General features: G+C 44.1%; 6 protein-coding genes and 1 long non-coding RNA gene across 7 annotated transcripts; 4 read left to right on the top strand and 3 right to left on the bottom strand.

Moving 5' to 3' along the window:
- Positions 1–1,340: 1,340 nt before the first annotated feature.
- Positions 1,341–2,373, top strand: LOC307092154 (myeloid cell surface antigen CD33-like; the record flags this gene model as incomplete). Its single annotated transcript, XM_079759056.1, has 2 exons — positions 1,341–1,420; positions 1,985–2,373. The coding sequence occupies exons 1-2, from the start codon at positions 1,375–1,377 to the stop codon at positions 2,371–2,373; spliced, it is 435 nt and encodes a 144-aa protein (XP_079615182.1). The 5' UTR covers positions 1,341–1,374.
- Positions 2,374–2,553: 180 nt separating this feature from the next.
- On the top strand, positions 2,554–5,998 carry LOC307081140. Its single transcript, XR_013812127.1, has 3 exons — positions 2,554–2,818; positions 3,314–3,580; positions 5,429–5,998. It is a non-coding gene; the product is annotated as an uncharacterized lncRNA (long non-coding RNA).
- A 713-nt stretch (positions 5,999–6,711) lies between these two features.
- On the bottom strand, positions 6,712–10,596 carry LOC307089233 (tetraspanin-19-like; the record flags this gene model as incomplete). The annotated part of the gene is made up of 8 exons (XM_079755407.1): positions 6,712–6,993; positions 7,417–7,500; positions 7,962–8,135; positions 9,047–9,151; positions 9,388–9,462; positions 9,829–9,941; positions 10,154–10,232; positions 10,531–10,596. The coding sequence occupies 8 exons, from the start codon at positions 10,594–10,596 to the stop codon at positions 6,712–6,714; spliced, it is 978 nt and encodes a 325-aa protein (XP_079611533.1).
- A 15,043-nt stretch (positions 10,597–25,639) lies between these two features.
- On the top strand, positions 25,640–26,672 carry LOC307092144 (myeloid cell surface antigen CD33-like; the record flags this gene model as incomplete). The annotated part of the gene is made up of 2 exons (XM_079759047.1): positions 25,640–25,719; positions 26,284–26,672. Exons 1-2 carry the CDS (start codon positions 25,674–25,676, stop codon positions 26,670–26,672), a joined length of 435 nt encoding a protein of 144 aa, XP_079615173.1. The 5' UTR covers positions 25,640–25,673.
- A 114-nt stretch (positions 26,673–26,786) lies between these two features.
- Positions 26,787–42,428, top strand: LOC307092135 (basement membrane-specific heparan sulfate proteoglycan core protein-like; the record flags this gene model as incomplete). The annotated part of the gene is made up of 11 exons (XM_079759035.1): positions 26,787–27,117; positions 28,183–28,449; positions 29,583–29,849; positions 30,828–31,094; positions 35,156–35,543; positions 36,001–36,101; positions 36,433–36,804; positions 37,116–37,382; positions 37,827–37,923; positions 38,312–38,353; positions 41,224–42,428. 11 exons carry the CDS (start codon positions 26,787–26,789, stop codon positions 41,273–41,275), a joined length of 2,451 nt encoding a protein of 816 aa, XP_079615161.1. The 3' UTR covers positions 41,276–42,428.
- Positions 42,429–46,753: 4,325 nt separating this feature from the next.
- LOC307092125 (single-strand DNA endonuclease ASTE1-like) lies at positions 46,754–51,311 on the bottom strand (the record flags this gene model as incomplete). Its single annotated transcript, XM_079759024.1, has 5 exons — positions 46,754–46,945; positions 47,114–47,339; positions 47,834–48,211; positions 50,236–50,522; positions 51,252–51,311. 5 exons carry the CDS (start codon positions 51,309–51,311, stop codon positions 46,754–46,756), a joined length of 1,143 nt encoding a protein of 380 aa, XP_079615150.1.
- Positions 51,312–52,661: 1,350 nt separating this feature from the next.
- Positions 52,662–55,923, bottom strand: LOC307092115 (single-strand DNA endonuclease ASTE1-like; the record flags this gene model as incomplete). Its single annotated transcript, XM_079759013.1, has 4 exons — positions 52,662–53,040; positions 53,329–53,473; positions 54,078–54,288; positions 54,679–55,923. The coding sequence occupies 4 exons, from the start codon at positions 55,921–55,923 to the stop codon at positions 52,662–52,664; spliced, it is 1,980 nt and encodes a 659-aa protein (XP_079615139.1).
- Between the last annotated feature and the right edge of the window lie 16,166 nt (positions 55,924–72,089).

Below are 72,089 nucleotides of genomic sequence, written 5' to 3'. Positions count from 1 at the left end.
TCAAGATATGGCATTGGATACATTTTGGATATCTTTGGAAAAGGAATACCCAACATTGTCAAGTAGCGCCGTTGACATACTGTTACCCTTTGCCACGACATACTTGTGTGAACTGAGCTTTTCGACCTTAACTTGCATCAAGAACAAGTACAGAGAACGCCTGAGAGCTGTGGACCAGGAGCTACGTGTGTGTCTCTCATCCATTCCTGCAAGAATAGAGCGGTTGTGTGCTTCCTCGCAGGCCCAAGTCTCTCACTGAGTGTAAGTCACACTCCTCTGTGTGTGTGTGTGTGTGTGTGTGTGTGTGTGTGTGTGTAATTTAGGATTAAAAGTTTTGTTTGATATGTAAATAGTTAATTAAAATGTGCACTGGCCTGCTGTTATCACCTCCCTTATCTAATTTAAAACCAGTATAAATAACCATAATAAAACGATTTGTTTAATATAAAATGTGTAAAAAGTGTGTAAAAAGTGGGTGTGGGTGTGTGGATGGGTGGGTGTGTGGATGGGTGGGTGGGTGGGTGTGCGTGTTGTAGTATGCATTTGTTATGCATGTGTTATGCATATGTACATGTGTTATGCATTTGTTGGTCTTCAGAGACAGTATGTATTTGAATGTTAATCTATATTAAAAAAAAAAAAAAAGAAAGAAAGAAAGTTTGGGGTGCCTTGAGATTTTTCATTCATGTAAAGGGTACCGTGACAGACAAAAGGTTGAGAAACACTGATCTAGAGGCTCACAGAGACCCTAGCACGAGTATACAGACTATTTACTCTCGTGAAATAAACGCCGAATGCGGCTTTAACCCCTGCTTTCTGTGTAATTCGTACCGGGTATCTGACAATCGGGGAAACGGGTTGCCACACCATGTACACTGGAAATACTTCACTTGTGACCGATGTTGGCCGAGTACATTGTGGCCCATCGTGCATCCCTAACTTCTAGTCTCTAAATGTAATGAATCCTCCTGTTTATGAAGTTATCCCAGATCTAAATAAAGGCATAACGGTCGTTCACTATAATAATCGAAAATCAAACTGTACTTCAAATTCTGTTTTTAACGATCGGGTCCAAGCTGTAGATCAATCCAAAGCAAAGGGACTACTTCTATAAAACACGTTGATAATGGGACTATAGGGACGTTCTACTGGGCCAATATGAACTGAACTGCTGATGGATGTCATGTAAATGAGAGAGGTAGAAGGGGAGCTATATATGGTATTGAAAGCATTGTGAAGGGAGGTTATTGGCTATTGCAGAGAATATCTAAAAAGAGGAAGCTACATGTGAAGACTTTCTGTAGCCTTTCACAATCAGCCCCCCCTGTCCAAGTGACGGTAACAACCAGACACAGAGAGGCAGCTACGGAGAAGATGAAGATGAATCCATGGACCCTCTCTGTGCTCCTGCTGCTAGCTGGTGAGCTGTAATGCTTCTTCTGTTTACTACAGGGAACGTGTCAGTACACAAACTGGATCCAGCTGGCCTGCTGGCTCAACCTAGAGCTCTTTCTAGAGTCTAATGGGACCTCAACTGTACCACTAGACACAGACAAAGAAGGATACTTTGATCAGTTTATCGTTCCATATGCTATCATAATAATGATAGCAGTGATGATAATGATAATGCATTGTTTTCGTAATGGGCCTCACTAAAAAAGCTTTCATAACATAAAAGAAAAAAACTTGATATCTGGTAGTCTGAAGTTTGACACAATATATAATATAATTTATTATGCTTTATGATATGATATCAAATATTATATAATATGATATTGAATATTATATAATATGATATAAAACCAAACACATTTCAATATCAACGTCACACCCTGACCTTCTCAGAGCGTCTTCACCATCAACCAGTCGCTCTCATTCTCACCATGACGGTGAAAAGCTCACCTTGGAGAGAGCATGACCTCATGTGAGACCCTCCCTTAGAACCGGGCTCCCTGTTGTGACCCCGACTGTCTGCTTCCTCCAGGGCCGCTGGGGGCGGAACCTGGCTGGCACGTGGAGTACCCTGACTCCTTCTGCGTGGTGGAGGGCTCCACCGCCACCATCCCCTGCAGCTTCACCCACCCCGCGGTGAACAAATGGACCGGCGCGGTGCTCCGGGTGAACCGCGTGGTCTGGTGCCCCAATCACGAGATCTGCCGAGTCACCAAGACCAACGTGTACGACAGCAGCAACGCCCGGGCCGACAGCAGGTTCCTGTACCTGGGGGACCTCGTCAGAAACTGCACCTTGAAGATCATCAATATGTTGAAACAGGACGCTGCAACGTACCGCTTCAGCTTCAAGACCAACGCCGATGGGTACACTGGACCGAAAGGAGTCGTAGTCACTGTCACTGGAAAGTGGTACTTCTAGTACTGTTACTAGTTAGTTTTACATCTAGTACTGTTAACAGTTAGGGTTACTTCTACAAGTGTCACTAGTCAGTGTTACTTCTAGTTCTGACACTAGTTACTGTTACTTCTAGTTATGACACTCGTGTTAGCAAGGTGTCCAGTTGTAAAGAACGTCCGTCTCACTGTGTCTTCAACAGATGGAGAGGATGTGAAGGTCAGAAGCTCCGTCACTGACAATGTGGTGAAAGAGGGCGGTCAGGTCACACTCACCTGTACTTCAGCCTGCTCCTTCCACCAATTGGACGTCCACTGGTACAGAAATGGACACGTCCTATCAGAGACAGGCTCCGCCCTCCACCTCAGCTGTCTGACCAATGACGACACAGGGGATTACACCTGCTCTCTGGACTCCAGCAGACAGAAAACCTCTGCGCCTTGGAGTCTATTGGTGGTGAAAGATGAAGGTGAGCCCCTCTGTGTTCACTAATGCACATGATGGTGGTCCCTCATCTAATGTAATATAGTGTATTATAGTCTAACATTATCTAATCTAATATAGTCTAACATTATCTAATCTCATATAGTCTGTTATAGTCTGACATTATCTAATTTATTAAAGTCTAACATTATCTCATCTAATAAAATGTATTATAGTCCAACATTATCTAATCTAATATACCCTATTAGTCTAAAATTATCTAATTTTATATAGTATATTATAGTCTAAAATAAGCTAATCTAATATAGTCTATTATAGTCTGACATTATCTATTCTAATGTAGTATATTATTCTCGTACTGTCAGTAGTCAATGTTACTTCTAGTACAGTCACTAGTATTACACCTAGTACTGTCAGAAGTGTTACTTCTAGTACTAGTTAGTGTTATTTTTAGTTCTGACACTCGTGTTAGCAAGGTGTCCGGTGGTAAAGAACGTCCGTCTCACTGTGTCTTCAACAGATGGAGAGGTTGTGAAGGTCAGAAGCTCCGTCACTGGCAATGCGGTGAAAGAGGGCGGTCAGGTCACACTCACCTGTACCTCAGCCTGCTCCTTCCACCAATTGGACGTCCACTGGTACAGAAATGGCCACGTCCTATCAGAGACAGGCCCCGCCCTCCACCTCAGCAATCTGACCAATGACGACGCAGGGGATTATACCTGCTCTCTGGACTCCAGCAGAAAGAAAACCTCTGCGCCTTGGAGTCTGGTCGTGGTGAAAGATGAAGGTGAGCCCCTCTGTGTTCACTAATGCACATGAGGGTGGTCTCTCATTAGTGTGAATTCTGCAACAGCATCCAAACTCCAACATCCAATCCAAACTAGATATTGAAATCTTTATTATACTTATTCTTCTTCTGCCCCTTTTTTGGTTTTCTACTGCTTCTGCATACTTTCAGATACAGAAATCATTCAACTATCAACATGTTCATCACTTTAACGACAGTATGGCTCTTGTTTAACTTTTTTTAACTCTTTCTTCAACTTTTAAGCTTCATCTACTTTTGCTTTTTACAGTGCAAGTCAAAGCGCGGACGGCAAAGCCTTCTGCACATTCCAAGACTTCAACTATTTCAGACTTCGCAACTTGGTCAATGTTTAACTGTTCAACTTTTTTCGTACATTAAAAAAATCACACTATCATCTTCAAATTTATTTAAACAGACTTTAATTTAAACTTGTAAAGATTCAACTGTTTTAGTTTAATCCCGCTTCGTATATTTTCAGTTGGTCTTGTTCCTTTCCGCTCCAGCTCTGCTGGTGGCTATCACAGAAGCTAACCGCTTAGGACGCTGCAGAGCCCTGCAGCGTCAATATTTAACCTAGAAACACAATGTAAACCTTCAACTGTTATGGTATTTACTGTTTCATAGGCACTACAATGATTTATCGATTGGAAACATGATATTTGACAATCTGGTGTTTGTGTGGCGACCCGTTTATATGGCTGGATGCTAGGTGGTACTTACATATGCATATGTGTTCCGGTAGACTGGGTAGAACATGATAACGTAATAAACTATCTTTTTCATGTCGTGCTTTCTGCACTAAGGATGTGTTACATGAATGCTGAAACACCCCAGAGTCCAAAAGTTTGAGCCTCAACATTCTGTGATCTTATCTAATATAGTCTATTATAGTCTAGCATTATCTAATCTAAAATATTTTCATATAGTCTAACATTATGTAATCTAATGTAGTTTACTATAGTCTAACATCATCTAATGTAATATAGTCTAACACTATCTAATCTAATGTAGTCTAACATTATCTAATCTAATGTAGTCTACAATAGTCTAACATTATCAATGTAATATAGTCTAACATTATCTAATCTAATGTAGTCTACAATAGTCTAACATTATCTAATGTAATATAGTCTAACATTATCTAATCTAATGTAGTCTACAATAGTCTAACATTATCAATGTAATATAGTCTAACATTATCTAATCTAATGTAGTCTAAAATAGTCTAACATTATCTAATGTAATATAGTCTAACATTATCTAATCTTATGTAGTCTACTATAGTCTAACATTATCTAATGTAATATAGTCTAACATTATCTAATCTTATGTAGTCTACTATAGTCTAACATTATCTAATGTAATATAGTCTAACATTATCTAATCTAATGTAGTCTACAATAGTCTAACATTATCTAATGTAATATAGTCTAATATTATCTAGTCTAATGTAGTCTACAATAGTCTAACATGATCTAATGTAATATAGTCTTACACTATCTTATCTAATATAGGCTATTATAGTCTAACATTATCTTATCTAATATCTGCTATTATAGTCTAACATTATCTAATCTAATATGGTCTAACATTATCTTATCTCATATTGTCTATTATAGTCATAATCTAATGTAATATATCTACTGTGATGTCATCTATTCTAATCTAACGTGGTTGTGGATCTGAGGGGGCGTGGCCAGGCGTCAGAGCCAACAAAGGGGCGTGGCTGATTGGCTGTGACCGAGCTGTTGGGGCTGAGGTTAAAGGATCAGTGATTAATACAATGAAACCATGTTACAACCCATGTGTGTTCTGCTCGCCCCTCAGGCACTTGGTCCCAGAGCGACGGCCATCTCTACTGTCTGCCCTTCAGACCCTGACCTTCAGGCCCTGGGTCCCAGAGCGACGGCCATCTCTACTGTCTGCCCTTCAGACCCTGACCTTCAGGCCCTGGGTCCCAGAGCGACGGCCATCTCTACTGTCTGCCCTTCAGACCCTGACCTTCAGGCCCTGGGTCCCAGAGCGACGGCCATCTCTACTGTCTGCCCTTCAGACCCTGACCTTCAGGCCCTGGGTCCCAGAGCGACGGCCATCTCTACTGTCTGCCCTTCAGACCCTGACCTTCACAGGATCCAGGCAGCCCGCCAGGGAATACCATCCCTCTGCTTCTCCAGCGTCCTTCTCCTCCTAATGAGCCATTGGGAAGCACATCTGTGCCCCTAATGGTGTGATGTCATTCCAATGTATCTTCTCACTGTATCATCTCACTGTATCATCAACGATGTAAGCCTGGCAGTCTGACTGTGTACACATGAGTTCTGGGTAAATGCAGCTTCACTTTCTTTTGCTTTGCTGTTGTGGCCTGTGAGAAAATAAACATAAAATATATAGATATAATTTATTGTATGTATTTTTTTCAAATCAAAACATTTTTAAATGCATAATATTACATGGAAGTTTATTGTTTGAGCTAAACAAGACTTAAAGGTTGATTAATCCAAACATCTGTTAAAAACGAAATATGTATTTCAAGCATTTATTTAATTAACTTCCCGAACTGGTACAAGTAACCTCTACCTGGTTACCAGTACAGGTTAACCTCTATCTAGTTACCAGTAGTTTACCTCTACCTGGTTACCAGTTCAGGTTAACCTCTACCTGGTTACCAGTTCAGGTTAACCTCTACCTGGTTACCAGTACAGGTAACCTCTACCTGGTTACCAGTACAGGTTAAGCTCTACCTGGTTACCAGTAGAGGTAACCTCTACCTGGTTACCAGTACAGGTTAACCTCTACCTGGTTACCAGTACAGGTTAAGCTCTACCTGGTTACCAGTACAGGTAACCTCTACTTGGTTACCAGTACAGGTAACCTCTACCTGGTTACCAGTACAGGTTAAGCTCTACCTGGTTACCAGTACAGGTAACCTCTACCTGGTTACCAGTACAGGTTAACCTCTACCTGGTTACCAGTACAGGTAACCTCTACCTGGTTACCAGTACAGGTTAAGCTCTACCTGGTTACCAGTACAGGTAACCTCTACTTGGTACCTGACCAGGTAACCTCTACCTGGTTACCTGGTCAGGTAGCCTCAGGTGACATGCACATGATCAATAGTACATTTGATTGTAGCCTTGACCGGGTCTCTCATGTTCTGCGTATGGGTTCTGGTCGTCAGGGTAACGGGTGTAACCAGTGCTTTCTGTGTGCGGCGGTTCTGGGTCCCAATAGGCCCGGTTCTCCTCGCCGTAGAACCTGCCCTGGTCCTCGCGGAGGTCGGGACCGGGGTCTGTCTGGTCCGGCTCTGGTTCCATCAGGACTCTGGAACCCTTGAACCGGGATCGTTGAGAAACAGCCTTGTAGAGATACACGGCCAGAATGAACTGTAGAACCTGGAGAGAGAGAGAGAGAGAGAGAGAGAGAGAGAGAGAGAGAGGGAGAGAGAGAGAGAGAGAGAGAGAGAAGGAAGAAGAAGAAGAAGAAGAAGGAGAAGAAAAAACGGATACATGCAGCGTCAATTGAATTTGCATGATGTTTTGTTTTGCAGGATATCACCATGGTGAGGACGATGCCAGTTCTCAACCTAGAGAGAGAGAGAGAGAGACTTACTTTATGATTTTCACAGCATGTAATATGCATAAGTGTGTCTCTATACTTTGTGTGTGTATGTGTGTCCCTGTGTCCGGTGCCGTCCCTGTTTCAGTGTCCCTGTTGATGTCGCTGTTTTTATAAATAACATTAATTCAATTTTTTTTAAGGGCAATGTTTCCGGCCGCCTCATGATTATTCATTTCCAGCATGCTTCCTGCTTGTTCCTGAAGGATAATGATGCTGGCGTCCATGGCAACGATGGTGAGAGCATTTTCCGCCAGCCAATCCGTGATCTTCTCTTTACAGCCCTGCAGAGTCAAACACCAGGTGAACCATAGGGACACAGGACAAATCTGAACACGTACATCACATTAATGTGTACCAAATGACCTTCCTCCTGCATGACGACGTGTTGGTCGCTGTTCCTCCTGGGACGAGGTGTTTCCTCTCATAATGTAAAGGGTAAATGGACTGCATTATACAGCGCTTTTATCCAAAGCGCTTAACAATATTGCCTGACATTAACCTATTCTTACACACATTCACACACCGACGGCGGCGTCAACTACGCATGGCGACAGCCAGCTCGTCAGGAGCAGTCAGGGTGAGGCGTCTTGCTCAGGGACACCTCGGCACTCGAACACAGAACCAGCAACCTTGCGGTCACCAGCCAACCCGCTCTAGCCCCTCAGCTACTGCCGCTCATGTATGTAACGTTTGAACGTTATCATGTTCCTCTTCATACATCACGACGGGCTGGCCACCGTACCTCCTGATACGAGTCGTTTCCTACGGACGCCCCAAAGAGGGGGGGCTCCCCCCCAGGGCCAGGCGGACAGGAAGTGTTGAAGCAGGCGCAGGGAAGTACGTCCTGATTGGTCAGATTCTGGATGTAATGGTTTGTCTTCCAATCGTCCGGGCCCGTCCTACCGCAGCACTTCTCCTGTGAACACATCGCCACATCACCATGGTTACCACGCCACACATCACCACATCACCATGGTTACCAAGCCACACGTCACCACATCACCATGGTTTCCAAGCCACACGTCACCACCTCACCATGGTTACCACGCCATCCTCTCCTCGAGGCTGGGGCCCTTCTCCCATCGTTGCGAGTGGTTACCCTGAAGAGCTTCTACACATTGCTTGAAGTTACCACGATAACCGTTACCATGGCGATCTATGATGGTCCTTAGAAATGAGGTTCCCTTTTTAGATAGTATTCCAAATCCTGAGATTGAGATCCATTCATCGTCGCCATGGTTACCACTTCTTCCTTGTATCCCATCTGTCAGCACCATGGTGACTACAGCATCCTCCTGAGGTCCGTCCACCCCGTACGAGAAACATCCCCCTTTAAATCCAACGTTACCACGGTTACCCTTCTGACACCACGGTTACTCTTCTGTCACCACGGGTACCCCATCTGTCACCACGGTTACCCCATCTGTCACCACGGTTACCCCATCTGTCACCACGGTTACCCTTCTGTCACCACAGTTACCCCATCTGTCACCACGGTTACCCTTCTGACAACACGGTTACCCCATCTGTCAACACGGTTACCCTTCTGACACCACGGTTACCCTTCTGTCACCACCGTTACCCCATCTATCACCACGGTTACCCCATCTGTCACCACGGTTACCCTTCTGTCACCACGGTTACCCCATCTGACACCACGGTTACCCCATCTGTCACCACGGTTACCCATCTGTCTTTAACATCCAACCGTCACCATGGCAACATATCCGCCCCCATCTCCAGTTGCGGTGCAGCCGACCCCCTTCCTGCTGACCACGGCGTGCCCGTGGCCGCGGCCTCCCATTGGACGTCTCCATGACTACTCACGGTGCGCTGGAGCTCGTCCAGCAGTCGGTGTGAGGCGGTCAGATCCCTGCTGCCTGCGTAGCTGACGATCATCTGGTCCACAGCCTCGTCCAGAGCCCCCTCGATCTGCCCCCCCACCACATCACAGCCCCGCCTCCGATCAGCACAACGTCATCAACATGGGCTCACGTCCGCTCTGATCGCATCGGGACGTCTGACGTCCGACGAGCAAAAAAGGCAAACCAAGCATCTAGACACACATACCACAATGAAATAAAACAGCATCGCGTTTCCTATGGGAAACACTGTCGCTTCAGGGGGAAAAAAACCCCGAACTCACAATTGAAATAGACAATAAATACCTTTTTTTTACTTATTAGCAAGACCAGGCTAATAAACAGCTGGCCAAGGATAAGCACGATGAGGAACGCCATGTACTGTCAACGACAGAAGGATACGAACCAATCAAACCACAGACACAATTAAGGTAGGCTACGCTAAGCTATGCTAAGTTCGGCGAGGCTTTGATAGGCTAGGCTGGTCTATGCTAGGCTCGATTATTCTAGGCTATGCTAAAAAAGGTTAGGCTAAGTTATGATAGGCTAAGATATGCTAGGGTAAGATAGGCTAGGTTTGTCTTGGGCTCGGCTTGGGTAGGCTAAATAAACTATGTTAGGCAATGCTAAAATAGGCAAATATAGGACAGGCTAAGATAGGGTAGGCTGGTACAGTTTATGCTACGCCATACTAAGTTTAGCTCAGCCAAGCTAAGCTAGGCTAGGCTAAAGTGAAAGTGTCCCCACCAGCAGCAGCGTGAGCCTGGCCTGACAGTGAGCTGCGGCGTAGCCCAGAGCAGCGACGGCTAGCACCAGCAGGCCCACCAGGAACAGGCCCCTAGCCACCGTCTCCAGCTCATCTAACACACACGCAGGCACGCACGCACGCACGCACACACACACACACGCAGGCACGCACAAACGCACGCACACACACACACACACACGTATACACACAACGCACATACTTTTGATGAATTATGAATACAAAATCATAACGTTTTAGAGCCAAGTCCGTTTTAAAACTTAATAATAATATGAACAAAGGAGGGTTTGGTTCGAGGTGGGTTACCAGAATGGATCTCCCCGAGAAGGTTTCCAGTGTCAAAAAGGATCCACAAAGCACAGCCCAAGATGCTCGCACCCAGGATCTGGGGACAAAAATTTCCATGACGACAATCGTGATTTGTGCATCAGCTGAACTAGGCAAGCATACACTGCACAACTACATAGCAGGCGATAAGACAGAGGGTTTGTTGTTACCATGAAAATTAGATAGCACGTGTGTTCTAGCCATGACATTTAGATAGCAGGTGTGTTGTAACCATGGCGATTAGACAGCAGGTGTGTTGTAGCCATGAGGATTAGACAGCAGGTGTGTTGTAGCCATGAGGATTAGACAGCAGGTGTGTTGTAACCATGGCGATTAGACAGCAGGTGTGTTGTTACCAGGTAGAGACAGCTGCAGATGGTCAAGAGGAACTGGAACACCTGGATCTTGTGTTCCAACTTCATGATGAAGAGCTAATGGTACGGTCTCTCTGCTGGTCTCTCTGTGCCTACTGGTCTCTCTGAACTGGTACGGTCTCCCTTGTCCACCTGGGATACCAAGTGCAAAGAAAACTCAGATTAACACACAAGGATAGACAGACTTCGGTCAGGCACACATTCACAACTACAACACACTCAAATACACCCACACACAAACACACACACACACACACACATACACATAGACGCAAACGAACACACACACACACGCGCGCACACGCACAAACGGACACACAAACATACACAATACACACAGAATAGACAATACAGACATACATACACATACATACATATTTATGAACACACACACACCTGTGGTCAAACCTCCTGCTCTCTGTCGTCGCGTCTGAGCTCTTTCCTGAAGACTGGTGTCGGCACAAGGTCCACTTCCTTATGGTCTATTAATATTAACTCTCTCTCTGTCTTCTATTTCTGTACCTCTCTCCCTCCCTCTCTCTCCCTCTCTCACTCCCCTTCACCTCTCTCTCTCTTTCTCACTGTTCAACCGAACATCTTTAACCACATGGAAAGTGAGTGTTTATGTACTTGAACACTTTAAGATGACTTAACCCTTAACCAATATGGGTCAACCCTTCCTCACCTCAAAACTCTGACGACTTTCTGAGAACATCCACTGACTTTGACACTTTGTGGTTCATAGCTCATCTGTTGAACGCACACAGTTTGTTGTTCATGGCTCATCTGTTAAACACACACTTTGTTGAGATGTGATATGTAGGGTCTCTGATATATAACTACTATGAACAATTATTATCACAGCTCATTTTGTCCAATTTGGTCGTTTTTTATAGTCACACCATTGCTGATTGTATGTCATGTAAATGAGAGAGGGAGAAGTGCAGATATACAGTGGGGCAAAAAAGTATTTAGTCAGCCACCAATTGTGCAAGTTCTCCCACGTAAAAAGATTAGAGAGGCCTGTAATTTTCATCATAGGTATACCTCAGCTATGAGAGACAAAATGAAAAAATCTAGAAAATCACATTGTCTGATTTTTAAAGAATTTATTTGCAAATTATGGTGTAAAATAAGTATTTGGTCAATAACAAAAGGTCATCTCAATACTTTGTTACATGCCCTTTGTTGGCAATGACAGAGGTCAAACGTTTTCTGTAAGTCTTTACAAGGTTTTCACACACTGCTGCTGGTATTTTGGCCCATTCCTCCATGCAGATCTCCTCTAGAGCATTGATGTTTTTGGGCCTTCGCTGGGCAACACGGACTTTCAACTCCCTCCAAAGATTTTCTATGGGGTTGAGATCTGGAGACTGGCCAGGCCACTCCAGGACCTTGAAATGCTTCTTACGAAGCCACTCCTTCGTTGCCCAGGCGGTGTGTTTGGGGTCATTGTCATGCTGAAAGACCCAGCCACGTTTCATCTTCAGTGCCCTTGCTGATGGAAGGAGGTTTTCACTCAAAATCTCACGATACATGGCCCCATTCATTCTTTCCGTCACACGGATCAAATGTCCTGGTCCCTTGGCCGAAAGCATGATGTTTCCACCCCCATGCTTCACTGTAGGTATGGTGTTCTTTGGATGCAACTCAGCATTCTTTCTCCTCCAAACACGACGAGTTGAGTTTTTACCAAAAAGTTCTATTTTGGTTTCATCTGACCATATGACATTCTCCCAATCCTTCTGGATCACCCGAATGCTCTCTAGCAAACTTCAAACGGGCCCGGACATGCACTGGCTTTAGCAGGGGGACACGTCTGGCATTGCAGGATTTGAGTCCCTGGCGGCGTAGTGTGTTAATGATGGTAGCCTTTGTTACTTTGGTCCCAGCTCTCTGGAGGTCATTCACTAGGTCCCCCCGTGTGGTTCTGGGATTTTTGTTCACCGTTCTTGTGATCATTTTGACCCCACAGGGTGAGATCTTGCGTGGAGCCCCAGATCGAGGGAGATTATCAGAGGTCTTGTATGTATTCCATTTCCTAATAATTGCTCCCACAGTTGATTTCTTCACACCAAGCTGATTACCTATTGCAGATTCAGACCTCCCAGCCTGGTGCAGGTCTACAATTGTGTTTCTGGTGTCCTTTGACAGCTCTTTGGTCTTGGCCATAGTGGAGTTTGGAGTGTGACTGTTTGAGGTTGTGGACAGGTGTCTTTTATACTGATAAGGAGTTCAAACAGGTGCCATTAATACAGGTAACGAGTGGAGGACAGAGGAGCCTCTTAAAGAAGAAGTTACAGGTCTGTGACAGCCAGAAATCTTGCTGGTTTGTAGGTGACCAAATACTTATTTTCCACCATAATTTGCAAATAAATTCTTAAAAAATCAGACAATGTGATTTTCTGGATTTTTTTTTTTCATTTTGTCTCTCATAGCTGAGGTTTACCTATGATGAAAATTACAGGCCTCTCTCGTCTTTTTAAGTGGGAGAACTTGCACAATTGGTGGCTGACTAAATACTTTTTTGCCCCACTGTATATGGACTTTAAAGCATTGTGAACTGAGGTTAGTGGCTATTGCAGAGAATATCTAAAAGGAGGAAGCTACATGTGAAGACTATTACTGTAGCCTTTCACAATCAGCCAATCAGCCCTCCCCCTGTCCAAGTGACGGTAACAACCAGACACAGAGAGGAAGCTACGGAGCAGATGAAGATGAATCCATGGACCCTCTTTGTGCTCCTGCGGCTAGCTGGTAAGCTGTAACCAGCACTCGAGTTGAGGGGGGATGAGGGGGGATGGCATCCCCCTTTGGAATTAAAATGATCAAAACACCCCCCTTCTGAAACAACCATCCCCCCTTCCCATCCCCTGTTATTTTATCAATTAATGTGGAAATATTACCGCTATTTCATTATAGTGGTTTCCTTTTTGCGCAAGCAGGCAGGCACGCTTGCTGCACGCCTGCCTGCTTGCGCAGACGCTGGTCGCGTGAAGCTGTCTCTGCATCTCAGACATCGCTTCCGCAGACAACTCTGTCCCCTTTTCTCTCATTCATTCCAACCCACAAGACACACACCCTGACCTTCTCAGAGCGTCTTCACCATCAACCAGTCGCTCTCATTCTCACCATGACGGTGAAAAGCTCACCTTGGAGAGAGCATGACCTCATGTGAGACCCTCCCTTAGAACCGGGGTCCCTGTTGTGACCCCGACTGTCTGCTTCCTCCAGGGCCGCTGGGGGCGGACCCTGACTGGCACGTGGAGTACCCTGACTCCTTCTGCGTGGTGGAGGGCTCCACCGCCACCATCCCCTGCAGCTTCACCCACCCCGCGGGGCTCCGGGTGGGGCGGGTGGTCTGGTGCCCCAATCTTCAGTTCTGCCAGCGCCTCGCGGCCAACGTGTACGACAGCAAGATCGTCCGGGCCGACAGAAAGTTCCGGTACCTGGGGGACCTCGTCAGGAACTGCACCTTAAAGATAATCAAGACAGTGAAACGGGACACTGCAAGGTACCGCTTCCACTTCGAGACCAACGGCGATGGGTACACCGGACCGAAAGGAGTCATCGTCAACATCACTAGTAAGTGTTACTTCTAGTACCTTCACTAGTTAGGTTTACATCTAGTATTGTTACTAGGGTCGGTGTTACTTCTACTACTGTCCCATTATAGTCAGACTATAGGAAGAGACTAGACTTGGTTCCCATGGGGGAGGGATTAGTAGCTTCCTGTAGTCAAACTTGAGCAAGATGTCCTCACCCACCTGGGCCTCATGAGATGTTTCTGGATGTCCTGGAAGATGCTTTGGATCAAATACATTTTATGATTTCTTGTATCCACAAACTGACAGTGGTAAATAGTCAATGATCAGTGATGACCACTTCAACTGAAGGGTTTGCTTTCATTCTGTCCAGTTGTAAAGAACGTCCGTCTCACTGTGCTTTCAACAGATGGAGAGGATGTGAAGGTCAGAAGCTCCGTCACTGACAATGTGGTGAAAGAGGGCGGTCAGGTCACACTCACCTGTACCTCAGCCTGCTCCTTCCACCGATTGGACGTCCACTGGTTCAGAAATGGCCAAGCCCTTTCAGAGACAGGCCCCGCCCTCCACCTCAGCAATCTGACCAATGATGACTCAGGGAATTACACCTGCTCTCTGGACTCCAGTGGGTAGAAAACCTCTGCGCCTTGGAGTCTGGTCGTGGTGAAAGATGAAGGTGAGCCCCTCTGTGTTCACTAATGCACATGAGGGTGGTCCCTCATCTAATGTAATATAGTATATTGTAGTCTAACACTATCTAATGTAATATAGTGTATTATAGTCTAACATTATCTAATTGAATATAATTGTATCCAAAATAAAGTCATTTTATAGGGAATCTAACGTATTTTTTCTGAAATGATGTCATCTAATCTAATTCAACTGTATCCAACACATTATATAATGTAATGTCATCTCACTGTTAATAACAAAGTGATGTAAACTAATCTATTTGTATCTGAAATAAATGTGTTGTTTTACAAAAAAATACAAATCTGGCTTGCGCCTGACGGTGTCGGTGGTGTTGAAGGTGCTGTTGGCTGTGTTTCTTCTCCTCCTGGCTGGGCTGGTCTTCGCTAAAAGGTACTCGAGCACTACTAATCTGTTCGACTAGGTGTAGGGAATGGAGCTCACTGTGGAGCTCACCGGGAGAGGTGCAATTACCACTTATCATCATAGGTCGCCGAACCGAAATCTTCGAAAAATTTCCACTTTTATCTTAAAGTGGAAGATTAATGACTTGCCACCAGGTGTGTGTGTGTGATTAGCCGTTATGACATCACAAGTGGGCTTGTCCACCTAGATGTTCTCTGGATAGATGAGCAACGTTTGCTACAGTCCACTGGGTAGTCTGGTAGACCCAAAAGCTCCACACACACACACACACACACACACACACACACACACACCTTAACCCTGATATTCAAGAGCACCTGAACTGGAGTTCAGAGTAGAGTTGATTTTTTTTTTCACAAACTGTTTCGCGTAGACTCGCAAAAACGTAGGGTTTTAAATCTGTTTTTCAATATAATTAATTATTTGAGTATGTCACGGTTTGGTACACAGAGAGCTAGGGTGACTCAAGTGAAAAGAAAAGCAGGGTACATTTTTGAGGTATTTATTCCTCAGAAAAACAAAGTTCCAATAAAGCTCAGAAGATCCAAAAATATAAATTCAGTCCAAAAATCCCAAAAAGCAAAAAACACAAAAACTCAGTCCCAGAATCCTAAAAAGGCAAAGAACATCGACAGTACATCCAAGGGGTAATCCAAAAGGCAGGGTAAACAGACAGGCAAAGGTTGGCAACAAGATCAATCCATAAAGAGTGAACAAGTCCACAGCGTAATCCAAAAGGGGGTTCAGTGGAGACTCAACAGAGACAGAGTGCAAAGATCAGGCTTAAATAGTGTGAGACAAAATGGTTGAACAAATCACATGACTAATTAACAGGGGGCAGGTGAGTGTGCTTAACCAGAGACATAATTAGACGGAATAAACACAGAGAACAAAAAGTCAGAATTGGCGACATCTAGTGTTCTATGACAAAAGTTCGACATTGTGACAGAGTAACTGACAGAATGGCATAGAATACTATGTTGAGATCAAAGTAGACATACTTAGATGTTTAAAACAAAAACATTTTCACTGGTACACTTGTTCAGTGGCACTTAAAGCTACTGGGGAAATGATGAAGGGAATCTAAAGTTTGCTGGTCTGCCTCTGGGTGACAGATCACCCCCTGGACGTTCGCTGAACCAAACTCAAGCAGCGACTCCTCTTCCTCCTCCAGTGATGACGAGATAAGGGAACACTGACGTCATCATGTCTGTTGTCTCTCACAGACTTTTTGGTTGAGTCTTGTTCTTCTCAGTTTCTATTTCTGATTGTAACATTTCTGATGATTTCAGTGTTTCATGCATTTGAGTTTTCTTTCTTTATTTTATGTTGTTGTTTATTCTGAATATACTCAAAGTGTCTGAATAACGGTGAGGTTTGCAAAGACTGGTTCTTCTCCATTCTGGTCCGGATGATTAGGCTATGTTTAAAAAAGTGAGATACTTCTACATTTAGTTTCTTGATGGCAAGGCAGCTCAGTCTTTCATGAGCCTGTTCTTCGTCTGTTAGCTTACAGTATTTATACAATCATTTATTTCCAGTCTATGGGTCAGGAAGGCTTACAATAACATCTGTCATGTTCTTATCATCGGTGGTTGCTATGTTAAAGTGAAGCCATTTTAAATACTGATAAAGTTAATGGGATAATCATTAACTTTATCAGAGCCTCGTCCCTCTCATCGGTTCTCATTCTCCTTGACTTGTCTGCAGCATTTGACACTGTGAACCACCAGATCCTCCTCGCCATTCTTGCCGAGCTTGGCATAGCTGAATCTGCCCTTTCCTGGTTCACGTCCTACCTGATGAATCGCACTTATCAGGTAACATGATATGGCTCCTTGTCCAAACCTTGCACGCTTGATACAGGTGTCCCTCAAGGCTCGGTACTGGGGTCTCTTCTGTTCTCCCTCCACACCAGATCTCTGGGCTCTGTAATTACATCCCACGGCTTTTCCTATCACTGCTATGCTGACGACACTCAGCTATTTCTCTCCTTTCCCTCATCTGACAAAGCCCTGATTGCAACACGCATATCTGAATGTCTGGCAGAAGTCAGCACCTGGACAACTGCCCATCACCTGAGGCTTAACCTCAACAAGACTGAGCTCCTCCTAATACCAGGGAAATATTGCCCACACATGGACTTACTGGTCACTGTTGAGAACATCACTGTATCTCCTTCTCCAACTGCCAAAAACCTTGGTGTAGTGTTGGACAATCAGTTATGCTGCACCGCAGACATCACTGCGGTGGCCCGATCTGCACTTTACAACATCCGCAGGATCCGGCCCTTCCTCACAAGGGAAGCAGCTCAGCTTCTAGTCCAATCACTGGTCATCTCCCGCCTCGACTACTGCAACTCGCTCCTAGCTGGACTCCCTGCCTCTGCGATTAAACCCTTGCAGCGCATCCAGAATGCGGCAGCGCGCCTCGTGTTCAACCTACCAAAGTTCTCACATGTAACCCCCCTCTTCCGAGACCTCCACTGGCTCCCTGTAATAGCTTGCATCAGATTCAAGATGATCGTACTGGCATACAAGGCAGTCGATGGAACTGCCCCTGCCTACCTCCAAGCATTAGTAAAGCCACACACCCCAGCTCGATCCCTCCGCTCAACTACCTCAGCCGGACGTCTGGTACCGCCATCGCTAAGAGCAAGCAAAGGTCGATCAGCAAAGTCACAACTTTTCTCTGTTTTGGGACCTCAGTGGTGGAACGAGCTCCCTATCGATGTCAGGACTGCAGAGTCGCTCACCAGCTTCCGCAAAAGACTCAAAACTCACCTGTTCAGAGTTCATCTCGACTCTGCATAGAAACCAATGCACAGCCACCATTGAATGTTGTACGTCCTGGCACTTGTACAAGGTACTTAATTGTGTAGCATCTACAGTAGCTGCTATCGCTGCTTTACACGGGGAATGGGTTAGCCTACCGATTGTAATACTTGCACTTGGTTCTATGAACGTCTTTACTGTACCAACAGCGATATATTGTTTCACTTCTTATGACAAATGTACTTATTGTAACAAATGCACTTATTGTAAGTCGCTTTGGATAAAAGCGTCTGCTAAATGCCCTAAATGTAAATGTAAATAATCACCCTCACCACTGTAGAGCTAATATAAGAAAGGGGAAGTAGAATTCACTGAAAATCAGCAGGAACTATTTCTGCTGCCATGTGTGTCGAAGTCCTCTCTGCTCCGAATACTTTTAATTAAGATAGCAGAAGTCAGATAGAATTGAACGAAATACTTTTTGTGCAGCATCTGTATAAAAATACAGGTATTATAGGAATGCATAACCCAATTTAGAAATAAAACAAGCTTTTTTTTATTAGGCCTTCCAGGTAGACTATTAAACTATAAAAATTTAATTATTACCTTATTCTGAGCATACAGTGTATTTTCATTTGGATACAGCTGTTAGTTAGCCTAATGATTTCTCAATGCAAATCAAACAAGCTAATCGGCTTACTGAAATAAAACCATGACAATCTGTAGGTATAGTGAAAGGTATTTGATGATGTGGGGCTATTTTAATTCCAAAGGCTAAGGGAAATTAATCAGGATGCATACTATCCTGGATCCATGGAATAACTGGCTTATAAAAAATAAAATCTACCTGCCTCTATGGGAATTTAAAATAGGGGTGTCTATACTAACACACCCTGTATTTTAAGGGAGAACATTTATTTATTTACCATACATTATTCGTTCACAAAGCAAATTGGTGTCCTTAAAGGTTGGATTTTTCATAATTTGTTTAATTAAAGCATTAAGATCAATTTCCAAAAGATATTTTTTTATTCCTCTTTTTAGTCAACTTTAGCATGTGTGCCTAAACTTATGCCTACCACTGTATATATATATATATATATATATATATATATACATATTGTTTTTACTATTCACTTATTTACTGCAATCCATGATATAAATCAATAAACTCAGAACATGTCAGCAGCTTGTCCGCTCTTTCCTCCGTGTTGTCCTAAAGTCTCCACCACGGTTTCCTGAGCTGCATGAGGAGGCTCCAATCGCTCAGAGAAAGGAGTACAGATGTTCTCCTCCCCACCGACGCCGGGAGGAGAACCAAACGGTTGGCTCAAACCGGCAGGAGCAATCTGACTAATCAAAGATTACAATGACAAACATGTGACGGGATCTTAATCAAACACAAACAAAGAACACACCATTGGGAAGTTTAATGTTCGATTCATTAAGAATACCTAAAGTGAAGTCACTCTGCAGGACATTTTGAGGCAGACCGGTTAGTCGAGACCAAAAACGGCGAGACTAGGCTGAGAGCAGCTGCTATTCCCACCATCCCTGTGCATCGTCCTCAAACACAGGAGGGCGCCTACACCACCATGCACCCCTGGACCTGTAACCATGGAGACCATATCCTGACCACAGCTGTGGCGTTAAATATGACACGGGTATAATAAGTATGAACTCTGAATAATTATGGACATTTTTCTTGTTTTGAAAATTATAGAATATCATTTTGATATTTAAAAAGGAAAAGTGCCATGTCTTTTACTTTCTTCAGCTCTAAAGATTGAGGAAAGAAGGGATGAGGATACGGAGAGAAGGGAAAGTGAGAGTACAGAAAGAGAGGACAGGTTTCAGTGTTCCCTATGAAGGACTTATTGTCCTTTCAAGAAGGGATAGCATTAAAAACAGCTCCCCATCTATCAGTGGAGGTCCTTGATTCAAATTACTTTGATAAGATGAAGGTTGCTACTTCTCTAAATGTATTCAGTAAGGCAACAAGTGCTGAATGACTGAATGTAGGGGTTATCATCTTTACAGTATGAATGACTGAATGCAGGGTCATCATCTATACAGTATGAATGACTGAATGTAGGGGTTATCATCTATACAGTATGAATGACTGAATGTAGGGGTTATCATCTATACAGTATGAATGACTGAATGTAGGGTTATCATCTATACAGTATGAATGACTGAATGTAGGGTTTATCATCTATACAGTATGAATGACTGAATGTAGGGTTTATCATCTATACAGTATGAATGACTGAATGTAGGGGTTATCATCTATACAGTATGAAAGACTGAATGTAGGGGTTATCATCTATACAGTATGAATGACTGAATGTAGGGTTTATCATCTATACAGTATGAATGACTGAATGTAGGGGTTATCATCTATACAGTATGAAAGACTGAATGTAGGGGTTATCATCTATACAGTATGAATGACTGAATGTAGGGTTTATCTTTTCAGATTTGACTACAGTTACGTTGGCTTCACCATCATGTTAGAGCCTTCTCGGGTGCTACAGTCAATAGAGTCGCAGCATGACATTGGTCAAGCCACACAGCCCAGCTCGATCCCTCCGCTCAACTACCTAAGCTGGACGTCTGGTACCGCCATCCTTTAGAGCAAGCAAAGGTCGATCAGCAAAGTCACAACTCTTCTCTGTTTTGACCTCAGAACCAGAGAATCAACCAATGAAGACACAAACCACAAGGCATAAATATAACTGAGCAGAGTCACTGTTGATCCTTATCACCAGAAGTCCCGCCCCTCTCTGCCCATTGGCCAACCCATGAACTCAGGCGGAGAGCGAGAGATAGTGTGAGATAAGCTCAGCAGCTCACCAACATTCATAGTTCCCTTTCTCAGAGAACATCTTGTAAACTATCGACCACACTATCTTGTTTATAGGTCAGCTTTTGAATTCACACGCTTTGTTGAGGGGTGATATCTGGGGGTCACAGAGATACAACTATAATGAAGACATTTAGTTTCAGCTAATTCTGCTCAGTTGTTGTAATTTAAACATGGTCAATGTTCATGTTACCCTGTCGTGTTGACTAATAACAGCTGATCAATAATCCAGTGTGGCATCCCGCCGCCAGACCTCGGACCGGGTGGGTCCGAGGACACGCAGTAGACGGGGGTTTACCGTCGCCACCCTCCCGCCGGCGACAGAGAGCACCACGTCTCTCCCCCCAATCAGCGCAATCGGAGACACCTGGCCGGAGGAAGGGAAAGGACCAGGAGCCGGGCTTAAAAGGCGCACCAGACCAGGCGAACCAGGAAGTGCCACGGAGAGAGTCCGCACCACGGGAGAGTGACACGGCGGGAGTCCGCACCAACGGGAGAGTGACACGGCGGGAGTCCGCACCAACGGGAGAGTGACACGGCGGGAGTCCGCACCAACGGGAGAGTGACACGGAGGGAGTAAGCACTAGAGGTGGTTCGGTCGCGAACTGATTCGTTCGAACGAACGAATCGTTAGAACGAACGATCCGAACTGGTTCTTCTCTCTCGTTCGCGTCGTTCGCGTCGGTCGTCTCGTTCGCGTCGGTCGTCTCGTTCGCGTCGTTCGTGACTCAGAATTGACTCCTCCCAGACCCACGACTCGCAGACAGTTCGTTCAGGAAGACGAGGGACCGAGGCGACTCACGGCACACACTGTTGCTTGCACTGCACCAGGAGCAGGTTATAGTTATAACTAGGCTTTACTTAGTTAGCTTCAACGATACATGAAGTAAACATACTTGGAACGTCCATGTAGGCCTACGCAGCAGCACTATGCGCAGGTGATGCCGCATGATATGCCGCAAGGCATATCATTATTAACTAACGCATTATCTCTGAGGTGAAGTAAAGCCTCAGGTGGTCCGTTACATTTTCTTGTCAAGTAGCCAGGTGTTTACATTTTAGGGTTAGGGTTTCACATTGTTCCTTTATCTCGGGTATTTTTTTAATATATAAAATTAACGATATTGACTCAACTTTCAGGATAAAGTGATTCGATTCGCCATTCGATTCACCGGAAACTCGACTGAACCAGTTCAGTCGAGTTTCCGGTAGCACTGAGTCTGACTGACTCAGCTGAGAACCATGCAATGGGTGCATTGCATGATGCGATTCACCGCTACCGGAAACGGAAACTGGACTGAACCGGAAACTGGGCTGAACGAACGAACGAACGATTCGCGAACGACTCATCTTGGCGAACTGACTGACGCGAACTGGTTCACGTAAACGAATCATTGAATCCACCTCTAGTAAGCACCAGACCGGGCGAACGGCAAGGGACGCGGAGGGATTCCGCACAGCGCCGGGCAAGTGACACGGCGGGAGTGCTCGCGAGACCGGGAGAAGGGCGAAGCGACACGGAGGGATTCCGCACCACGCCGGCGATCTAGAGCAGTGTTTCTCAACCGGGGTGCCGCGGCACCCTGGGGTGCCGTGTGGCCTCCTCAGGGGTGCCGCAGAAACATGGCTGACATTGGCTAATAACATGAAATCGAAATAAATACATAATTTTGAAAACTTTCTTCTAGCTTTAACACGTAGTTAAGTAAATTGAGGCCACACATCAGAGAAAATAGTTAAAATTAATTTTCTAACGCCGAAGCCGCAATCAGTGTTTGGGACGCAGCCTGTATGACGTCTACAAATTGGTTACTTTTGTTTACAGCGCGCGATATCAGGAGCGCGCGATATCAACTCAACACAACGCCCGTTGTGTGTGTCGCGGTTATTTTAGCAATGTATAGGTTTTTGAAAAGAAAAGCTCCAGAGACTGATCCATCTGAATCTGAGCCCTCAACATCATCCTCGAGTGGCCATTCAGTGAAGGAGACCTTCAGCAAGACCAAAGAAAAGAAAAGACAGTACGATGACAGTTACCTCACTTTCGGGTTCATCTTCACCGGCGACTCGTCATGCCCTCTACCGCTGTGCCTGCTATGTGGTATGACATTGTCCAACCAGGCCATGGTACCCAGCAAGTAGCAGGTGATGTTCAAGAGTGCTAACGTCTCAAAAAATGCACTGGAGGCTAGCTACCTGGTAGCCGAAATAATAGCTAAGGCTAAAAAGCCTCACACGATCGCCGAATCAGTGATAGTGCCAGCCTGTACGGCTATTGTTAACAAAATGTTAGGGCCACAAGCAGCTGAAGAAATTGCAAAGGTGCCACTTTCGAACTCTACCATTGGAAGGCGCATTAATGACATGTCGGCAGACATTGAAGACGTGGTCTTAGAGAAAATCAGACTAAGTGGTAAATTCTCTTTACAAGTTGATGAATCAACAGACGTGAGTGGCCACGCTCAGCTTTTGGGATTTGTGAGATTTATCGATGGAGGAGAAATTCGTGATAATTTTTTATTTTGCAAGTGTTTGCCGTTCAACACAACGGGAGAGGAAATATACTGTGTAACAACAGAGTACCTTGAACAGGGAGGTCTAAGTTGGAGAAATTGTAACAGCGTTTGCACCGATGGCGCTGCTGCGATGACCGGCAATGCCAAAGGTTTCATCAGCAGGATCAGAGCGCAAAACCAACATGTTCGCACCACGCATTGTTTGCTTCACAGAGAGGCACTAGTTGCAAAGACTTTGCCAAAATAACTTTCCGATGTACTGGACGGGGCAGTGGGCATAGTTAATTTCATAAAGGCACGGCCGTTGAAGTCACGTCTTTTTTCCATCCTATGTAACGAAATGGGAGCCGAGCATCAGAGCTTGTTGTTGCACACGGCTGTCCGCTGGCTTTCACGCGGAAAGGTTTTGGACAGGCTGTACGAGTTAAGAGAAGAGCTCCGAGTGTTCCTATCAGGAGAGAATTCTGCATATGCAGAGTTAATTGCAGATGCACAATGGTGCGCTAAACTCGCATACCTGGCTGATATCTTTAAGCACCTCAATGAACTTAATTCTAAAATGCAAGGTAAAGAGGAAAATCTTCTGAGCTCCTCAGACAAATTGCGTGGCTTCAAGTCAAAACTCACTCTCTGGCGCTCTTGTGTGAAACGGGGGAACGTTGCGATGTTTCCTCTGTACAATGAACATTCAAACAGCAAAAAAAATTCCGGCCTTATATCTCAGCATCTGCAAACCCTTGACGAGAGATTTAATAAGTATTTTCCAGCGGAGACCTTTGCTGGTTTTGACTGGGTCCGTGACCCTTGGAATTCGTGCGCTCTGGAGAGCGCAGCAGACCTGCCAATGCAGGCACAGGAGCAGCTGGCAGAGATGAGAGAAGATCGTACATTACGGATGCAATTTCAAGATATGGCATTGGATACATTTTGGATATCTTTGGAAAAGGAATACCCAACATTGTCAAGTAGCGCCGTTGACATACTGTTACCCTTTGCCACGACATACTTGTGTGAACTGAGCTTTTCGACCTTAACTTGCATCAAGAACAAGTACAGAGAACGCCTGAGAGCTGTGGACCAGGAGCTACGTGTGTGTCTCTCATCCATTCCTGCAAGAATAGAGCGGTTGTGTGCTTCCTCGCAGGCCCAAGTCTCTCACTGAGTGTAAGTCACACTCCTCTGTGTGTGTGTGTGTGTGTGTGTGTGTGTGTGTGTGTGTGTGTGTGTGTGTGTGTGTGTGTGTGTGTGTAATTTAGGATTAAAAGTTTTGTTTGATATGTAAATAGTTAATTAAAATGTGCACTGGCCTGCTGTTATCACCTCCCTTATCTAATTTAAAACCAGTATAAATAACCATAATAAAACGATTTGTTTAATATAAAATGTGTAAAAAGTGTGTAAAAAGTGGGTGTGGGTGTGTGGATGGGTGGGTGTGTGGATGGGTGGGTGGGTGGGTGTGCGTGTTGTAGTATGCATTTGTTATGCATGTGTTATGCATATGTACATGTGTTATGCATTTGTTGGTCTTCAGAGACAGTATGTATTTGAATGTTAATCTATATTAAAAAAAAAAAAAAAAGAAAGAAAGAAAGTTTGGGGTGCCTTGAGATTTTTCATTCATGTAAAGGGTACCGTGACAGACAAAAGGTTGAGAAACACTGATCTAGAGGCTCACAGAGACCCTAGCACGAGTATACAGACTATTTACTCTCGTGAAATAAACGCCGAATGCAGCTTTAACCCCTGCTTTCTGTGTAATTCGTACCGGGTATCTGACAATCGGGGAAACGGGTTGCCACACCATGTACACTGGAAATACTTCACTTGTGACCGATGTTGGCCGAGTACATTGTGGCCCATCGTGCATCCCTAACTTCTAGTCTCTAAATGTAATGAATCCTCCTGTTTATGAAGTTATCCCAGATCTAAATAAAGGCATAACGGTCGTTCACTATAATAATCGAAAATCAAACTGTACTTCAAATTCTGTTTTTAACGATCGGGTCCAAGCTGTAGATCAATCCAAAGCAAAGGGACTACTTCTATAAAACACGTTGATAATGGGACTATAGGGACGTTCTACTGGGCCAATATGAACTGAACTGCTGATGGATGTCATGTAAATGAGAGAGGTAGAAGGGGAGCTATATATGGTATTGAAAGCATTGTGAAGGGAGGTTATTGGCTATTGCAGAGAATATCTAAAAAGAGGAAGCTACATGTGAAGACTTTCTGTAGCCTTTCACAATCAGCCCCCCCTGTCCAAGTGACGGTAACAACCAGACACAGAGAGGCAGCTACGGAGAAGATGAAGATGAATCCATGGACCCTCTCTGTGCTCCTGCTGCTAGCTGGTGAGCTGTAATGCTTCTTCTGTTTACTACAGGGAACGTGTCAGTACACAAACTGGATCCAGCTGGCCTGCTGGCTCAACCTAGAGCTCTTTCTAGAGTCTAATGGGACCTCAACTGTACCACTAGACACAGACAAAGAAGGATACTTTGATCAGTTTATCGTTCCATATGCTATCATAATAATGATAGCAGTGATGATAATGATAATGCATTGTTTTCGTAATGGGCCTCACTAAAAAAGCTTTCATAACATAAAAGAAAAAAACTTGATATCTGGTAGTCTGAAGTTTGACACAATATATAATATAATTTATTATGCTTTATGATATGATATCAAATATTATATAATATGATATTGAATATTATATAATATGATATAAAACCAAACACATTTCAATATCAACGTCACACCCTGACCTTCTCAGAGCGTCTTCACCATCAACCAGTCGCTCTCATTCTCACCATGACGGTGAAAAGCTCACCTTGGAGAGAGCATGACCTCATGTGAGACCCTCCCTTAGAACCGGGCTCCCTGTTGTGACCCCGACTGTCTGCTTCCTCCAGGGCCGCTGGGGGCGGAACCTGGCTGGCACGTGGAGTACCCTGACTCCTTCTGCGTGGTGGAGGGCTCCACCGCCACCATCCCCTGCAGCTTCACCCACCCCGCGGTGAACAAATGGACCGGCGCGGTGCTCCGGGTGAACCGCGTGGTCTGGTGCCCCAATCACGAGATCTGCCGAGTCACCAAGACCAACGTGTACGACAGCAGCAACGCCCGGGCCGACAGCAGGTTCCTGTACCTGGGGGACCTCGTCAGAAACTGCACCTTGAAGATCATCAATATGTTGAAACAGGACGCTGCAACGTACCGCTTCAGCTTCAAGACCAACGCCGATGGGTACACTGGACCGAAAGGAGTCGTAGTCACTGTCACTGGAAAGTGGTACTTCTAGTACTGTTACTAGTTAGTTTTACATCTAGTACTGTTAACAGTTAGGGTTACTTCTACAAGTGTCACTAGTCAGTGTTACTTCTAGTTCTGACACTAGTTACTGTTACTTCTAGTTATGACACTCGTGTTAGCAAGGTGTCCAGTTGTAAAGAACGTCCGTCTCACTGTGTCTTCAACAGATGGAGAGGATGTGAAGGTCAGAAGCTCCGTCACTGACAATGTGGTGAAAGAGGGCGGTCAGGTCACACTCACCTGTACTTCAAACTGCTCCTTCCACCGATTGGACGTCCACTGGTACAGAAATGGCCACGCCCTACCAGAGACAGGCCCCGCCCTCCACCTCAGCAATCTGACCAATGACGACACAGGGGATTACACCTGCTCTCTGGACTCCAGTGGGCAGAAAACCTCTGCGCCTTGGAGTCTGGTCGTGGTGGAAGATGAAGGTGAGCCCCTCTGTGTTCACTAATGCACATGAGGGTGGTCCCTCATCTAATGTAATAGTGTATTATAGTTTAACTTAATCTAATCTAATAAAGTCTATTAAAGTCTAACATTATCTAATGTAATATAGCCTATTATAGTCTAACATTATCTAATATAGTCTAACATTATCTAATGTAATATATTCTATTATAGACTAACATTATCTAATGTAATATAGCCTATTATAGTCTAGCATTACATTATATTTTAAAGTATATTATAGTCTAACATTATCTAATTGAATATTTAACAATTATTCTTCGAAGGCTCCATGAATAGTGGGGAATAGCCCCCGAGAGCGAAGGCTGAGGGGACTATTCCCCACTATTCACGGAGCCTGAGGCGAATAATGTTTTTGTTATATACTACGCGTGAACACTCAAAAAAATAAACAAGATAACCCTTTTTGCCAGGATTTCTTTGTTTTTATTAGCAGTATATTTGCTTTTTATTAGCTTGACGAGACGACCGTCACACGCTCTGAAAACAATATCCCGAGTTTGCGATCTCAATCATGGGATATTGCCCAGCATCCCGAGATAGCGAACCAATCAAATTACGCCATTTTAGGAGGTTCACGTGTAGCATATACTAAAGCCTATTATAGTCTAACATTATCTAATGTAATATAGCCTATTATAGTCTAACATTATCTAATGTAATATATTCTATTATAGTCTAACATTATCTAATATAGTCTAACATTATCTAATGTAATATAGCCTATTATAGTCTAGCATTATATTATCTTCTAAAGTATATCATAGTCTAACATTATCTGATCTAATATAGTATATTATAGTCTAAAATAATCTAATCTAATTCAGTATATTATAGTCAGAGCTTATATAATCTAATGTAGTATATTAGCCTCGTACTGTCACTAGTCAGTGTTGCTTCTCATACTGTCACTAGTCAGTGTTACTTCTAGTTCTGACACTAGTTAGTGTTACTTCTAGTTCTGACAGTCGTGTTAGCAAGGTGTCCAGTTGTACAGAACGTCCGTCTCACTGTGTCTTCAACAGATGGAGAGGATGTGAAGGTCAGAAGCTCCGTCACTGACAATGTGGTGAAAGAGGGCGGTCAGGTCACACTCACCTGTACCTCAGTCAGCTCCTTCCACCGATTGGACGTCCACTGGTACAGAAATGGCCACGCCCTACCAGAGACAGGCCCCGCCCTCCACCTCAGCAATCTGACCAATGACGACACAGGGGATTATACCTGCTCTCTGGACTCCAGTGGGCAGAAAACCTCTGCGCCTTGGACTCTGGTCGTGGTGGAAGATGAAGGTGAGCCCCTCTATGTTCACTGATGCACATGAGGGTGGTCCCTCATTAAATCTAATATAGCGTATTATAGTCTAACATTATCTAATCTAACAAAGTCTATTAAAGACTAAAATTATCTAATGTAATATAGTGTATGGTAGTCTAACTTAATCTAATCTAATAAAGTCTATTAAAATCTTAACATTATCTAATGTAATATAGCCTATTATAGTCTAACATTATCTAAAGTAATATATTCTATTATAGTCTAACATTATCTAATATAGTCTAACATTATCTAATGTAATATAGCCTATTATAGTCTAGCATTATATTATCTTTTAAAGTATATTATAGACTAACATTATCTGATTGAATATTTAACAATTATTCTCTGAAGGCTCCATGAATAGTGGGGAATAGCCCCCGAGACCGAAGGCTGAGGGGACTATTCCCCACTATTCACGGAGCCTGAGGCGCATAATGTTTTTGTTATATACTACGCGTGAACACTCAAAAAAATAAACAAGATAACCCTTTTTGCCGGGATTTCTTTGTTTTTATTAGCAGTATATTTGCTTTTTATTAGCTTGACGAGACGACCGTCACACGCTCTGAAAACAATATCCCGAGTTTGCGATCTCAATCATGGGATATTGCCCAGCATCCCGAGATAGCGAACCAATCAAATTACGCCATTTTAGGAGGTTCAAGTGTAGCATATACTAAAGCCTATTATAGTCTGACATTATCTAATGTAATATAGCCTATTATAGTCTAACATTATCTAATGTAATATATTCTATTATAGTCTAACATTATCTAATATAGTCTAACATTATCTAATGTAATATAGCCTATTATAGTCTAGCATTATATTATCTTTTAAAGTATATCATAGTCTAACATTATCTGATCTAATATAGTATATTATAGTCTAAAATAATCTAATTCAGTATATTATAGTCAGAGCTTATATAATCTAATGTAGTATATTAGCCTCGTACTGTCACTAGTCAGTGTTGCTTCTCATACTGTCACTAGTCAGTGTTACTTCTAGTTCTGACACTAGTTAGTGTTACTTCTAGTTCTGACAGTCGTGTTAGCAAGGTGTCCAGTTGTACAGAACGTCCGTCTCACTGTGTCTTCAACAGATGGAGAGGATGTGAAGGTCAGAAGCTCCGTCACTGACAATGTGGTGAAAGAGGGCGGTCAGGTCACACTCACCTGTACCTCAGTCAGCTCCTTCCACCGATTGGACGTCCACTGGTACAGAAATGGCCACGCCCTACCAGAGACAGGCCCCGCCCTCCACCTCAGCAATCTGACCAATGACGACACAGGGGATTACACCTGCTCTCTGGACTCCAGTGGGCAGAAAACCTCTGCGCCTTGGAGTCTGGTCGTGGTGGAAGATGAAGGTGAGCCCCTCTATGTTCACTGATGCACATGAGGGTGGTCCCTCATTAAATCTAATATAGCGTATTATAGTCTAACATTATCTAATCTAACAAAGTCTATTAAAGACTAAAATTATCTAATGTAATATAGTGTATGGTAGTCTAACTTAATCTAATCTAATAAAGTCTATTAAAGTCTTAACATTATCTAATGTAATATAGCCTATTATAGTCTAACATTATCTAAAGTAATATATTCTATTATAGTCTAACATTATCTAATATAGTCTAACATTATCTAATGTAATATAGCCTATTATAGTCTAGCATTATATTATCTTTTAAAGTATATTATAGTCTAACATTATCTGATTGAATATTTAACAATTATTCTCTGAAGGCTCCATGAATAGTGGGGAATAGCCCCCGAGACCGAAGGCTGAGGGGACTATTCCCCACTATTCACGGAGCCTGAGGCGAATAATGTTTTTGTTATATACTACGCGTGAACACTCAAAAAAATAAACAAGATAACCCTTTTTGCCGGGATTTCTTTGTTTTTATTAGCAGTATATTTGCTTTTTATTAGCTTGACGAGACGACCGTCACACGCTCTGAAAACAATATCCCGAGTTTGCGATCTCAATCATGGGATATTGCCCAGCATCCCGAGATAGCGAACCAATCAAATTACGCCATTTTAGGAGGTTCACGTGTAGCATATAGTAAAGCCAATTATAGTCTAACATTATCTGATCTAATATAGTATATTATAGTCTAAAATAATCTAATCTAATTCAGTATATTATAGTCAGACCTTATGTAATCTAATGTAGTATATTAGCCTCGTACTGTCACTTGTCAGTGTTGCTTCTCATACTGTCACTAGTCAGTGTTACTTCTAGTTCTGACACTAGTTAGTGTTACTTCTAGTTCTGACAGTCGTGTTAGCAAGGTGTCCAGTTGTACAGAATGTCCGTCTCACTGTGTCTTCAACAGATGGAGAGGATGTGAAGGTCAGAAGCTCCGTCACTGACAATCTGGTGAAAGAGGGCGGTCAGGTCACACTCACCTGTACCTCAGTCAGCTCCTTCCACCGATTGGACGTCCACTGGTACAGAAATGGCCACGCCCTACCAGAGACAGGCCCCGCCCTCCACCTCAGCAATCTGACCAATGACGACACAGGGTTTTACACCTGCTCTCTGGACTCCAGTGGGCAGAAAACCTCTGCGCCTTGGAGTCTGGTCGTGTTGGAAGATGAAGGTGAGCCCCTCTGTGTTCACTGATGCACATGAGGGTGGTCCCTCATTAAATCTAATATAGTGTATTATAGTCTAACATTATCTAATCTAACAAAGTCTATTAAAGACTAACATTATCTAATGTAATATAGTGTATGATAGTCTGACATTATCTAATCTAATATAGTGTATTTTAGTCTAACAAAATCTAATGTAATATAGTGTATGATCGTCTAACATTATCTAATCTAACAAAGTCTATTAAAGTCTAACATTATCTAATGTAATATAGTGTATGATAGTCTATCTTAATCTAATCTAATAAAGTCTATTAAAGACTAAAATCATCTAATGTAATGTGTAATCTAACAAAGTCTATTAAAGACTAACATTATCTAATGTAATATAGTGTATGATAGTCTGACATTATCTAATCTAATATAGTGTATTTTAGTCTAACAAAATCTAATGTAATATAGTGTATGATAGTCTAACTTAATCTAATCTAATAAAGTCTATTAAAGTCTAACATTATCTAATGTAATATAGTGTATGATAGTCTAACTCAATCTGATCTAATAAAGTCTATTAAAGTCAAACATTATCCAATGTAATATAGCCTTTTATAGTCTAACATTATCTAATATAGTCTATCATTATCTAATGTAATATAGCCTATTATAGTCTAACATTATCTAATATAGTCTAACATTATCTAATGTAATATAGCCTATTATAGTCTAACATTATCTAAAATAGTCTTAACATTATCTAATGTAATATAGCCTATTATAGTCTAACATTATCTAACATAGTCTAACATTACCTAATGTAATATAGCCCAGTCCCTCCAGAAAAATGTGGCGTTTTTTTGTAATTGTTGTGGCCAAAAAACCTTGATTATGCGGCACGTTTTCTTAAAAATTGCGATGAAATATGCGGCATATTTATGCAGTTTTATGCAATGAAAATGCGGGAACTTGTGAAAATTGCAGCTTTTCGAAGACATTCAAGTCGCGTAATTACGTCACTTCATAACGTTCCCATGGCAACAGTGGGAAATGGCTGCTCTTGTGTGAAGTAAACGCAACATTTTTCAACTTTCTGCTAAGATATATGTGACTTTGCAACGAAAATGCGGGGGATTATTAAATCATGCAAGCCCCACATATTTTTTGGGGAAATCGGCAATTTATGCAGTGAAAGTGCGGCATATTTGAAAAAATGCGGCCCCCGCATTAATATGCGGACTCTGGCTGATTATGCGTTGAATTATGCAATCACATAATCGCGTTTTTCTGGAGGGTCTGATAGCCTGTTATAGTCTAGCTGTCATGATCCACCCCTGGTTTTCCCATTCACCTGCCTGTCACCCTGATCACTCCCAATTAACCCAACCACCTTCACCTGTGTTTCCCCTATATCATTCCTTTCCTCCCAAACATTCCCTGCCAGATTGTCTCTTGTGTTTTACAGTGCTTTCCCGCGATTCGAATCCTGACCTACCACCTATCCTGCCTGCTCTCTGATCCTCGCCTGTCTGACTATCCTGCCTGCTCTCTGATCCCCGCCTGTCTGACTATCCTGCCTGCTCCTGATCCTCGCCTGTCTGACTATTCTGCCGGTTCCTGATCCCCGCCTGTCTGACTATCCTGCCTGCTCCTGACCCCCGCCTTTCTGACTATCCTGCCTGCTCCTGATCCCCACCTGTCCGACTACCCTGCCTGCTCCTGATCCCCGCCTGTCTGACTATCCTGCCTGCCGATCCTGAATCCGAATAAACGATTGACACTGTTCCACGCTCTTCACCCGTCTGTGCACTTGGGTTCAGCCAAACGCTCACGTTACACTAGCATTATATTATCTTCTAAAGTATATTATAGTCTAACATTATCTAATTGAATATTTAACAATTATTCTCTGAAGGCTCCATGAATAGTGGGGAATAGCCCCCGAGACCGAAGGCTGAGGGGACTATTCCCCACTATTCACGGAGCCTGAGGCGAATCATTTTTTTGTTATATACTACGCGTGAACACTCAAAAAAATAAACAAGATAATCCTTTAAGCAGGATTTCTTTGTTTTTATTAGCGGTACATTTGCTTTTTATTAGCGTGACGAGACGACAGTCACACGGTCTAAAAACAATATCCAGAGTTTGAGATCTCAATCATGGGATATTGCCCAATATCCCGAGATAGCGAACCAATCAACGCCATTTTAGGAGGTTCACGTGTAGCATATACTAAAGCCTATTATAGTCTAACATTATCTAATCTAATATAGTATATTATAGTCTAAAATAATATAATCTAATACAGTATATTATAGTCTGACATTATATAATCTAATGTAGTATATTAGTCTCGTACTGTCACTAGTCAGTGTTGCTTCTCGTACTGTCACTAGTCAGTGTTACTTCTAGTTCTGACACTCGTGTTAGCAAGGTGTCCAGTTGTAAAGAACGTCCGTCTCACTGCGTCTTCAACAGATGGAGAGGTTGTGAAGGTCAGAAGCTCCGTCACTGACAATGTGGTGAAAGAGGGCGGTCAGGTCACACTCACCTGTACCTCAGCCTGCTCCTTCCACTCCTTCTAGTCTCTAAATGTTACGAATCCTCCTGTTTATGAAGTTATCCCAGATCTAAATAAAGGCATAACGGTCGTTCACTATAATAATCGAAAGTCAAACTGTACTTCTAATTATGTTTTTTACGATCGGGTCCAAGCTGTAGATCAATCCAAAGCAAAGGGACTACTTCTATAAAACACGTTGATAATGGGACTATAGGGACATTCTACCGGGCCAATATGAACTGAATTGCTGATGGATGTCATGTTAGGGAACAGAACGCGGAGACCAAAGTGCTGGACACAGGGAGGCGGAGACAGGGCGAGGGCAACGGGATTTATTGACACAAGCAAGGCGGGTAGTCAAGCAGGCGGGGGGTCTGGTCCCGGGCGGGCGATTGGGTAGGCAAGGGCTCAGCGATGGACGGGGAGTCAGGCAGGCGAAGGCCCGATAACGGGTAGGCAGGCGGGCAGAAGGAGAACTAGAGAGGGGGAGAGGGGATTACTAAGGGAGCAAGGAATCGGGGTAAGACTTGAACAAGAGCTGGTAGGGCGATACTAACTTGTAGCAGTAAACGACGAACTGGCGCCGGCAGACTGGAAATGCCCGACTGAAGTAGGGTACGGTGATTAGCATATTACTGGCAGGTGCGTCGAGGGGATGAGGACCAGAAGCCACCAGCGGCCAATAGATGGGGGTGTTGGACCGCGTAGCAGGACGTAGCGTGACATGTCATGTCAATGAGAGGTCTTTGGTCTTTAAAGTATTGTGAAGGGAGGTTATTGGCTATTGCAGAGAATATCTAAAAAGAGGAAGCTACATGTGAGGACTATTACTGTAGCCTTTCACAATCAGCCAAACAGCCCCCCCCCCCCCGCCCAAGTTGCAATAATAACCAGGCACAGAGAGGAATCTTCGGAGTAGATGAAGATGAATCCATGGACCCTCTCTGTGCTCCTGCTGCTAGCTGGTAAGCTGTAATGCTTCTTCTGTTTACTACCGGGAACGTGTCAGTACACAAACTGGATCCAGCTGGCCTATTGGCTCAACCTAGAGCTCTTTCTAGAGTCTAATGGACCTCAACTCGACCAGTAAACACAGACAAAGAAGGACACTTTGATCAGTTTATCGTTCCATATGCTATCATAATAATAATAGAAGTGATGATAATGATAATGCATTGTTTTCGTAATGGGCCTCACTAAAAAAGCTTTCATAACATAAAAGAAAAAAACTTGATATCTAGTAGTCTGAAGTTTAACACGATATATAATATAATTTATTATGCTTTATGATATGATATCAAATATAATATAATATGATATAAAACCAAACACATCACAATATCAACGTCACACCCTGACCTTCTCAGAGCGTCTTCACCATCAACCAGTCGCTCTCATCCTCACCATGATGGTGAAAAGCTCACCTTGGAGAGACCATGACCTCATGTGAGACCCTCCCTTAGAACCGGGCTCCCTGTTGTGACCCCGACTGTCTGCTTCCTCCAGGGCCGCTGGGGGCGGACCCTGGCTGGCACGTGGAGTACCCTGACTCCTTCTGCGTGGTGGAGGGCTCCACCGCCACCATCCCCTGCAGCTTCACCCACCCCGCGGTGCACAAATGGACCGGCGAGGTGCTCCGGGTGAACCGCGTGGTCTGGTGCCCCAATCACGAGATCTGCCAAGTCACCAAGCCCAACGTGTACGACAGCAGCAACGCCCGGGCCGACAGCAGGTTCCTGTACCTGGGGGACCTCATCAGAAACTGCACCTTGAAGATCATCAATATGTTGAAACAGGACGCTGCAACGTACCGCTTCAGCTTCAAGACCAACGCCGATGGGTACACTGGACCGAAAGGATTCGTAGTCACTGTCACTGGAAAGTGTTACTTCTAGTACTGTTACTAGTTAATGTTACTTCTAGTACTGGAACTAGTCAGTGTGACGTCTAGTACTGTTACTAGTTACTTTTACATCTAGTACTGTTAACAGTAAGGGTTACTTCTACAAGTGTCAATAGTCAGTGTTACTTCTAGTTCTGACACTATTTAGTGTTACTTCGAGTTCTGACACTAGTTAGTGTTACTTCTAGTTATTACACTAGTTAGTGTTACTTCTAGTTCTGACACTCGTGTTAGCAAGGTGTCCGGTTGTAAACAACGTCCGTCTCACTGTGTCTTCAACAGATGGAGAGGATGTGAAGGTCAGAAGCTCCGTCACTGACAATGTGGTGAAAGAGGGCGGTCAGGTCACACTCACCTGTACCTCAGCCTGCTCCTTCCACCAATTGGACGTCCACTGGTACAGAAATGGCCACGCTCTATCAGAGACAGGCCCCGCCCTCCACCTCAGCAATCTGACCAATGACGACACAGGGGATTACACCTGCTCTCTGGACTCCAGCAGACAGAAAACCTCTGTGCCTTGGAGTCTGGTCGTGTTGGAAGATGAAGGTGAGCCCCTCTGTGTTCACTAATGCACATGAGGGTGGTCCCTCATCTAATGTAATATAGTGTATTATAGTCTGACATTATCTAATGTAATATAGTGTATTATAGTCTAACATAATCTAATCTAATAAAGTCTATTAAAGACTAACATTATCTAATGTAATATAGTGTGTGATTGTCTAACTTAATCTAATCTAATAGTAATCTAAGTATTAAAGTCTAACATTATCTAATGTAATATAGCCTATTATAGTCTAACATTATCTAATATAGTCTAACATTATCTAATGTAATATAGCCTATTATAGTCTAATATTATGTCTGCTTCCTCCAGGGCCGCTGGGGGCGGACCCTGGCTGGCACGTGGAGTACCCTGACTCCTTCTGCGTGGTGGAGGGCTCCACCGCCACCATCCCCTGCAGCTTCACCCACCCCGCGGTGCACAAATGGACCGGCGTGGTGCTCCGGGTGAACCGCGTGGTCTGGTGCCCCAATCACGAGATCTGCCAAGTCACCAAGCCCAACGTGTACGACAGCAGCAACGCCCGGGCCGACAGCAGGTTCCTGTACCTGGGGGACCCTGTCAGAAACTGCACCTTAAAGATCATCAATATGTTGAAACAGGACGCTGCAACGTACCGCTTTAGCTTCAAGACCAACGCCGATGGGTACACTGGACCGAAAGGAGTCGTAGTCACTGTCACTGGAAAGTGTTACTTCTAGTACTGTTACTAGTTAGTGTTACTTCTGGTACTGTTACTAGTTAGTTTTACATCTAGTACTGTTAATAGTTAGGGTTACTTCTACAAGTGTCACTAGTCAGTGTTGCTTCTAGTTCTGACACTAGTTAGTGTTACTTCTAGTACTGTTACTAGTTCGTTTTACATCTAGTACTTTTAACAGTAAGGGTTCATTCTACAAGTGTCACTAGTTAGTGTTACTTCTAGTTCTGACACTAGTCAGTGTTACTTCTAGTTCTGACAGTAAAGAACGTCCGTCTCACTGTGTCTTCAACAGATGGAGAGGATGTGAAGGTCAGAAGCTCCATCACTGACAATGTGGTGAAAGAGGGCGGTCAGGTCACACTCACCTGTACCTCAGCCTGCTCCTTCCACCAATTGGACATCCACTGGTACAGAAATGGCCACGCCCTATCAGAGACAGACCCCGCCCTCCACCTCAGCAATCTGACCAATGACGACACAGGGGATTACACCTGCTCTCTGGACTCCAGCGGGCAGAAAACCTCTGCGCCTTGGAGTCTGGTCGTGGTGCTAGATGAAGGTGAGCCCCTCTGTGTTCACTAATGCACATGAGGGTGGTCCCTCATCTAATGTAATATAGTGTATTATAGTCTAACATAATCTGATCTAATAACGTCTATTAAAGTCTAACATTATCTAATGTAATATAGTGTATTATAGTCTGACATTATCTAATGTAATATAGTGTATTATAGTCTAACATTATCTAATGTAATATAGTGTATGATAGTCTAACATTATCTAATCTAACAAAGTCTATTAAAGACTAACATTATCTCATGTAATATAGTGTATTATAGTCAGACATTATCTAAACTAATAAAGCCTATTATATTCCAACATTATCTAATCTAATATAGTCTATTATAGTCTAACATTATTTAACACGTTATATAATGTAATGTAATCTTACCGTTTATGACAAAGTGATCTAAACAAATCTAATGATTGCGTTCTTTTACAGAGAAAAAGAGGCATGCCAGGCACGTGACAGTGTCGGTGGTGTCGGTGCTGTTGGCTGTGATCCTTCTCCTCCTGGCTGGGCTGGTCTTCGCTAAAAGGTACTTAAATCAACTCTGAGAAGAGGTCAAAATAGGACGTTGAAGATGATTTGTGAGATATTTTTGGAAAGGTGAAAGTATTTGTCTCTGAGATTTGCTTGATATAAATGTCTGTTCAACTTGGGGGAGGGAACGCAGCTCACTGTGGAGCTCACCGGGAGGGATTGCAATTACCACTTATCACCATAGGGGCCGCCAAAGGGAACAGAACGTAAATCTTCGAAATGTCCACTTTAATCTTGATGCTGATAATGAAGATGATAATATTTGAAAGGCATTATTACCCTTGAGAGGAAACTCATAGTAATCCACAGAATCCAACCGAATTCTCTAAATGTATCTAAATATCTATCTGGCATTTGTGATGTCTTATTTTATTATTAAATAGGAGACATGCACAAACGAAGGCAGTAGAGGAATTCGACAACAGGTGAGTACCTCCTGTCAACTAAAAGTGTGTGTGTGTGTGTGTGTTCCAGGGATGGAAATTAACACCCGCCACACGCCATTAGCGGGTGGATTTGTATGGTGGCGGGTGAATTGTGTCACTTCACCCGCCACTGTGTCGGGTAATACTTTCCAGTCAGGTCCGTTCAAATTTGCATATTTAATACATTCGTCATACGGCGCTGCACAGTTCCACAACCATCACTGTCAACATCCGGCCCCCTTCTTCTTCTACGCCTCTTTTGCTGAACTGCGACTGTCAACATCCGGGATAATACACCGGTAACCATAGAGATAATATGCCGGTATCAACATTCGGTATAGTATGCTAGGCTAATTATTGACATATAAAGAAAGAGCTACTAGAGAAAGCAATGTTGCGTTTCCTCACCGGAGGAAAGAGAACAGCTGAGGAGAGTGTAGGCCAGGTACAGGTGGCGGATGATAGTACGGTTGTCACCCCCAAAAAGAAGCGTTGTTTTAATGAGGGATGGCGAACATCGGACAGTGGGCAACACCGTGACCGGCTGGTGTTGGACGGGACGAGCCAGACAATGTTATGTGCTCTCTGTCATAAACATGCTTCGGATGGCCACAGGTCCAATAGTTTTGTGAGTGGGACACAAAACCTAAAATTGGAAGCCGTGAAGGACCACGAGTCCTCAAAAAGTCACCTTCACGTTTTGAAAATTGCCAAGGGAAAATCAGCACCCGAAACCACGACAGCGATGAGGACGCTCAATAGCCCATAGAATTTCGAAATTGGCTCTACTATTTCGAAATGCACACGCAATTTCCAAAAAGGGAAGGCCATTTCAAGACTTTGAATGGCACTGCACGTAAGTTAATTTTTTATTTTCTATTAGGCCTAATGCAATAGTTTGTTGCTGTCGAAAAACTAGCATGTTGGGTAACCTTAGAGCTCTGCTCACTTGTTTGGCAAACAGCTGCTTTCTGTCAGTCTGGTCAAAACAGATGTCAAGTGTGTGTGCTAAGAGGTAGGGCTGTCCCGAATACCATTTTAGAGGCTTAGAATACTCGTTGGATATTCCGAGCGAGTATTCCAATACTCGTTCAAAAACAACATTAATAATTGAACAGTAAAAAAGTCTGAGTTCCTTACTTTGCTGTTCCGTTCCAAATCAGCTGTCATCTGTGCCATCGTAGCCCTTACAGGAGCTTATCAATTCATCCCGTAACATGCATATAAATCCATACAAAGATCCAATTTTTAGTCGTTTGCCTCCATATTAAATCCATCATTGACCGGGTATTCCTTTGACAAAAGCCAGTCTGTGAATGCGCAATAGTAGGGCTGCATAGCGAACGTACACAAACAGATACGCTAACGAGTTCCTATATATATATATATATATATATATATATATATATATATATATAATTTAATGTATTCTGACGTTTTTCAATGTGTCTTGCACTTATTAAGTCATTGTTTCTTGTTCTTGTTTCTTCATGGCCTGTTTTCAAATGTTTAATTTTGAATGCATAGGCAGAGTATGAGTCTTCCTATACCGAGAGGATACATCTGTTGCATTATAGGGGCAGATTTCATTATACATCTGGTTGAATTGAAGAAATTAAAAGGCCAGTGCACTGAAAAAACAAATGTTCCTATTGACTTATGATGGTGTAGCCATGCATGTTGTTTTATTGTTTTTTATTGAAAATATTTTGTATAGATGAATTATCCACAAACTTGTCATCTTAACACCTTTGAAATAAACATGACTTAACATGGCAGATACCTGTGTATTGTTTATCATATGCGGTAAGAGTGTAACATTTTCAACTCAGTTCCTTGGTAGCACCTACTTAGAGTAAAAATCACTTCTGATGAAAAAATGATGTGTATGAAAAACACTTTTCTTATCTATTGCTACTATTATATTGTTTAAAATGTCTGCATATATTTAAAAAATATATAGCGTATAAAAAGTGGCTGGTAAAAAAGATGAGTGGCTGATAGATTTTTAAATCTACCTGCCACAGTGGCTGTTGGGCAAAAAAGTTAATTTCCATCTCTGGTGCGTGCGTGCGTGTGTGCGTGCGTGTGTGCGTGCGTGTGTGCGTGTGTGCGTGCGTGTGTGCGTGCGTGCGGCTGGGTTAATGAATTGACGCACTTGTTTGTGTGAGTTTGTCTGTCTGACCACCTGTCTGTCTAGGAGGTGGACTGTAAACAGGAAGCGGTGGGAGCTTCAGAGGAAGTCAGCTATTCAACTGTCCACTTCAAACGCAATTCAAACGCAAATGACTTGATTGTATCAAATCTGCCAAAGAGCTTTTAGCGTGTGGGTAGTAAAGTGTTTTTATACACCCTGTTTAGCTCAAGTTTGATCACTATGAGACTTTAAATAAATCATGACATGAGTTGTTTTGAGTTCTAGTAGGAGAGGAAGGTGTTATCCCCATGGTTATGACCCAAGGCAGCTATTTTTAAACAAGGACAGATCTTAGCTTAAGAGTGTGATAGGATGCAACCAGCAACATAAACCACCTCCCAAACAAAGCTCTGCACATCAACACACACACACACACACACACACACCTTCACCCTGGCATTCAAGAGCACCTGAACTGGAATTCAGGGGAGAGTTGATTTTTAACAAACTGTTAAAAACTGCAGATTTAAAACGTAAGGTTTTAAATCTGTTTTGCAAAATAAGTTTATTATTTCAGTGACTGACAGAATGGCATACATGACTATGTTGAGATCAAAGTAGACATACTAAGATGTTTAAAACAGAAACAGGTTCACTAGCTCAGTGGCACTTTAAGCTACTAGTGAAAGGATGAAGGGAATCTGAGGTTTGCTGGTCTGCTTCTGGGTGACAGGTCAGCCCCTGGACCGGAACATGAGATCGTCTACAGCGAGGTCGTTCACTGAACCAAACTCAAGCAGCGACTCCTCTTCCTCCTCCAGTGATGAGATAAGGGAACACTGACGACATCATGTCTGTTGTCTCTCGCAGAATTATTGGTTGAGTCTTGTTCTTTTCAGTTTCTATTTCTGCTTGTAACATTTCTGATGATTTCAGTGTTTTTATGCATTTGAGTTTTCTTTCTTTATTGTATGATGTTGTTTATTCTGAATATAGTCAAGGTTGTCTGAATAACGCTGAGGTTTGTAAAGACTGGTTCTTCTCCATTCTGGTCCTGATGACTAGGTTACGTTTAAAAAAAATACTTCTCAATTTAGTTTCCTGATGGAATGGCCGCTCAGTCTTTCATGAGCCTGTTCTTCTGTTAACTTACAGTATTTATGCATTCATATCTTTACAGTCCATGGGTCATATAGGCTTACAATAAGATCTGTCATGTTCTTATCATCGGTGGTTGCTGTGTTAAAGTGAAGCCATTTTACATACTGATAAAGTTAAGGGGGGGCAGATAATCACCCTCACCACTGTGGAGCTAATATAAGAAGGGGGGAGTATAATTCACTGAAACTCAGCAGGAACTTTGTCTGCTGCCATGTGTGTCGAAGTCCTCTCTGCTCCGAATACTATTATTAAGATAGCAGAAGTCATATAGAATTGAACGAAAGTCTTTTTGTGAAGCATCTGTATAAAAATACAGGTATTATTGTTATGCATAACCCAATTTAGACATAGAAAAATCTTTTTGGGCACTGTAATAGACCTTTCAAGTAGGCTATTAAACTATAAAAGTTTAATTATTACCTTATTCTAAGCATACAGTGTATTTTAATTTGGATACAACTGTTAGTTAGCCTAATGATTTCTCAATGCAAATCAAACCAGCTAATAGGCTTACTGAAATAAAACCATGCCAATCTCTAGGTTTTAGCAGTTCTCTCTCTCTCTCAAAATCAACATTGAACAACAATGTTGTATTAAGCTTACAAACATTCAGTTGTAGTGAGTGTTACATAATTCACCTACAGTATTTTGTTATGTGTTGTTCTTTACACTGTGTTAGGCATGTCTTTTACTGTCTCGGTGTTTCAGGGATCGCTGTCCCTTTAAGGATTACGAGCTTCTCATGACGCGGAGCCCGATGCGGCATATGTTCTCTTGCAGCACGTTTTGATTCCTGTTTTTCAAAAACTAAATAAATGAGTCACACAACTGTGTGCTCAACGTGCGAAATTGTATCCTTCATTTAATGCAATTTCCACACAGTAAACATTTACTGACTTAAGAATACGAAAATGCAATGCCCGTTTATCTCTAGAAAGGTTATCAAAGTGCATTGTAAAGTCGAAAATATCTTAAAAAGACAGAACCCCGACCAGGGGCGATTCTAGGTTCTGACTTTTGGGGGGGGCTTAGCCCCCAGGAAGCCAAAGGGGAATATGAAGTATATAAAGGGGGGGGGCATTTTATTCTGCTGCATTTTAGGGTGACCTGGTGGAGATCCTTTTGTAACAGTTTAACTTCAGTTAGACTCATAATACCAATGAATATTTAATCCCAGAGGAAAGGATTAAACACATTTTGGCTACTATTAAAGAAGAAATAAATTGTATATAATATTTTTATGTAATTAATAGACAACACTGTTGTAAATGTAGAATTATATCATCCATGATTTTTCTTTTGTCCTGTCCAAGATTCTTTGACCTCTATTTCTTAGTTTCTATGCTGTTGCATGTCTAAGCCAATAGATGAAAGTGTGAGCTAAATAATGCAGTTCTGAACCACTAAAGTGATGAAAGGAAAAAAGACTGTTTAGATGAAGGAATAATCAAATGGATGTGAACCTTTTTTTTGTATTTACACAGAAACATATTGGTTTTAAAAGTAGGCCTAAACTATACATGGTAAATATGGAAAATGTGACGAAAAAGTAAAATGCAAACTTTGAGAACAAATATTGTTTTATTGATATCTGAATATTGTATCAACATATATTTTCATTAAATTTCAACGAGTAGGCCTACAACATATACTAGATTAATACTATGAGAAACAGACCACTATTTCTGGAGCACTAAACTATGTCGCCTCACTTTCAGGGACCCATACATTTTTATAAAACTTGTGATGCAAAAAAATCAACAAGTACAACATGTACTAGACTAATACAATGAGTCTCATAGTGTTAGTCTAGAACATGTTGTACTAGTTGATCAGCTCACGTTATGGCAATGAAATCGCCCTCAGCTGATAAAATACTGCCAGCGTTTTTTAAAACTGAAAAGTAGCACCCTTGTCAACATTTTCTGCTCCTTGCGCCTTATCATGCTTATCATGCTATGCACCATTACAAGGCTCTGCCGACTAAAACATGAAGCAACTCAAGAAGAGGCATGGATAGAATCGCCCTTTGGTCAACTGTCATTTAATAGACATCTGACGAGGTTTTAAAATGAATTATTACCTGGTCATGTTATATCACAGCTGAAAATCGTGGATTTTCTGATAAAGACTAACTAGCCTCTTTGACAGACGAAACAGCAGAAACTATGTTAGGTGCGCTCGTGCTGCACTTTTGGTTTTGTCAAACAGGAGACGCCCACCCACCAATCAGATGTAAGAGATTCCTGCAGGAAGGTTGCGCTCGATTTCACTAACCCATTTGAGCCTGTTTATTAGTGTACAGCATCCATCCCCTCATTATTTGTGTAAAAAAAAACGGTAGAATATTAGATTTGAGGACGAAACGATAGGGTGGGCTAAGGCAACATTTGCAACATGGGCTTACAAATTATAATTACATGTGTCCCAACTTAACACACTGCTTTCAGAAACTCATTCAAAAACATAATCAGACTTTAAGAAATGTAAAGAACAGACATTATATGAGAATGTTGGAGACATCCACATCAGTATCTTTAAGACATGTGCAGCTTTCCAAAAACCATGTAAAGGCCATGCATACAGGCCACTTGCAACAATATTTTATATATCTTCTTCTCTATAACTTACAACATAGGTTTTGTCAAGAATTGCTCCTGAGGCGTTTATCGTGGAAAGGCTTTTACTTCGAACTCGTTGCGGTACATACATCCAGTGTATCTGGTGGCATTCCTATCACTGCTGTCTTAACGTATATGCCACAGTATATGCGCAGGCACATTTCAATTACCGTACATGACAGGTTTAAAACTATTAATTGATCCCATTTCAGAACACTGCTTTCAGTAATTACTTTAAACAAATTTGCACTGGGAGGAAATGCCCAGAACAGAATAAAGTGCAAAATATATCTGAAGTAATGATTATGCTGCCCCATTGTATCGGTAAAAAAAATTAATAATACTAAAATGTAAAAAAAAAAAAAAAAGAGTGCCAATGATTACACTGCCACGTGCACTCGTGCCTAGTGTTGCCGACCCCTGACCGATACAAACCACCTCTGGAGTCGTTTGGGTGGGGATCACGTTGCCTGATATCCTTGCGTTGTGACTGTGGTGACGTGGTGCACGGCTACGCCTGCCTCTCCATCAGAAAGACAGTGGAGGTCACACACACACTGACACACGCTGACACACACTGACACACACACTGACACACGCTGTGACCCATACCATGACCCCCTAACGCACCATACACTATGACATTCTCTCACACACACACACACACACACACACACACACACACACACAGTAAAGTATTTACAGAACTTTAGTAATATAATAATCAATACAGACGGTGGAAAATTGTTCTTATTTGGTTTGGTTTTATATTAAGTTAAATTTATTAGTCAAATGATCTCAACTCTCCTCGTATATTGGCCTTACATTTACCTTTAGGGGATATAGCTGACGCTTTTTTGTCAGAAGAAAGGGAAACAAAACAATATATCGACTATACAGTGGGGCAAAAAAGTATTTAGTCAGCCACCAATTGTGCAAGTTCTCCCACTTAAAAAGACGAGAGAGGGCTGTCAATTTCATCATAGGTAAACCTCAGCTATGAGAGACAAAATGAAAAAAAAAAATCCAGAAAATCACATTGTCAGATTTTTTAAGAATTTATTTGCAAATTATGGTGGAAAATAAGTATTTGGTCACCTACAAACCAGCAAGATTTCTGGCTGTCACAGACCTGTAACTTCTTCTTTAAGAGGCTCCTCTGTCCTCCACTCATTTCCTGTATTAATGGCACCTGTTTGAACTCCTTATCAGTATAAAAGACACCTGTCCACAACCTCAAACAGTCACACTCCAAACTCCACTATGGCCAAGACCAAAGAGCTGTCAAAGGACACCAGAAACACAATTGTAGACCTGCACCAGGCTGGGAAGTCTGAATCTGCAATAGGTAAGCAGCTTGGTGTGAAGAAATCAACTGTGGGAGCAATTATTAGGAAATGGAATACATACAAGACCACTGATAATCTCCCTCGATCTGGGGCTCCACACAAGATCTCACCCTGTGGGGTCAAAATGATCACAAGAACGGTGAACAAAAATCCCAGAACCACACGGGGGGACCAAGTGAATGACCTCCAGAGAGCTGGTACCAAAGTAACAAAGGCTACCATCACTAACACACTACGCCGCCAGGGACTCAAATCCTGCAGTGCCAGACGTGTCCCCCTGCTAAAGCCAGTGCATGTCCGGGCCCGTTTGGAGTTTGCTAGAGAGCATTTGGATGATCCAGAACAGGATTGGGAGAATGTCATATGGTCAGATGAAACCAAAATATAACTTTTTGGTAAAAACTCAACTCGTCGTGTTTGGAGGAGAAAGAATGCTGAGTTGCATCCAAAGAACACCATACCTACAGTGAAGCATGGGGGTGGAAACATCATGCTTTGGGGCTGTTTTTCTGCCAAGGGACCAGGACGTCTGATCCGTGTGACGGAAAGAATGAATGGGGCCATGTATCGTGAGATTTTGAGTGAAAACCTCCTTCCATCAGCAAGGGCACTGAAGATGAAACGTGGCTGGGTCTTTCAGCATGACAATGACCCCAAACACACCGCCCGGGCAACGAAGGAGTGGCTTCGTAAGAAGCATTTCAAGGTCCTGGAGTGGCCTAGCCAGTCTCCTGATCTCAACCCCATAGAAAATCTTTGGAGGGAGTTGAAAGTCCGTGTTGCCCAGCGAAGGCCCAAAAACATCAATGCTCTAGAGGAGATCTGCATGGAGGAATGGGCCAAAATACCAGCAGCAGTGTGTGAAAACCTTGTAAAGACTTACAGAAAACGTTTGACCTCTGTCATTGCCAACAAAGGGCATGTAACAAAGTATTGAGATGACCTTTTGTTATTGACCAAATACTTATTTTCCACCATAATTTGCAAATAAATTCTTTAAAAATCAGACAATGTGATTTTCTAGATTTTTAGGTTTACCTATGATGAAATTACAGGCCTCTCTCATCTTTTTAAGTGGGAGAACTTGCACAATTGGTGGCTGACTAAATACTTTTTTGCCCCACTGTATATCTCAATATACCCCAACACTGTTCCTCATAAGCCCCCCCCTTCCTGCTCCCCCCCACCCCTCCCTCTCCTGCTTCCTCCCCAGTTCTGGGTTTCTGGACCGGTCCTTCCTGTGTTTGGTTCTGTAGCGTGTTCTAACCGTCACCCTAGGCCTATCAGAGCCCTGACCCAGGCCTTCAGCCCCGCCCAGCTCCTCCTCTTCCTCATCCAGGGTGTTGAGGTGAAGGGTGTTGAGGTGCTCCATGCTGGCCCTCAGCTGGGCCTCAGCCCCGCCCAGCTCCTCCTCTTCCTCATCCAGGGTGTTGAGGTGAAGGGTGTTGAGGTGCTCCATGCTGGCCCTCAGCTGGGCCTCAGCCCCGCCCAGCTCCTCCTCTTCCTCATCCAGGGTGTTGAGGTGAAGGCGCTCCATGCTGGCCCTCAGCTGGGCCTCAGGCCCCCCAGCTCTCCTGTTGGCCCCGGGGTCTGTCTGGGTCACTGCTCCCAGGAGCCTCCTGTACAGTCTCCTGAACTGGGGGCTGTGAAGTATCTCCTCTGGCCTCCTCTCCTGGAGCTGCTTCTGCCGCCGGTGCACCAGCCTGCCCTGGTACAACCCGGACCAACCCGTCTGGGATTAATGAAGCACTGCCTTATCTTAAAACTACATTCTCAACTTTTTCTGTCACAAATCTGTGTCTTTAACAATTACTCATTTTATCACTAAAATATCGTTAAAATATCCCAATCTCGGTACGTTACTTTTAATTATTTTTATGTATTACTGTCTCCACAGGAGCTTTTGAAATGGTGTAACTATGGTAACAGTAATGGCTATGCAATGGTGAAACTATGGAAACAGAACATGGGCTGCCTAGGTGATTGTGTACTGGCTAGGCAATGGTGTTACTATGGAAACAGTACTGACTAGGTGACGTGTGTTACTATGGTAACAGTACAAGATGGGTGATGGTGTTAATATGGAAACAGTACTAGCTAGGTGATGGTGTTACTATAGAAACAGTACTGTCTGGGTGATGGTGTTGCTATGGAAACAGTGCTGACTGGTTGATGGTGTTGCTATGGAAACAGTACTGTCTGGGTGTCTCACCAGGCGAAGTGGGGTTCAGGGAGGGGCTTGCAGAGCAGCAGGTTGAGCTGGGAGGCGTCATTCAGGCAGGCCTGCCATTGGTTGAAGCTGTGAGCCACGACACCAACAAGAGGCCGAAAGATCCTGTTGGAATACCCCTGCCAGCCTTCACACACACACACACACACACACACAAACACACACACACACACACACAAACGGGCACATTCTTCTTGGGCCATGACCATCAGCAGAGCTTTGAGGAGCGTCGGCTCAGGGCTGGCCCTCCTCAGCCAGTAGCAGGTCACAGCCACTGGGAGGCGCAGGTGAGCCGGAACTCCCTCCAGCGTCTCTTCCTCCACGCCCAGCGTCTCCAGACACACCCGCAGCCTCACAGCGCTGGAAGTGGGAACAAACCACACCAAGAACACCACTTTTAGATGGTTTAGCTCAGATCACTCCTTCTATAGGATCAACACATGCTGTTTATTAAATGCAGATGATTTATAAGACTTGCAGCATGCATACACCTACTACCCTCCCACTTTGAGAATTGAATTGGTCTCAATGTGGAAAACAGTCAACCAGGTTAAGATATGGCTCTTTAAAGGTCCCATGGCATGCTACTTCATGAATTATTTCATGTAGGTGTTAGGGGTCCCCTTATACAGTACTTGAAGACGTTCAAGAAATTCAGCCTTGGTGCAGAATTACAGCCACTACGAGCCAGTCCGACAATGCTTTCCATAAACGTGCCGATTTTTAGAGAGGGTCAAGGTGGAGGGTGGGGGTGTGACCCAACGGTACCATGCGCTCGTGTTTACAGTGGATGTACCGCAATGGCTCAGATCATAATATCATTCGGAGGCGCACACAGCTTTTGGCCGTGTTCTGTAAATATTCTAGAAGACTCCGGGTGCTCCGGCGGGAGTCCTTGAGCTCTAAATCTAAATAATATTGTATCTTACATAGATATCTGTGTAATATAATACATATTATCACGGCCAAAAGCTGTGTGCGCCTCCAGACGATATTATGAATCTCAAACAACTGCGTCGGGTTCTCCGGTGTCTCTGGTTCTTCCACATCAATCTGAAGTAGACTGAACCGCGACATGGAGGAGAAAGGGGATGTTGCCCACGATTGTTGACAGCGAATGTCTCCCGCCAGAGCCCCACTGCCCGCTGTCGAGGGGCCACCGCATCGGCGGCGGGTGGTGCCTCACGGCGGTGGTGCCTCACGGCGGTGGTGCCTCACGGCGGTGGTGCCTCGTGGCGGTGGTGCCTCACGGCGGTGGTGCCTCACGGCGGTGGTGCCTCACGGCGGTGGTGCCTCACGGCGGTGGTGCCTCACGGCGGCGGTGCTTCGGCAGCGGGCAGCGGGGCTCTGGCGGGAGACAATCGCGGGCAACAATCCCTTTCTCTTCCATGTCGTGGTCCATGTATCTCAGGGAATCAAAGCCAAAGTTCCTTTCCCTCCCAATTCCTTCTCAACCATGGCTGCGATAACCCCAACTACAGTCTCGTTATACCAGAGACGTCAGATAACCCGACATGTTATGTGCCATAATCCCAACAGCTGAACGGTTATCTGAATAACAAAGTGTACAACACTTGTGTTAAAGGGTGTGCATTCATTCACACACACGTGGCGCTCGCACGGTCGTAGCTCATTGTCTCATTGGTGGGCCAAATTCTCTGGGCGGGCTGAGAAGTGAAAGGGGAGGTAGCAAGCCCCTGTATGACGACATATGGGGAAATTCCAGATCGGTGCGTCTGAGCTTTGTCTTATCAAAGGCAGAGCAGGATACCTACTGCTCGTTTTACACCTAACACCATTTCTAGCTACTGGGGGACCATAGGCAGGCTACGTGAACTCATATCAATGTTAGAAAACCTCATGAAGTGAATTATGTCATTTTGATGCCGTGGGACCATTAATAAGGTTGTTAATGGTGAAGTGCCAAGAATCTCAGGGGGTGTTTCAACTGACTCTGGGATACACATCAACAGACGGAGGGCCGATTTTGGTGGAAAAAGTTGTCTCGAGAGATCAAACATATCAATTGAAAAACGTAATGCAATTAGATGGAAATCCACCCTGAAAAAATGTAACAGTCAATTAAACCTAACTATCATGAAGTATTCATTGAATTTGGATTGTTCTTTTAAAGTTGCTGCTGACATGTAAGCCTTCTTCTTACTAGGTGCTGCTGCTATAATCAATCTAATATCAATCTGTTATCCATCTTTGGTCGATCTCTTTATCTATTATCCACCTATCAGCCAGCTGAATAAGTCTGAAGGCCTACCTGGTTCAGAGAGTCCAGCCTCAGAGTCTTAGCAGCTCCGTGGATCAGCGGTTGCACCTTGACACTCGCAGGCTTCGTACCTCCCCCGTCCACCTCCTCCACCTCACCCCACCTCTGTCCCAGCAGCAGCCCGTACCACACCTTCCGGATGGGCCGTGAGGTGAGGTTGGAGCTCTGCAGCTCGCTGCGCTCCACCTGGGTTGGCAATATCTTCCTCTTGTGCACCAACAGGTCCAGAATGTCAGCCCCCAGCTCTCCTCTGGCCAGGGGCGTGCGGACCCAGTCGGGGACGCAGATTAACATCTCAGCAGGCAGCGAGGGAACGGTTCCCTCACTGAAGAACCCCCGCAGAGAGGAGCTGAGGAGGCGGTACTCCAGCGTGGACTTCTGCAGCTTTGTCTGTCGTGGTAGATCACTTTACAATTGACATCTTAGAAATACATTTGAGATGTTGAAATGTTTTTAGGCATGATATATCATTAAATAGTGAAAGACCTTCCCCATTCAATCGCACATTGTTGATAAGAGGCTTTATAAAATAGATTCATACGTCAACGTTTTCAGGTTAGGTCGGAGTTCCTCACGTGTTTGACAAGTTTTTTTAACAACGACGCCCGCCAGGAATGTCCCAACTTCGCAAAATGAAAGTGAAATGTCGAGTAGCATAGCTCAGGAGACGCCAAAACACCAAGATTTAAGGTGCACAGCGAGGCGACACCCTGATCTAGCAGCTCCCCTATTGCCCCCACCCCTGGAACTCCGCCCCTTCCTGCTCATTCCCACCCCTCCCTCTCCGGGTTTCTGGACCGGCCCTTCCTGTCTTTGTTTCTGTAGCGTGTATAATAATAATAACCATAAATTGGATTTATAGTGCGCTTTTGTCTCACCAAAAGTGCTTAAATCACACTCAATGTCCTTATGTAGTGCGTGGTCTGGAGCTGCCCCACAGATATGATTCTCAGTGTATAATGGACTCAGCTCAATGTATTTTCAAGGCAGCCTTGTGTAAACCTTGAAGTTAACACAAACCTGTCCCCTCGTATCAGCAACTCCTGAGGCAAAAAGGGATGCTGCCATTATCATCCCTGTTTGATCAGGCTTCCAACCCCCTTTTGGACCAATCTTCACCCCACGAAACAGAAGGACGATGTCCTGGAGAAAGGTGATGGCCTTGTGGTACTCCTCCATCTTGAGCCTGCGGAGGGCAGTTATCTGATGACATGAGGTCAAACCGATGATCAACCTGCTCCAGGAGCACGGCTGTAGTCAGGTAGGACAGAGGGAGGCGTTCTTGCTGCACCGTGTCTTTCAGCCCAGCACCTGTTGCCTTACTGAATACATTGAGAGCAGGACCAACCTTCATCTTATCAAAGTGACTTGAATCAAGGACCTCCACTGATAGATGGGGAGCTGTTTTTAATGCTATCCCTTCTTGAAAGGACAATAAGTCCTTCATAGGGAACACTGAAACCTGTCCCCTCTTTCTGTGCTCTCACTTTCCCTTCTCTCCGTCTCCTCATCCCTTCTATCATCAATCTTTACCGCTCATGTAAGTAGAAGACATGGCACTGTTCTATATCAAAATGATATTCTATAATTTTCAAAATAAGAAACATTTCCATAATTATTCAGAGTTCATACATGTTGTACCTGTGTCTCCTTTAACGCTCCAGCTGTGGTCTGGATATGGTCTCCATGGTTACAGGTCCAGGGGTACATGGTGGTGTAGAGGCCCTCCTGTGTTTGAGGACGATGCACAGGGATGGTGGGAATAGCAGCTGCTCTCAGCCTAGTCTTGGCCTCACTTCTTTTTTTTGTCATTGTAATCTTTTATTAGTCAGATTGCTCCTGCCGGTTTGAGCCAACCGTTTGGTTCTCCTCCCTGCGTTGGTGGGGAGGAGAACATCTGTACTCCTTTCTCTGAGCGATTGGAGCCTCCTCATGCAGCTCAGGAAACCGTGGTGGAGACTTTAGGACAACACGGAGGAAGAGCGGACAAGCTGCTGACAGGCTCTGAGTTTATTGATTCATATCATGAATTGCAGTAAATAAGTGCATAGTAAAACCAGTATGTATACATATATATACATATATATATATATATATACACACATATATACTGCATATATACATATATGTATATATATATATATATATATATGTATATATGCAGTATATAAGTGTAGATGTATATATATATATATATTTGTATACATATATATACATATATATGTATGTATGTATATGTACATGTTGAATTGAAAGATCAATCATCAGATTTTATTAATTAATAAGCAAATTCAAAGGAAGATCAATTTTAATCAGAAAATCGATAATTTGAACCAAGCCCACAACACAAGTTATGATTCACGCTTAGAAAAAGCCCACAACCATAATATTGTGATGCAACATCCTATTCCAATGTTCTCAACTCTCCTTTTTCTTCCTTCCTAGTTTCTTATTGAAGATACAATACCAAAATGACGAAAAGGTTTTATAACTCTGTTGCTGCTTAATATAATATATGACGGTAACGTGTTACCAAATCTGTTCCTCACAAGCCCCCCCCCCCCAACGCTTCCTCCTCCTGCCTTTAACCTCCACCCAATCCGAGCCCTGATCCAGGAATGCAGCCCCGCCCTGCTCCTCCTCCGCCTCCTCCTCCTCCTCCTCCTCCTCCTCTTCCTCCTCTTCCTCCTCCTCCTCATCCAGGGTGTTGAGGTGAAGGTGCTCCATGCTGGCCCTCAGCTGGGCCTCAGGCCCCCCAGCTCTCCTGTTGGCCCCGGGGTCTGACTGGGTCACTGCTCCCAGGAGCCTCCTGTACAGTCTCCTGAACTGGTCGTCCTGTACGATGTCCTCTGGTTCTCTCTCCTGGAGCTGCTTCTGCCGCCGGTGCACCAGCCTGCCCTGGTACAACCTGGACCAACCCGTCTGGGATTAATGAAGCACTTATCTTATCTTAAAACTTCGTTCGGTTGACCCAACCCTCAACTTTCTCCGTCACAAATGTTTATACGTTAACATTTCTCAGTATTTCGCTGTTAAAATCAGTCTTGTGATGTTGTCCTGTTATTTAAAGTTACTTCTGACTTTATATGATTGTCTCACTATGGAAACAGTAATGGCTAGTTATGGTTTTGCTATGCAAACAGTACTGACTAGGTGATGGTGTTGCTTTGGAGACAGTACTGTCTGGGTGTCTCACCAGGCGAAGTGGGGTTCAGGGAGAGGCCTGCAGAGCAGCAGGTTGAGCTGGGAGGCATCCTTCAGGCAGGCCTGCCATTGGTTGAAGCTGTGAGCCACGACACCATCCAGAGGCTTAGAGAGGTGATTGGTATACCCCTGCCAGCCTACACACACACACACACACACACACACACACACACACACAGCAGGGGTGTTTGTCATAGCCATAGCAGATAACTAATTATGAAAACAGTCAGGCAGTTCTTGATGATGACCCCTTGCTACAAACTAAATGCATTTTATTGCAGATTTAAATGTGAGCCCTCTAAATGACACATCCCCCTGAAATAAAGCTGTGTCCTCCTCCTCAGGGTATTTAAGTGCATTAGCACTTTGTCTTAGCTACTTATTTATTTATTGTATTTTCACACTGGTTACAACGCATGTGTCTATTTTTTATGTGATGTCTTTTCTGCATGTCCAGGCAGATTGGTTGTCTCCACTGTCCTGTTTGAGCCAAATCACCAGAGTGAATTCTAGACGATTTATGTCATTTGGCAATAATAAAGACTTGATGCACACGCGCACACACACACACACACACACACACACACACACACACACACACACACACACAGACAGACAGACAGACAGACAGACAGACAGACAGACAGACAGACAGACAGACAGACACACACACAGGGATGAGTGTTTGTTTGATTGTTTGTTTGTTTGAGTTTTTTGCTGAGCACCACATGTGCTACCTACCTGTTGTCCCTCCTGTCCGTCGTTCCAGTTCTCCTTGGACCATGACCATCAGCAGAGCTTTGAGGACCGTCGGCTCAGGGCTGGCCCTCCTCAGCCAGTAGCAGGTCACAGCCACTGGGAGGCGCAGGTGAGCCGGAACTCCCTCCAGCGTCTCTTCCTCCACGCCCAGCGTCTCCAGACACACCTGCAGCCTCACAGTCTCACGGCCTCCCTGGGAAGTGGGAACAAATCACATGTCCATTTAAAGGATAACCAAGAACTCTGAATTACGTTATAAAACTAAAATATTAATTTCACCAAGGTAGTGCTCAAAGAAGTTGACAATATCGGTTGGAGTAAGGAGTTAGACGGATTTGATTTGAATGACGTGTTGCTATGAAAAAAGAGACAGTTGTTGATAATATATGGTCGGGTTTATACATATCCCTAATTGATTACACAACATTAATCAGCTTGTAACCCTCCTGATATAACCTAGCTCTAGCATCGATTTATCCTAGCCATGTTCTTTGTTTGTAGATAGCCATGCTGACTGCTAGTGTCCATCTATTATATAACTATGCTCTGTCTATCATCCAGCTGAATGAGTCCGTAGGCCTACCTGGGGCAGAGAGTCCAGCCTCAGCGTCTGAGCGGCTCCTTGGACCAGCGGTTGCACCTTGACACTGACGGCCTCCAGACCGACCCGGTCCACCTCCTCCACCTCGCCCCCCCCCTGGCCCAGCAGCAGCCCGTACATCACCTGCCGGATGGGCCGTGAGGTGAGGTTAGAGCTCTGTAGGTCGCTGGGCTCCACCTGGATTCGCAGAAACTTCCTCCTTTGCACCAGTATGTCATAGTGCAGTATGTTGGCCCTCAGGTCTCCTCTGGCCAGGGACGCACGGACCCACTCAGGGACCCATCTCCACATCTCAGCAGGCAGCGGCGGATCAGTTCCCTCACTGAAAAACCTCTGCAGGGAGGAGCTGGGGAGTCGGTACTCTAGCATGGCGTTCTGCAACTCTGTCCACATTTCCATCCGCGCCTGTTGGCTAATGTTGGGTATGAGTGCTATCGCTGCTGTCAAGGTGTCTTCTGTCGTCTCATCTTTCCTGGCTCCCAGCCAACTCAGGAGGCCCACCAGGCAGGCTTCTCTGAACTTCATTGTAGGTCTTCCCGCTGGAACATTCCTGGCCCAATTAACATCTCTGAAGTTGTCATAGCTGTTCCCTGCCAAAGCGGCGAAGACGGGCAGCAGCTGGTGGTCGATGTTGAAATGGGTACAGAATTTGGGCGTGGTGTATCGCTTGCAGGAGATGTAACTCCTGGCCTCACTTGTTTTAACTGAGTCCCACTGGAAGTGATCCAGGGGTAGAACACCCTCTGGAAGGTCGTAGATGTAGAAGTCAGTGTCTTCGGACAGCACCGGGCAGGACCACTCTCTGGCCAGGGCAGCCAGCTGGCCGTCAGCCTCTCCGAAGCACCTGACCAGCGGCACCTTCATGTCACTTAGCGTCTGCTCAAACACTGTCGTGGTAAAGCGGGGATAGATGTCCATCTTCTTGCCCTTCAGAGCGGCAGAGGTCTTCTGGAGAACAACTTTTCGATGGCCCTTCCTGGGGTTGAGTTTGATGTTGATCACCACTTGTGCTTCGATTCGACAATTGTCCAGAGTCTTGAAAAAAGCCTGAATCAGGGCCTGGAAGGCCAGATACTCCCCCCCATGGTTCTGGTCCAGGTTGGCCATATCGTAGAGAAGGTGAGACAAGTTTTTGCCGTCCACCACAAGCTTGCTGTCCATGAATTTTAAGTCCTGGTAGGTCTCTCTGTTTCCCTCCAGCAGCGACCACAAGCCCTTCACCCCCATGGCGACTGACAGGTCAAGTTCTAACTTCACCTATCTATGGTGACTAGACTAACCCAGAGAGGATTCCAGCTCCTTTATACACCCTCACTGGGAGTGGCTCCTCAGTTCTCTATAAGTTTCGCTTCTGGACATTTCAAAGATATCACATCATCAACTCCATATCCTGGTCCCATGAAGCAATGCAGCAGAAAGCGTATAGCCTACTGTACTGATGTGTGTGAGTGTATAGTATCAATAGCCCTATACAGTGGGCCTATATTAGGGAATGAATCCCGTCGGTCAGACTTCTTCATGGTACGGCCGGACCCCTTCAGGGGCCCCTGGTTACTCCTAACCTCAGAGCCCGGGGGTATGACCCATCACAGGGAAACAGATGATGGATGGCCACAGGAAAAAGGACAGGAAGAGCAAGTGGTGTGGCAAGAGCAGGATAGTGGGCAGGATAGTGAGCAGGATAGTGAGCAGGATGTGTGATAGCCCCAAATGGTCATCAGACTGGGTTCAGGGTAGTTATTAGTAATTACTGTTTGCAACATCCTTTACAGTCAAATTCAGGGCATTTAGCAGACGCTTTGATCCAAAGCGACTTACAATAAGTATTTTTGTCAGAAGAAACAGACCATAGGTTGTTTCTTCATCATTCCTGTGATCTTCTTAGTTAATATCTTCAGTTTATCTAACTCAATGGCTAGTAATGTTTTTGCACCTTTCATAATTATTGTTGTTATAATATATATTATATGGTTCCATACTGCCTTCTTAACAAGCCATTACTCAATCAAATAATGGTAAGAGTGATTCCAATACAGAAGCAACCATTTTTAAAACATTTATTTATACAGTAATTATATTGTTCAAGTAAAAATTTTGATTGCAATGAATGTATTTACATTAAATAAATTTAATGAAAAACAAATAAAAACATAGAACTGTAGCTCTTTCAGTTCACCGTTGATTTAGCAAAACTGAGGTTCGGAGGAACGAGGTTGTTGCGTTCAGCTCTTGTCACACTGAGTAGGAATAACCATAATTGACCATCTCAAAACATAACTAATATCTTCATGGTCTGTTGGATGCTCATGGACGTAAGTCTATTGCCTAGTGTTCATTTATAACAACCAACACCACAAAAGGAACCAGGATCCTTCAATAGAGGAGGCTTCGGTTTCAGGACCGCAGTTATAGGACTGCAGAATCAGGACCGCAGTTCTAGGACCGCAATTCAACGAGGTTCCTCGTTTGTCGTGACAAGTCACTCAAGATGGATTCATGAAAACATGATGAAGCTCAACATCCAACAAAAGAAGAATGTTTGGAGGTTCGTGATGTGACTGAGGTTCAGCATTGTGGCGGGCAGGTCTGGTTTCTGATTAGCTGTTGGGCGTGTCTATCTGCACTCCTAGGAAACGGGCGTGGCCGGGATACAATGGCGAGGGGGAGGGGCTGCAGATAGTGGAATACACACACACACACACACACACACACACACACACACACACACACCTGCACTGGGAATGGCTCCTTAGTTCTCTACAGGTTTCACTTTCCTGACATCAACAGGATATGACATCCACTGTAATGTCCTGGTGTGCATAGTGTACTGAGGTTATAGTATCAGCATATAGGAGCCATATATTTGTATATGATTTGAGTCACGTCGGTCACACTGTTTTATGGATTAGGCTACGTCAGATTTCCGAAAAAGTATCAATAATGCGTCGTGTAGAACTGCCCCACAGATATGACTCTCAGTGCATAATGGAATTCAACTTGCGTTGGGACAGGAGTTTCAGACCTCTCACAGCTCAATGTATTTTCAAGGCAGCCTTGTGTAAACCTTGAAGTTAACACAAACCTGTCCCCTCGTATCAGCAACTCCTGAGGCAAAAAGGGATGCTGCCATTATAATCCCTGTTTGATCAGGCTTCCAACCCCCTTTTGGACCAATCTTCACCCCACGAAACAGAAGGACGACGTCCTGGAGAAAGGTGATGGCCTTGTGGTACTCCTCCATCTTGAGCCTGCGGAGGGCAGTTATCTGCTGGCATGAGGTCAAACCGATGATCAACCTGCTCCAGGAGCACGGCTGTAGTCAGGTAGGACAGAGGGTGGCGTTCTTGCTGCACCGTGTATTTCAGCCCAGCACCTGTTGCCTTACTGAATACATTGAGAGCAGGACCAACCTTCATCTTATCAAAGTGTCTTGGCTCAAGGACCTCCACTGATAGATGGGGAGCTGTTTTTAATGCTATCCCTTCTTGAAAGGACAATAAGTCCTTCATAGGGAACACTGAAACCTGTCCCCTCTTTCTGTGCTCTCACTTCCCCTTCTCTCCGTCTCCTCATCCCTTCTTTCATCAATCTTTACCGCTCATGTAAGTAGAAGACATGGCACTGTTCATTTTAAAATATCAAAATGATATTCTATAATTCTCAAAATAAGGAACATTTCCATAATTATTATTATTATTGAGTTTTTACTTATTATACTTGTGTCATCTTTAACGCTATAGCTGTGTTCAGGATATGGTCACCATGGTTACAGGTCCAGGGGGGCATGGTGGTGCAGGGGCCCTGTCACACCAAAATTGTACCGGGGGCGAAAATTGTACCGCCTACGTAATCCGTAATCCGTTTCAAAAAACATTTGCGCTCATGTTGCCAAAGACGAAATAGCATAATACAGATGACACTTATTTTTACTCTATATTTGTATTGTATTGAATTTAGCTAGTAAACAGTGTTTAAAGTATCATAGTCTAGCCGGCTTGTGTTAATACACTCAGTTTACTAGCTAAATGCGATTAGGGTTAACCCTAACCCTAACCCTAACAATTAAATACAATACACATATAAAGTGAGCAACGCTAATAAATGTCATTTGTAAAATAAGTGCTATCTTTTTAATGTTATTTCGTCTTGTGACGCTCAATGAATGAGCGCGAATGTTCATGAACCTTCCTATGTCATCGTTCGACGCGATCGTCTGTTGCCAGGCAACGTTCCACGCGATCGTAAGGCAGGTTGGGAATTTTCGAACGCAGATAACGTAGGCGGTACAATTTTCGGCCCCGGTACGATTTTGGTGTGACATCAGTGTTGGGCAAGTTACCTCAAAAGCGTAATGCATTATTTATTACTTGTTACTGTCATTTCAAAGTAATTAGTTACATTACAATATTACTGTCTTTGAATTGTAAGGCATTACACTACTTTCACATTACTTTTGCATTACTTTCACCAAAATAACAGGAAATATGGATTTGGTGTTCTCAATAGATCTTCTTGTGTTCAATGCAGCTCATTACACAGCAGGAGGTGATGTGGTTGGCATAATGACTGAGCTAGGGTGGTCCTGCATTGAGTTTAAATCCAACTCTAACGAATAAATGGTCCAGTTTTAAGTTTCATAGAAAATGTATTTATACATCCCCAGCAGGGCATGTTAAATAAGTGCATGCCCCGCCACTCGTAACACATGGGTTATTTCACATCGTCGAAACCAGAATTTGGAATTAATCAAATAAATAATACTGAAATGGATACTTTTTGGTTGAACACATTTGAACGAAATATTTACGATCCCCGAATGTTGACCTGAAGTTGGCGCCACTGATTGGAAGATTGTCGGAATGGCAGTAGGCCTAATAAAAGCTAACGTGTACCGTGTGGACTGAGTCTATAGCCCAGTTGCACTAATCTGCTAAGGCATTGATAATAGAAGCTTACCTTGTCGTTGCTTGCCTGGACAGGGATCTTGCTCACAATGTTTCTAAAAGAAGGTGACTCCACTGTTGAAAGTGGCAGCATATCTTCGACAACATACTCTGCCACGAGTCTCCTCACTTCTCGAGGTTCAAGCATCGCATAATGGGAGAATGTTAGTTTTTGCTGTTTAGCAGTTTTTTCTCCACTCTCATCCTCCGTTTCCTTTCTTTTTTTGGTTACTAGCTTGATGTTGGAGTGGCACCGCGCTAGATGTTTCGTTAGATTACTTGTGCTATTTCGTGAGGTCGAGAGATCTTTTGGTTTCACACACAAAGTGCACTTAACTATAAGGTTCTTCATATCCTTGTCTCTGACGAATTGAAAATAATGAGCGTATGCCCATCTTGCAAATGTAGAGTCCGACTCTGCTGCTGCTGCTGTCATCTTCTCCTCTAGCAGTAAGACGAAGTAAACATTTGCGCGGGTATTTTCTCCTCTGAGAATCTCGCGGCGTTGGCGAATTTGTATAAAAACAACACACCAGTTAATTTCGGGTTTAAAATGCATTGTAACGCGCGTTACTGAGATTTGTACCGAGTAAAATATTACTATTTTTTTTTTGTAATGCCTTACATTACCACGTTACAGCAAAAAGTAATACATTACAGTAATCACATTACTTTTGTAACGCGTTACTCCCAACACTGTGTGACATATATATATATATACATACATACAGTGGTAGGCATAACTTTAGGCACCCATGCTAAAGTTAACTAAAGAGAGGAATAAAAACATCGATCTAAAAAAAAAAATTAGATCTTAATGCCTTAATTAAACAAAGATGAAAAATCCAACCTTTAAGGACACCAATTTTCTTTGTGAATGAATAATGTATCGTAAATAAATAAATGTTCTCCCTTAAAATACAGGGTGCATTAGTATAGACACCCCTATTTTAAATTCCCATAAAGGCAGGAAGATTTTATTTTTTAAAAGCCTGTTATTTCATGGATCCAGGATACTATGCATCCTGATTAAGTTCCCTTAGCCTTTGGAATTAAAATAGCCCCACATCATCAAATACCCTTTGCTATACCTAGAGATTGGCATGGTTTTTTTTCAGTTAGCCGATTAGCTGGTCTGATTTGCATTGAGAAATCATTAGGCTAACTAACAGCTGTATCCAAATGAAAATACACTGTATGCTTAGAATAAGGTAATAATTAAACTTTTATATTTTAATAGCCTACTTGAAAGGTCTAATACAGTTCCCAAAAAGATTTGTCTAAAAAAATTTTTGTTTAAATTGGGTTATGCATAACAATAATACCTGTATTTTTATACAGATGCTTCACAAAAAGACTTTCGTTCAATTCTATATGACTTCTGCTATCTTAATAATAGTATTCGGAGCAGAGAGGACTTCGACACACATGGCAGCAGACAAAGTTCCTGCTGAGTTTCAGTGAATTCTACTTCCCCCTTCTTATATTAGCTCCACAGTGGTGAGGGTGATTATCTGCCCCCCCTTAACTTTATTAGTATTTAAAATGGCTTCACTTTAACACAGCAACCACCGATGATAAGAACATGACAGATCTTTTTGTAAGCCTACATGACCCATAGACTGTAAAGATATGAATGCATAAATACTGTCAGTTAACAGAAGAACAAGCTCATGAAAGACTGAGCGGCCATTCCATCAGGAAACTAAATTAAGAAGTATTTTTTTTAAACGTAGCCTAGTCATCAGGACCAGAATGGAGAAGAACCAGTCTTTACAAACCTCACCGTTATTCAGACAACCTTGAGTATATTCAGAATAAACAACATCATACAATAAAGAAAGAAAACTCAAATGCATAAAAACACTGAAATCATCAGAAATGTTACAAGCAGAAATAGAAACTGAAAAGAACAAGACTCAACCAAAAAGTCTGTGAGAGACAACAGACATGATGTCGTCAGTGGTCCCTTATCTCGTCATCACTGGAGGAGGAAGAGGAGTCGCTGCTTGAGTTTGGTTCAGCCAACGACCTCGCTGTAGATGATCTCATGTTCCGGTCCAGGGGCTGATCTGTCACCCAGAAGCAAACCTCAGATTCCCTTCATCATTTCCCTACTACGCTTTAAGTGCCACTGAACTAGTGAACCAGTGACACTGTTTTTGTTTTAAACATCTTAGTATGTCTACTTTGATCTCAACATAGTATTCTATGCCATTCTGTCAGTTACTCAAATAATAAATTATATGGAAAAACAGATTTAAAACCCTACGTTTTTGCGAGTCTACGCCAAACAGTTTGTTAAAAATCAACTCTACCCTGAACTCCAGTTCAGGTGCTCTTGATTATCAGGGTTAAGGTGTGTGTGTGTGTGTGTGTGTGTGTGTGTGTGTGTGTGTGTGTGTGTGTGTGTGTGTGTGTGTGTGTGTGTGCGTTTGGAGATGCTTTTGGGTCTACCAGCCTACCCAGTGGACTGTAGCAAACGTTGCTCATCTATCCAGCACACATCTAGGTGGACACGCCCACTTGTGATGTCATAAGGGGCAGATTTTCAAAACGGCATGTAACGGCTAATCACACTCACACCTGGTGGCATGTCATTTATCTTCCACTTTAAGATTAAATTGGACATTTTTCAAAGATTTCATTTCGGCGACCTATCATGATAAGTGGTAATTGCAATCTCTCCCGGTGAGCTCCACAGTGGGCTGCATTCCCTACGCCTAGTTGAACAGATTAGTAGTGCTCGAGTACCTTTTAGCGTAGACCAGCCCAGCCAGGAGGAGAAGGAACACAGCCAACAGCACCTTCACCACCACCGACACCGTCAGGCGCCAGTCAAACCTGCCTTTTTTTGTAAAACAACACATTTATTTCAGATACAAATAGAATAGTTTAGATCACTTTGTTAATAACAGTGAGATTACATTGCATTATATAATGTGTTGGATACAGTTCGATTAGATTAGATGACATCATTTCAGAAACAATTAATTTAGATTACCGACACGAACACATCGCACTCATCTCCGACATTGAAGCGATGTACCATCAAGCAAGAGTCCCTGATGAGGACACCGATCTTCTACAATTCCTCTGGTGGCCACAGGGAGATCTGAGCCAGCCTCCGAGCGAGTACAAGATGGTGGTCCACTTGTTTGGGGCCAAGTCGAGCCCAAGCTGCGCTAACTACGCTTTAAGACGGACTGCAGAGGATGGAAAAGACAGGTCATCACCTGAAGCAGTAACTACAGTCCTAGAGCACTTCTACGTCGATGACTGCCTGGTCTCAACGTCCGACGAGAAGAAAGCTATTACCTTAACCAAGGACCTCATTGCACTGTGTGAGAGTGGAGGATTCCGCTTGACCAAGTGGTCAAGTAACAGCCGCAAAGTGCTGTCATCACTTCCCGAACAAGAGAGAGCAAAGGAGATCAAAAATCTAGACCTGGACAGGGATGAACTACCCATGGAAAGGGCCCTTGGAGTGGACTGGTGCATAGAATCAGATTCTTTCAAGTTCCGTATTCACGTGAAAAGCATGCCCATCACCAGACGAGGTATCCTCTCTGTCGTAAGCTCAGTATACGACCCCCTTGGATTCCTGTCTCCGTTCATTCTTCTCGCAAAGACCATCGTCCAGAGTCTCTGTCGAATGAAACTTTCCTGGGATGAAGAGATTCCAGAAGATGTGGCAAACAGATGGTTCGCCTGGCTGTCTGATCTGAGCCAGTTCGCTAGCTTTTCTGTCAGGAGGTGCATCAAGCCAGAGAGATTTGGTCCAGTAACGTCAGCACAACTGCATCATTTCTCAGACGCTAGCGAGAAGGGCTACGGTGTCGTCACTTACCTCCGCATCGCGAACAGCCACGGTCAAGTTCATTGCTCGTTTCTTCTAGGAAAAGCCAGAGTGACGCCGCTTAAACCAGTCACAGTCCCACGCCTCGAGCTCACTGCGGCTACCATTGTGGTGAAAATGGATAAGATCATGAAGCGAGAGCTTCGGATGGACCTCAAAGAGTCTGTGCTATGGACAGATAGCACCATCGTCCTTCGATACATACAACGACGGCGCTCGTTTTAAAACATTTGTTGCGAACAGAGTGTCGACAATCAGAGAGAACACAAGGCCAGCACAATGGAAGCATGTCAACACGACTTCCAACCCAGCTGATCACGCATCAAGAGGATTGAATGCAGAGCAATTCATAAAGTGTCAGAACTGGATTGAAGGTCCTGACTTCCTAGCCAAGAGTGAGTCTCACTGGCCTGTCCTATCAGAGTTCTCAAGAGAGATAAGTGAAGACGATGCTGATGTGAAGCGTACGACCAGTGTGAACATCATCAAGACTGTCGACTCAAGCACAGACCCTCTCTTCAAGCTGACTCATCACTACTCCGACTGGCACAGTCTGAAGAAGGCGGTCGCCTGGATGTTGAGGCTGAAGGAGCTGCTTCGAAGTCTGTGCGTAACAAGGAAGACGTTTGAGTCGCAAGCCCAGTCTTCAGAAAGTCAAGTTGTGAAAATCAAGGCAGTTGAGAACCACATGCAGAAATGGAGATCCATCCTGAAAGGAACCCGTTTGACTGTCAAGGACATCAGAAGAGCAGAAACTGTGATCATTCAGTTCAGCCAAAGTCACACCTTCCGTGAGGAGCTTCGCGCTCTGCAGAAAGGTGAAAAGATCAAGAGAAGTAGTTCTATCATGAAACTGGATCCCTTCCTCCAAGATGGGGTTCTCCGGGTTGGTGGAAGATTGCACCGGGCAGCCTTGCCAGAACACACAAAGCATCCAGCTATCCTGGCCAAGGATCACCAAATCACTACCCTAATCAACAGGAACGCTCATGAGGAAATCGGACATGGAGGGAGAAACCATACCCTTGCTCAGCTGAGACAAAGGGTCTGGATATGTAAAGGAAATGCAGCGGTGAGAAGTGTGCTTTCAAAGTGTGTGAAATGCCGGAAGTGTCAAGCTGCTGTGAGTGAACAGAAGATGGCGAATCTACAACCTGATCGTCTACTGCCTGACCAACCACCGTTCACTAACGTCGGTGTAGACTATTTCGGCCCCTTTGAAGCAAAGCGAGGACGCGTGCAAGTCAAGCGTTATGGAGTCTTGTTTACTTGCCTTACAGTCAGAGCAGTCCACATAGAAATCTCGCACTCTCTTGACACGGACTCGTGTATAAACGCAGTGAGGCGTTTCATAGCCAGAAGAGGTCAAGTGGAGGTTATGAGATCCGATAATGGAACGAACCTGGTAGCTACAGAACATGAGATCCGCCGGCGATGAAAGAATGGAACCAGTCCCAGATCTCTGAGGCTCTACTGCAAAGAGGAGTCACTTGGATCTTCAACCCGCCTGCCGGGTCGCATCACGGTGGTATCTGGGAGCGACAGATAAGAACAGTCCGGAAGATACTTACCAACCTTCTGAAGCTCCAGTCACTGGATGATGAATGTCTGCAAACTGTGATGTGTGAAGTAGAAGCAGTGATCAACAGCAGACCCCTTACCAAGTCATCTGATGATGTGGACGACCTCGAGCCACTGACGCCGAATCATCTTCTCCTGCTCAATGGAAAACCAGCACTCCCTCCAGGTGTGTTTCAGAAGGAGGATCTATATTCAAAACGAAGATGGAGGCAGGTGCATTATATCTCTGACATCTTCTGGAAGCGCTGGTCCAGAGAATACTTGCCCCTACTGCAAGAAAGGCAGAAGTGGCTGGAGAAGAGGAGAAATGTGAAAGAGGGAGACATCGTACTAATCGTGGACGAGAGGGCTCCAAGAGGGTCCTGGTTAATGGGAAAAGTGGAGAAGACAATCCCCGATGCCAAAGGGTTTGTCCGTCGGTTCCTTGTCAAAACAAAGACCAGCACCTTAGAGAGACCCATAGATAAGTTGTGTCTCCTGCTCGAGATGGAGGAATCTCATGGACAATAAAGGACATTATTATTTAGAACTTTATTATTTTCCATAGTTGCCCATCTTGTGGGCCTCACCTAGATTGGTCGAGGTTGTTTATGTTGTTTTAGACCTATGAAAGAGGACAGAAGGAATTAGAATATGCAAAATTATTCTTTAGTTTTAGATAGGTAATTGTCATCCCCATGATGAGCAATTAGGGGCCGGAAATGTTAGTGCCATTTTGCCATATTGTAATTTAGACTTAGATATTATTAGGATTTAGATATTATATATTTAGATTAATATTTAGTGATTGTTTATTATATTGATTAACTAATTGTTTTGCATAGTTTTGCTTTTTAGTTTAATAACTGTTTAGTGTACTTGTTTTCATTGCTTATACTTATTAGAGATGCATAGGACATTGGTTGCTATAGAGGGCGCTGTTATGCCGTAGCATTGAGGGAGAGTAAAACTGTTTTGTATCTGTTGATGGCATTCAGTAAAGACGGAGCGAACGCCCGTCGTTTCAACAGTAAACACGCGTAGATCTCGTTCTTTCTGTCAAAGAGTGGTTAATCGACTGAATATGTTTAGAGCAATTTGCAAATGCACCAGAAGGCAGTTTTAGCCACTACATGCACCAGAAGCCAAAATGAGACATTACAAAAGCTTGTTGCCAAATAAACACTGTCATGCGCCTACCCAATGAATTCAACCGGGTTAAATTCACTGCGGGTCTCCTGAATCTGTGCAAGCAGCACTAAACAGCAATATCGACGTGATGCGCTATGCATAGAGAATACAATTTGCAACATTTTGCAACAAATTATTCTAAATCTGCCCATAAATGTACACGTTAGAATTGTGCGGTTTTCACTGGCTACAATATTGCATCTGTCAGTTGTCAAATTTGATGAACAAAATGTTAAGCTAATAATTGTTCATAGTCAATTTATATAGTCCATTTATTTAAGCTCTCAAAAGCATAACCATATGCTTTCCCCACATCGGCGGGAAAACACGGCACACGCAAAGTACATCCATGGAATCAGCCGTTCAAAGCCAGTCTGCATGGATCGTATGACAACTGAACGCGCAACTGAATGCGGACAAGGAATACACCGCAGGGGGGAACATGAGAGCCCCAGCTCGCCGCATACTAGTAGCCTGGGTGCTTAAAGCGTGGAACAAGCTGGATATGGAGCGGGTGAAAAACTCCTTAAATGTGTGTGTGTGTGTGTGTGTGTGTGTGTGTGTGTGTGTGTGTGTGTGTCACTCTGTTCGAGCCGGCACGAGAGTTCAATGTTGTCATTAGCTGTTACGTCTTTCTGACCAATGGCAGTTCAAGGCCGACCTGGGCTGTACCACTTCAGGAGGGGGCGCTCAGTTACTCCCCTCTAGACAAAATTGAATTGGTTGCGACGTTGACAGATTGTATGTGTTACGTGTGTAGAGTGAGTGAGAGGTTGTGGTTGCACAGCTCAGGCTACCGGACGGCGTGCGTGCGTGCGTGCGTGCATGTGTGTGTGTGTGCATGCGTGCGTGCGTGCGTGCTAGCATGCGTGCAGGCGTTATTCGACGTAGGTTACCAATATTCATACTGCTTTAAATAATACATTTGATAGTATTTCTCATCTTTGCTGAGCAAGAGTTTTGTTCGAAAGTTCAGTGATTGAAACAAATAAAAGCCCGGGCTATTGAAGTTTTACGGTACCACTGTCATGCACCTGCCCGATGTCAAGTGGACCGGGTTGAATTCACTGCGGGTCTCTCTTCTTATATCCATCTTACAAAATATATTTTATTACTGTCCTTCTCAACACGCTTTGATTTCACTAAAAGACTAGCAGCACGAAACAGTAATATCGACGAGATGCGCTATGCATAGAGAGGAAAGAATACCGACGTTGAATTTGCAACATTTTGCAACAAATTATTCTAAATTCGCCATATATGGACACGTCAGAATTTTGCTGTTTTCACTGGCTACAATGTTGGATCTGTGGCTGCTGGTAATACAACCACAAAGAAGTATGCTCTACGGGGCTATTTTCCTCATTATTATTATTATCTTTTTTTTTTTGACGGCACAGCGATCCGGGGCTTTTCCCAAAAGATCCGGGGCTATAGCCTCGAACGCCCAGGTCTAACGCAGGATCTAGGTGAGACAGGGACTTGAATCTTGGGTCCAGTGCAGTCGATCTATGTAGATAGTCCTGTAGATCGGGGGGATCAGTGTATCTGCGGTTCAGGTCTGCTTTAATAGCAGCTTTGACATCCCGGCTGATGGTGCTGTCTCCCTCACATGGGTCCATGGATTGTATAATCTTTGTTTTTAGGGGTAGGACCATGGATACAGATGGAGCAGATTCAGTGCTTAATAGGGTTGTAACCATTTTGAGTGGTTTGAGCACCTGGAGGACCTCCTCTGCCACTTTCACATCATCATCAGACAAGGTGACAATGTCTCTGATATTTTTTTTCAGAGCCTTGTCAGTCAGTGCAGAGTATATAGCTGCCTGCTGCTCAAGATAGCGCTCCAACATGTCATACGTGGAGTTCCACCTTGTTGGGACATCCTGTATCAGCTTGTGAGTAGGCAGCTGTAGCATTTCCTGCTTTGTTTTAAGCACATGAGCTGCTGTTGTGCTGCGGTGGAAAAATGAAACCACCTTTCTGATCCCAAGCAGTCTGTCCATCTTGTGTGATGCTATTCCCCTTTGGGATGCTAAATTAATCACGTGGGCAAAGCACCCTATCTGTGGCCCCAGTCCAGCTTCCTTCACTGCACTTACTTGGTTTTTGGCATTATCTGTGGTGACTGGGATGTTGTTTTTTGGCCTCTCTATTTTCCACTCTGCTACTGCTTCTGTCAGTACCTGCGCCAGATTTGTGCCGGTGTGGCTCTCGTAGAGTGGGCGTGTCTGCAGCACTGGGCTCTTTATCTCCCACTCCGGTGTTATGTAGTGCGCAGTCACCGTCACGTAACTTTCAGTGGCTCTAGAGGTCCACCCGTCTGTAGTGAGGGCAACGGAGGATGCCTTAGATAATTCATCCACAATAATCTTTTTTTGTTCCTCATAAAGTTCGGGAACGATCTTGGTTGTAAAGTGGGTGCGCGAGGGTATTTCGTACCGTGGCTCAAGCACCTTAATCATGTTTTTAAAGCCTTTATTCTCCACAACGGAGTATGGCCTCATGTCTGCCGCTATAAACACCCCAAGCGATTTGGTGATGGCTTTTGCCCGGTCAGAGCTCGCAGAAAAGCACTGCTTAAATGCATCGGGGAGAAGCAGTTGCAGTGAATTTTTTCTTTTTCCTCCAGTTACTCCCGACACATCGGGATGATGTCTCCTCACGTGGCTGGCCATGCTCGAGGTGTTGCCGTGGTCGTATGGCATTCTGGTGCCACAATGCCGACACACCGTGGCCATTTTGTCCACCACCCTTATTCCGTTTTCATTATAGTGCACAGGGAAGCCAAAGTGCTCCCATACAGCTGATTTAAATAATGCAGGCCTCTCCAACTCCTCCGCTCCGCCGCTCGCCATGCTGCCACGCTAAATGTTCAGTAAGCATGCGCCGATCACGTCTTCTTCTTGGGGTTTTACGGCGGTTGGCAATTGGCATCCACATGTTGGTGCAAAATATCCAAACACTCACTCATTCACACTTTCTTGTTACTCTATATCCTATCATATAAACCTGTTTCTCTCAAAAAGTCAAACAATGCTTTTATATATTTCCTCTTCCTTAAACTTAAACATTTTCCAAAGTATACACCTGCATTCCCAATGCGCCGATCACGTGAACGCGCAACTATTATTTGTCAGCTGACCCGCGGATCACGTGCGTCACACCGGAAATGTAAACAAGCTTGTAATAAAGTACCCAAGGCTACACCGGCAGCACGAGTGTCTCCGTCTATTAAACCTGCACAGTATATCATAGATCCTGTTACACACAGAGGGGCTCACCTTCATCTTCCAACACGACCAGACTCCAAGGCGCAGAGGTTTTCTGCCCACTGGAGTCCAGAGAGCAGGTGTAATTCCCTGAGTCGTCATTGGTCAGATTGCTGAGGTGGAGGGCGGGGCCTGTCTCTGAAAGGGCTTGGCCATTTCTGTACCAGTGGACGTCCAATCGGTGGAAGGAGCAGGCTGAGGTACAGGTGAGTGTGACCTGACCGCCCTCTTTCACCGCATTGTCAGTGACGGAGCTTCTGACCTTCACATCCTCTCCATCTGTTGAAGACACAGTGAGACGGACGTTTTTTACAACTGGACAGAATGAAAGCAAACCCTTCAGTTGAAGTGGTCATCACTGATCATTGCCTATTTACCACTGTCAGTTTGTGGATACAAGAAATCATAAAATGTATTTGATCCAAAGCGTCTTCCAGGACATCCAGAAACATCTCATGAGGCCCAGGTGGGTGAGGACATCTTGCTCAAGTTTGACTACAGGAAGCTACTAATCCCTCCCCAATGGGAACCAAGTCTAGTCTCTTCCTATAGTCTGACTATAATGGGACAGTAGTAGAAGTAACACCGACCCTAGTAACAATACTAGATGTAAACCTAACTAGTGAAGGTACTAGAAGTAACACTTACTAGTGATGTTGACGATGACTCCTTTCGGTCCGGTGTACCCATCGCCGTTGGTCTCGAAGTGGAAGCGGTACATTGCAGTGTCCCGTTTCACCGTCTTGATGATCTTTAAGGTGCAGTTCCTGACGAGGTCCCCCAGGTACCGGAACTTTCTGTCGGCCCGGACGATCTTGCTGTCGTACACGTTGGCCGCGAGGCGCTGGCAGAACTGAAGATTGGGGCACCAGACCACCCGCCCCACCCGGAGCCCCGCGGGGTGGGTGAAGCTGCAGGGGATGGTGGCGGTGGAGCCCTCCACCACGCAGAAGGAGTCAGGGTACTCCACGTGCCAGCCAGGGTCCGCCCCCAGCGGCCCTGGAGGAAGCAGACAGTCGGGGTCACAACAGGGAGCCCCGTTCTAAGGGAGGGTCTCACATGAGGTCATGCTCTCTCCAAGGTGAGCTTTTCACCGTCACGGTGAGAATGAGAGCGACAGGTTGATGGTGAAGACGCTCTGAGAAGGTCAGGGTGTGACGTTGATATTGTAATGTGTTTGGTTTTATATCATAGTATATTATATATTGTGTCTAATTTCACACTTTATACAGTTTTCTTCTTTTGTTATGAAAGCTTTTTGGATGAGGCCCATTAAGAAGACAATGCATTATCATCACTGCTATTTTATTATAACATATGGAACAATAAACTGATCAAAGTGTCCTTCTTTGTCTGTGTTTAGTGGTAGAGCTGGGGTCCCATTAGACTCTAGAAAGAGCTCTAGGTTGAGCCAATAGGCCAGCTGGATCCAGTTTGTGTATCGACACGTTCCCGGTAGTAAACAGAAGAAGCATTACAGCTTACCAGCTAGCAGCAGGAGCACAGAGAGTGTCCATGGATTCATCTTCATCTGCTCCGTAGCTGCTTCTCAGTGTCTGGTTATAGCCATCACTAGGACAGGGGGAGCTGATTGGCTGATTGTGAAAGGCTACAGCAAAATGTAGCTTCCTCCTTTTAGATATTCTCTGCAATAGCCACTAACCTCAGGTCACATCGCTTTAAAGTCCATATATATCTGCACTTCTCCTTCTCTTGTTTACATGACATACAATCAACAATGGAGTTACTCTAAAAAATGACCAAATGGGACAAAATGAGCTGAGAGAGGTGAAGGGGAGTGAGAGGGAGGGAGAGAGGTGAAGGAGTGAAAGGGAGGGAGAGAGGTGAGGAGAGTGAGAGGGAGGGAGGGAGGGATAGAGGTGAAGGAGTGAAAGGGAGGGAGAGAGGTGAAGGAGTGAAAGGGAGGGAGGGAGGTGAAGGAGTGAAAGGGAGGGAGAGAGGAGAGTGAGAGGGAGGGAGAGAGGTGAAGGAGTGAAAGGGAGGGAGAGAGGTGAGGAGAGTGAGAGGGAGGGAGAGAGGTGAAGGAGTGAAAGGGAGGGAGAGAGGTGAGGAGAGTGAGAGGGAGGCAGAGAGGTGAAGGGGAGTGAGAGAGGTGAAGGGGAGTGAGAGAGGTGAAGAGAGGTACAGAAATAGAAGACAGAGAGAGTTAATATTAATAGACCATAAGAGGGTGGACATTGTGCTGAAACCAGTCTTAAGGAAACAGTTCAGACGCAAAGACTGAGAGCAGGAGGTGGACCACAAGTGTTTGTGTGTGTTCTGTCGTGTTCTTGAAGAAAGTAGTTCAATCCAGGTCGCTTTTAACTCACTTTATTTGTTAAAGTTTTTCGGTATGGTAACTTTGACGCAAAAGGAGGGAATTGTATTTAACATGCGTGGAGATTGATACCGCAGAGCTATCTTACAGCCCCGGGGGGCTTTCCCCGGGGCTCTCAAGGGGTCTGCCATATGTCTCTGACCTCATCTGACTCCCGCTCCCCGTTTGTATCAAGTAGGCGTGGCCTATGTGGAGTAGGCGTGGCCTATGTGACGTATTGGCTCCGGCTT

The sequence above is a fragment of the Pollachius pollachius genome (assembly GCF_949987615.1).
Source record: "Pollachius pollachius genome assembly, chromosome: 1".
Taxonomy (NCBI): Eukaryota; Metazoa; Chordata; class Actinopteri; order Gadiformes; family Gadidae; genus Pollachius; species Pollachius pollachius.
This window is presented reverse-complemented; position numbering and strand designations above follow the sequence as displayed.